Consider the following 72,089-nt stretch of genomic DNA (forward strand, 5'->3'; position numbering starts at 1 on the left):
TATGGATCCCAGGACGACTTACTTGGAGCATCACAGCAAGTGATCAAGAAGGGACTGGGACTCCTGCACCTCCTCACTCTTCTTCCATGGATGCCAGCAACAGTGCAGGGTGAGCTACGATGGGGAATAATGTCAACCTTTCCATTCCCGATGCCAGTGATATACCACTAACAGGGATTTAGGGTTGGCCTATTTACCTAAGGATCCACAGGTTGAACGACTAAAAGAAAATAGGACTATTCCCCTTAAGGGCAGCCTTTGTTTTGGCATATTCAACAAAACATCTTTTGATCTCCCTTGCATTATGTTATGTAATCAATCTTCTGCTTGCTTAAGGGAGGCCACATGGGGAACTGGTGAGGAGGACATTGTGGCTAACGCCACAGTTCTCTATGGTGGTGGCCTTACATTGCGTTAATGGTAGCTGCACTGATCTTACGCCCATGGCGATGCTACTTGGAGGAAAGGGCGAAAAGGGATGGTTGTCATTTTCCTGGACGGGGAACATCAAACCTGCTGCCTCTGTCTGGACAGCTACTCATATAAAATATCGCAGTAGTTATCCGCATGCCTCGCTTTATCCCGATCCCTGTTGATACCCCGGGGACCATGACCTTATATAGAGGAAAAGGAGATTTTGGTATTTCTGCAATTATTGCTGGCATTATTGCTATGACAGCAGTCACTGCCTTGGTTACTGCCTCGGCATTGGCCTTGTCAAATTCAGTACAGACAACCCAAACTATCAATGATTTTCGGCCACCGTCTCTGTGGCTCGGGACAGACAGGCCTCGGCCAATACTCAGATACAGGGAGGCCTTATGCTTGTCAACCAACATATAGATCTGGTCCGAGAGCAATTAGACATTCTATGGAAACTGGCCCAGCTTGGCTGTGAGTAAAAACTCCCAGGCCTTTGTGTCACCTCCATATAATATGACAAATTTACCCGAGCTGCGAATCTAATAGTCTTTCACAGCATCTGTTACAGAATTGGACCTCGGAGTTTGAACAGACACTTCAGGAGCTGAGAGCGACCATCAGTCAAGTAAATTCTACCCGACTGGACCTGTCTTTGATGGAGGGATTGTTGTCCTGGATCACCTCAGCAGTCTCTTATTTCAAGAAATGGGTGGGAGTGGGACTTTTTGGAGTGATCCTCTGCTGTGGATTAGTGTTACTCCTCTGGTTGCTTTGCAAATTGAGATCTCAAACAAGAAAGGACAAAGTAGTGATCGCCCAGGCGCTTGTAGCCCTTGAACAAGGAGCGTCAGCCGATATCTGGTTGACCATGCTCAAGCAACAGGTCACCGGCTAGACAGCTCTTGCACTCCTAGAACCTCAGTTCATTGCACAGGATTAGAGTGTCCGGCTTGAGCAGCCCATGAGGGGTGACGATCTTAGCATCGCACAGGGAAGTTCTACCAAATACGCTCCCTGGAAGGCATGTCATATTACATGAGGGTTTCTGCCCCAGTTTTCCCTCCCTCGAAAAATGGCAATGTGGGTCGGGAGTGCCCTGGGTCCCAACAACAGCCTAAGGGTATCTCTCTTGTACAGGTTCGCCAACTTTGTACGAGGATATGACCTCTGTCTTCGCCATCCTATATCTGGGTGTCCTGTTTGCTTAAAAAACAGAAAAGGGGGAGATGTGAGGAGCTGTCCTCACATACTCCATTACAAGATGGCACCGGCATCCGGCAGAACGCACCTAGTAAAAAGGGCAATACACAGGCGCCTGGTAACTTTCCTACTCAAAGGGACACGTACGCTTTGGTACGTCATCTGGCATAATTGGGAGCGACCAGTCAGAGTGACACGTCCTAGGCGAGGATAGTTTCCTATATAAGGGACGGTTATTACTCACTCGGCGTCTCCACATTGTAAGCATATGCTCTCCCTCTCAAGAGGCATTAAAGCTTTTCTGCAGAAGGATTCTGTGTGTGCCGTGTTGTTCCTGCTGACGAGACGTAGCGCGGGACACCTGGGAGCTAAAACTATCCTCAACAATAAAAAGACTTCCGGGGAAATCACTATCCCTGAACTCAAGCAGTATCACAGAGCAATAGTGATAACAACTGTATGGTATTGGTATAGAGACAGACAGATAGACCATTGGAATAGAATTGAAGACCCAGAAGTGAACCCATACACCAATGGTCACTTAGTTTTTGACAAAGGAGCCAAGGAAAAAAGATAACATTTTCAGAAAATGGTGCTGGTTAAAATGGAGGTAAGCATGTAGAAGAATGCAGAAAGATCCATACTTATAAGCCTGTACAAAGGTTAAGTCAAAGTGGATCAAGAACCTCCACATCAAACCAGATACACCCATACTTATAGAAGAAGAAGTGGGGAAATACCTCGAACACATAGGCACTGGAGAAAATTTCCTGAACAAAACACCAATAGCTTATGCTCTAAGATCAAGAATCGACAAATGGGATCTCATAAATCTGCAAAGCTTCTGTAAGGCAAAGGACACATTTGTAAGGACAAAATGACAACCAACAGATCAGGAAAAGATCTTTACTAATCCTATGACCAAAAGAGGGCTTGTATCCAAAATATACAAAGAACTCATGAAATTAGACTGCAGGGAGACAAATAACCGTATTAAAAAATAGGGTTCAAAGCTAAACAAAGAATTCACAGCTGAGGAATGCTGAATGGGTGAGAAACACCTAAAGAAATGTTCAACATCTTTAGTCATAAGGGAAATGCAAATCAAAACAACCCTGAGATTCCACCTCACATCAGTGACTGGCTAAGATCAAAAACTCAGGTGACAGCAGATGCTGGTGAGGATATGGAGAAGAAGGAACACTCCTTTATTGTTGATGGGATTACAGACTGGTACAACCATTCTGGAAATCAGTCTGGAGGTTCCTCAGAAAATTGGATATTGAACTACCTGAGGACCCAGCTATACCTCTCTAGGGCAGATACCCAAAAGATACCCTAACATATAACAAAGACACATGCTCCACTCTGTTTAAAGCAGCCTTATTTATAATAGCCAGAACCTGGAATGAACCCAGATGCCCTTCAATAGAGGAATGGATAAAAAAAAATGTGGTGCATCTACACAATGGAATACTACTCAGCTATCAAAAACAATGACTTTATGAAATTCATAGACAAATGGATGGAACTGGAAAATATCATCCTGAGTGAGGTAAGCCAATCACAGAAAAACACACATGGTATGTACTCATTGATAAGTGGATATTAACCCAAATGTTTGAATTACCCTAGATGCACAGAACACATGAAACCCAAGAAGGATGACCAAAATATGAATGCTTCGCTCCTTCTTAAAAGGGGAACAAGATAACCCTTGGGAGGGAATAAGGGAGGCAAAGTTTAGAATAGAAACTGAAGAAACACCCATTCAGAGCCTGCCCCACATGTGACCCATACATATACAGCCACCAAACTAGATAAGATGGATGAAGCAAAGAAGTGCAGGCTGACAGGAACTGGATGTAGATCTCTGCTGAGAAACACACCCAGAATACAGCAAATACATAGGTGAATGCCGGGAGCAAACCACTGAACTGAGAATGGGACCCCCATCGAAGGAATCTTAGAAAAGACTTAAAAAGCTTGAAGGGGCTTGAGATCCCATATGAACAACAATGCCAACCAACCAGAGCTTCCAGGGACTAAGCCTGTACCCAAAGAGTATACATGGACTGACCCTGTGCTCCAACTGCATAGGTAGCAATGAATAGCCTAGTAAGAGCACCAGTGGAAGGGGAAGCCCTTGGTCCTGCCAAGCCTGAATCCCCAGTGAATGTGATTGTTGGGGGGAGGGTCGTAATGAGGGGAGGATGGGGAGGGGATCACCCATATAAAAGGTGAGGGGAAGGGGTTAAGGGGATTTTGTCCTGGAAACCAGGAAAGGGAATAACAATTGAAATGTAAATAAGAAATACCCAAGTTAATAAAGATGGAGAAAAAAAAGCAAACTAATCAAAATAGTGTAAAAAAACATGAAATTTTATTTGCTGGGATTTTAAAGTTATTTTTGTGGCAGGGAGTTATACCTACTGTTTATTGGAATGTCTTTTCTTTGTAGTAGGATGAGTACCTGACTGCCTTGTTCTAGAAGCTGGAGGAACCGTTTGTTCTGTTAAGCAGGAGGATGGAACACTGCAATGTTTAGAGGAAGTGCTATCTATATTAATGGTTAGAGATGTTGAGTGCTTTTTACTGGTCTTGTGCCCAATTTTATCATGAACTTTTTAAGATTAAGAAAATTTTGCTTTAATCTTCAATTACTTATAGTCTGACTTATTTGCTTTTCTGTTACTATAATGAAATACCATGACCAAGTCAGTTTATGGAAGAGTTTATTTTGGTTGTGCCAGTTTTAGGACCTGTACTATCACATTTTGGAACACCAGGGGGAATATTAGACGTAATATTATTATAACGTAGTGTTATGCTAATATTTGGGTTATTATAATCCTTATTAACAATCTCTGGTTATTCTAAGTCAGTAATTTTCCTTATTAGATAATATTTACATTTTGGGAGTAGTTATGTCATATTCCAAATGAAAGGCAGACTTCTTCTGTCCTCATGCTCTCTCTTCTCTTCATTCTTTTCTCTTCTTTCTCTTGCCCCTTTCCCTTGTCTTGTTCTCCCATTAAATCTCACCAAGTGGAACTGTGGTAGTTTTGTGTGCTTTATTTGGATGGGTGTTCTGGGTATTTATTACAACGAGATTTTAATGACAACAAGTATGATAATTTAAGAGCTTGGAAATCAGACTGCCTGGAAATAAATTCCAATTTGGGCACTCACCAGATGTTGAACTTATATTACTTAAACAAAAGTTGTGGGTGATAGTAATTTTTCCCTATAGTGTTGTGAGAATAAATCTAACTCCTTGTAAACCTCTTGTATTTTATTACATATCAGGAACATTGGGTAGTATTAGCCATTTTAATTGTTTCATGAAATAAAGTTTGTAGAGTTGTGGAGAATGGAGTTTATCAAAGCTAAACTACACATAACTACACATAACTAAATTGTATAATCAGTTTTATCTTATAAAATTATAATCTTAAAGGAAGAAGGTTAGAATGTAGAATAGGAAATAATGCTATGCTATTGTTAGAAGTGATTTAACATTCTATCAGAAAACTGAAGAAATAGAAATTCATCTATTAAGGTGGCATACAGTCCGTAATACATTCTATATTATGTTAACATTATTCTTAAATGTGATTTTTTAAAATGGACTAAATATGTTTTTAATGAGAAGAATTAGTTTGGGTTTGAATGCTCTTTTTTTTCCGTTTAGGCAATATGTCAGTATTGAGGGCACCCAGACATCAGAGCTCTGGAAGGCATGTTGATACTGTTTTTTTCTTTGTCTCCTGGGTGTGAGAAGTATAACAGATCTTAAAGAGCTGTACTCTTGTTTGTTTAAAAAAACTGATACATTAGAGAGTGTGTGTTGTGTGTGTGTATGTGTCTGTGTGTATGGGTGTGTCTGTGTGTGTGTGTCTCTGTGTGTGTGTATCTAAAATGATAACAATATATTCTTTGGAAAGTATTTTGTTCTTTCTCAATTAAATTTATTCATTTGTTCAAATTGGCTACCCTTTATTATCACAGGTATAGGGAAATTAGTATCCTACTGCTTTAGTGTATGTTGAAATATACAGAGAAGAGTAATCTTAAATTGAGGACTCTGTTATGTCACATAGATGAGAGTTTCTGGATATTTTCTATATATTTTTATTGCTCATTATGGGAAAATTTCTGCTATACTGTGTCTTCAGACTTTCTCTTCTGTTCAAATAACTCTCCTCCCTTAATGTAGGTAAACATACTAACTTCTATGTTTTGGATAATTCTGTATCATTGAGTTGAGTGAACTGGGCAGTCTGTTTTGCAAATGAAATTTCAGGTTTATGTGTGTATTACTTACTAGTATTAGAAGCATTTATTTAGCATTTTTCTTTAGTTCTTTCTAGACAAGATAGCTACATTTGCAGTTTCGTTTGAAAGTCAGTTTTTCTCTTATGTGAAAATACTAGAAAATTCTAGATTCCCAACAAGGCTTTATTTTTGTTCTAGGTAGTTTTGACTCAGCTCTGAAAGGGATTTTTTTGAATGTAAAGGAATTGATTTTAGGCTAGGGACACTTACCTTCTGGTCTATTGTTCTTTTGTCTGGCTTATGTAGTGAGGCAGGAGAGCTTTATGTGTTCTGTGTTTCTTTGTTCTGAGCCCCCTGCTCTCTAACCTATTTATACCTACTTATACCAGAATTACAAAAGTCTGATTGTAGTTTTATGTCTCATTTTCTTCTCCTACAATCTGAACCTGATATCTGAGTTGACTGTTTTTCCTTGTAAGAAATCAAAGGCCACAGAAAAATGACTCTGCTGCTGTTAGATTGAGTCAGTTCATCAGAGCCATGTTTGGTGGAGCAAGCTTTTAATCCTAGCAGGTGAATCTCTATGAGTTCCTGGCCAGCCCGGTCTACATAGAACACCTTTTCATCCTGATGTTAACACTCAGCTGGAGTGGCATTATTACCAGAATAAAGTGTAAGGAAAAGCAGGTGCACATAAGTTCTTTAAAGCAATAGTCCTCCCATGGATGGCCTCTGAATGTTGGTGTTGGTGTTGGTGCATTAGAAGTAAAAGTAGAAAAAAAAAGTAAAAGTAGAATTGGAATAATTAGCTTTTTGAAGGCATTAAGAATGCTAGTGACTGTAGAGAGATTATCTTGGGTATTTGTATGGATATATCACCTTTCAGTAAAAAAAAATTATGGCCTATAGGAAAGGGTAGAATAGAAGGTGGGACAACTAGGAGGCAGAGAGAATTCTGGGATAGAGCCAGGTGGGAGAGATTTGGCCAGGAAAATGTGACCAGACAGACTCGTGGTTCCTGAGCACAGGTAATGAGCCACATGGCAGAATGTAGATTTCAGTAAGTGGGTTAGAATTTGTCAGAGAAGAGTCTAGCTCTATGGCCAAGGTATTTGTTAATGTATTTTGAGTCTCTGTCTTATTCCTGGGGTCATGGGGCTGGGAGGAAGAACCAGGTCCAAACTTCTACAAGTGACAACATGAATCCAAACAAAACCTAAATCTGAGCAATGACCAGTGTATAGTTTTGATTTTTGGAACAGGATGATGGGTAGTGTCTGTGATTAGGCAATAGAAGAAGAAAGGTGGGACTTGAGGATGGAGTGGAGGGTCTCAAGAGGGAGGAGAAGGGGGAACAAGAGAGGAGACCAAGGGAGTAGGAAGCCACCATGTGAGGAAATGGACCCTGAGCATGTGGCCTGGAAAAACAGCAAGTAACAAGGGACATTATGGCATTGAAATAGGTTAGTATAGCTGTAAACCTGCCCAATTAGGCTTATGACTTGTAAATAAAGTACCTGGATTGTGTGTCTTTTACTTGGACTAGTTAGAGTGTTTAATTCCTTTTATTGGTGCTTTGACCCAGAGATTAAGTCTCATGGTCTACTGAAATGAAGTTAGATATTGAACTGTGTATTTCTGGTGATGCAATAACTTTGTTGATTTTCATAGAGCATTGAGGTGTTTCAATATGTTTGAAAAAGAGGCACTGAATAGTATTTTTAACTATGTGCTACTGCAGTGTACACAGAACAGCCATGTTTGAAATTAGCTAAAGTGATAGGTTTGGGTCTTGCTTTACTAACAGTGTTGTTTGTAGCGGAAAAAGTTCTATAGAAGCACACGTCATGCTTAACCTAATAGTACTATCCAGAGATAATGACCAATTTCTTTAATATACTTATCCACTATTAATGGAATTCTTTATGGTTCAGGTGCGGGCACATTTATACATCTGGGTGAGATTGCAAATTTGACTTGGATATTACAAATGCTGGTAAGCTGTTTTTCTATCGAAACTGGAATTATGTTCTGTAAAGCAGTTACTACTGACTAAAATTGAGCTCAGGTTTTTTTAGTCGAAGGTGCACTTGTTTCATGACAGGTAGAAAATAATGCTGTTAGACCGTTTTTACCTGTGTGTAAAAGAAAAATTTTAATGTTTAAGATAAAGTGTCATTATATTATATAAAACTATTTATATAATGTGCATATATTTGTGTGTGTATGTGTGTGTGTGTGTGTGTGTGTACGTGTGTGTGTGTGGTGTGTGCGTGTGTTCACGCAGGCGTGAATGTATGGATGGATGTAGTGTATACAGATCATCTAGTTACACTGACTTAGTTTCTGGATATGGGAAACAGGAATCCAAACTTTCACAAAATGATTAGTAAGTTTTTGTTTAATCAAATGGCTGGCAGAAACTTGAAATTTCTTTAATATATTAGTTTAAGTTCTATAGGAAGTTCTTTAAGGAAATAAAAAGTAACCATTCCAAGAAACTTCTTTTCTGTTTTTCCTATTATAGTGAGCTGCATAGTTCTCCTAAGCAAGGAGGTGGACTTCATCCTCCTTACCACTTTCACCCTTGCCTACCCCAGGGACTGTTGACAAGGTAACAGAATGGTTTACATTTATTAAAACATGATACCATGTGTTTATTGTGACGCGTTTTTGTCTGAACACTGCTGAAGAATAAAAAAAGAATTTTACTAGTTTTTCTACTAAGTATAGAATTAATGGCCATTCATGCAGGTGTTTGGGACATAAATATTTGCACCTGAAAATAATAGAAACCATATTTCCTTAATAAAATTTAAGGAAAATATATTTTAAAATAATGATTAAACCTTATTTTAATGCAGACATAATATCAGATTATCAGTGAGTAAGAATCCCGATTCTACGCAAAGAAATTGAATTGGTTCTGTTTTTTTCAAGAGATGAAATTGCTTCTTGTGGTTATGAAGTCAGGTATGGAGAACCTAAGTGAGTTCTATTTCTTAATGGGTTGATTTCTTTTATATATTTTTAGAAAGATTAATTCCCGCAAGTCAGTTCTACAATTTCCACATATGAAATATATATTACAAAAGGAAATATTTTAGTCTGAGTCTTTCATCTATACTACCATGTAAAGAATTTTAAATAACATAATAGTCCCTAGTGATCCTCCAGTGAAAACCAAAATAATAATTATAATAATGATATTAATAATAATAATAATAATAGGCATTGTCATGTTTATCTTCCTTCAGGTATAAAATGGTAAGAAATTGAAAGCTACATTTTTCTTTTTCTTTTTCTTTTTTTATTTGAATGGAATTGGTGGGGCCTTATTTGTCAGTCTTTACAAATAAGAAAAACTCGCCTCACAACTGTTCATAACTGCAGTTCTGGGCAGTCCGTCTCTTCACGGACACAGTCACATACATTCAAGAAAACACACAGAAAATTAAGCTGAAATTCGATTTCCTTCTAAATTAAAATTATACCATTTTCTACCATTGCTGATGACCAATATTGGCATCTGTGTGGTGGGAAAATGAGGCAGGCAGCCGTTGGGGGTCAGTGCTTAAAGCTATTGATGAGGGTGGATCCACACACCTATGGGGATGCTGCCACAGGCAGCCAGCGACTAGAGATGTTACTCAACAGACAGTTTTCTGAGGGAGCAAAGCTTAAGTTACTGGGGGGTTGGCACTCTCTATGATCAGCGAAAAACCTATGAACTCTTAACTCCTTGGGGTCAGTGAGAAACACCAGGAAGAGAGAAAATTCACACACACACACACACACACACACACACACACACACACACCACACACATACACACAGAGTTGATGGTAGAAGGAACAGTGTTCCAGCCCATCATACACAAGCCTTAACAGATACACATAGTTGATGGATGCCCTAACCCTTGTGCTTTATTCTTTGTTCCATCACTTATATGTCCCAGCCAAATCTTTCAAGCAGCATTAAAATACAATGTAATTGTTTTAGTTTTCTTCTAGACAAAGACAGGAGCAATTATTTCATTATTTATCCTTAAAAAGTATTCTTAAAAGAATTTGTAATTACATCCTTGATTTATATGAAAACAAGTCACTATACCATTTATTTCACTTCTTAGTGTGTTTTTATTGAATTTCACCAGGTATATTAATGAACATAAGAGGAACGACCATGGAAAGGAGTATATCTCTTACATATTCACAGAAGATTATGCTAAGCAGGAATACTGCGTATAAGACCTAGATTTCATTTGAAGAACCTGACTGAGGAAGTGAAAAGGAAAGGATGGGAAATAGGAAAACATTTGAAAATAAGACTGTTGACAGCCTGGAGAGGAAGGAGGAGATTGAAAATTTAAATTGTGCTACCTGAAAAAATGTATTTTCATGGATACAAATATGTCTTTGCCTATTTACAAAAGTACTAGTTATTATGAGGTAGGATTTATCCATGTCAGTTATGGTATAATATGCTGTAGGAATTTAATTCCTGGGGACTTAAATTGAAAGTTAGTGGTATGGTTATTTAAAAACTCATTAAAAACAATTTAAAAAGAGATAATTTCTCACTGTGATTGTGTACTTTTCTCCATATCCATTGTTTATATAAATACTTATTACTTCTTCTTACCATCTTGTAAATGATGTTTAGTTACTTATAATAGTTTTTCTTTATGTGAGCATAGTTATAAACACACATGATAGTATAAAATAATACAAAGGATAGTGTACTCTATCTTACTTATCTGTATGTAAATACTCATTTGTTTTTGGGTGTGTGTGTGTGTGTGTGTGAATATATGTGTGTGTGTGTGTGTGTGTGTGTTTGTACTTTTAATGTGAGTGAGGCATATGCCTTGAGACTGTGGTGGTTGCCGTGGCAACAGAAGCAAGCAGGTCTTTGTTACCTAAGGATGATGTCATTGCTGGATTCAGAGGCTAGCTGTAAACCACTTCTGATGATAACATACCTCCCCTTTTCTTATCATAGAGAGAAGAAAAAAGGGAAAAAGGGGAAGCCGATGCTAAAAGATAAATAGGGGCTTTAGACCTCTTTAACTGCTCCCTGCTGTCTAGGAGCATTATCAGTTTTGGGATGTAGCTGATTTTCACCATCCGGGCCCACTTGATATTTGTGTAAAAGGAACTGTTTGACTTTTTGGTTAGAAAATTTTGAATTTGTCTTTGAAGGAATATGGAAACAAGATTAATGAGGCAGGGAGGAAATAGTATCTCCAGGAAAATGGGGAGAAGAGGCATTAAGAAGGGCAGTATCCTATTTCCATGTAGGGTTTTGAAAAACCCAGGAATTGGAGGCCTCATGCTGTTCCCTCCAATAGTGGGTGTCTGATTGCAGCTGATGGAATGTATTTCTTACAGCCCCAGATTCGTTGACATAGAAACAGCATGCTTCCTGGAGAAACAGACAAGGACGACCTTCTTTAGCTGTCAGGACATCTAGTCCCTGTCTGTTCTGAAGCACAATTGCTGCCAAAGAATCGATCTTTTTCTGGATGATGAGCATGGTTTCATACATTCCTTGGAAACCGTTGTCAAGCTGGGATAAGAACTTCTGGTATAGGGTTAGGGAAGTCGTCGGCCCTGCTGTTCCAGTGCCAGCACCTGTAGCTACTCCTGCAGCAACCAGGAATGGCACAACCTGCAGTGCCCTCTTATGCTGGACAGGTATATGTCAAAAACTGGAATTGGTGGAGATTCTTTGCCATGTATTACTCCTAGTTCAGGGAAGGAACACCAGTGTGTAAACTCTTCCTGACCAGCTGGCAGGTAGGTGATGATATATACCAGTCCCACACAGAATTGACATGTTTTGGGCTGCAGGGCACTGCGGCAGAGATGGGGTATCAAGGATTGTGGTGCTATTGTAGCCTAGGGAACTGAGTTTTCCTTCAGAACATGTCCTGGATGTCCTAAAACTGTCACACCAATAAGAGGGATATAAAAAAGTATGGGGCGATGGCAGCATCGGAGTCAGGGCAGCTGATAAAAGCTGAGGTAAGGTTATTGGCCAGTATCACTAGAGAGGCTGTAATTGGCAATTGTGAATTAGTTTCAGGGGGGTACTGCGTAGCTAGCAGTCTTTAAAGTGACCAGGTTGGGTGCCATAAGGAGTTGGTACACCAAGGTCAGGGTCTGAATCAAAAGGCTAAATGACAAGTTAGTACCATTTGTGAGGGGGGATGTCAAGGACGTAAGGACTTTGGAGGACTGTTTGATTATTTCTCCTATTTTTCCGATATCTAGAGTTTGGGAAATTGGACAAAATTTCTCTGGATGTGGATAGTACTCACTGGAGACCCTGCTTGGTTTTTACATTAGAGCTTACCAACAACTCCTTTTTTCTACCTGGGATTCCTTGGGTCTTGTATATAGAAGAACAGGGTCTTGCATTGCTGACAGAAGTGATTGGTCCTTGATCCTAACATATGTATCTGGAACGACAAATATGGGCAGCCCCCATATTTGTCTGGCCATTTTTTGCAATCATCTGGTCAAAGAGGAAGCAGACAAAGAGAACATAATATGTAGAAGGAATGACAGATATAGGAATGACAGCAATTTGGATTGGCTCCCAGTATGGAGTGGTTTCCTGATCCTATTGGGAAAGTCTGTTTGTTATCAGTGGGGATTCCTTGAACCTCGAATCTCTAGATGTAAGTGATACCATGGATGGAAACGATCAGATGAGAAGCCCAGGTCTAATACAGTGGAGTGGAGCACAGATGCTAGAGTGGTGTCTCATTCTTCTGGGATTGGGCACAAGGTGGGTGGTCTCAACATCTTGTGGAGCTTAAGAGAGCAGGGTCCATGAAGGGCCCTACCATTTAGGAGAGACAGCTAAGAGCTGCTGATCTGGAGGGGACAGAAGAACTTGGTCTCAAAGGTTGAGACAGGAGACAGCGTGTGGCCTTAGTCAGTGGTGGTCAGTAAAGTTCCATAGGAGAGAAAGGGGGAGACAAAGTAAGGGGTAAGTAAATGGTCTAGGAGAGGAGTGCATTTAGTTGAAAGACCAGGAGTTAGTACTGACATCCATACATGAGTTTGAAAGCTGAGACAAAGTTAAGTCATTTGGGGAGAGCTTGTAGCATAAAATGAGCCAGAGGTAGGAGTTTTGCCCAATCAAAGTTACTGTGACAGTTTGACAAGAGTGGTTTATAGGGAGCAGTTAGTTCTTTCTACCTCACCTGAAGATTGAGGGTGGTATGGAATATGAAATTGCCAGGTGATGTCTAGGGCCTTAGACAGAATTTGAGAAATTTGGTAAATTAATTAGGGACCATTGTCTCACTGAAGGGAGGCTGAGACACCAAATTGGGGATGATCTCTTGGAAGAGGAGCTCAGAAACTGTCTGAACCCTTTTGTTAGTTGTGGGATATGCCTCCACCCACCCTGAGAATGTGTCAATTAAAACTAGGAGGTAATTGGCACATTTGGCATGTGGGTAAAGACAAGTTGCCAGTCAGTTCCAGGAAGGGAACCTCTGGCCTGATGGGTAGAAAAAGGGGTGCTACAATACCAGAGGTTGAAGTCTGACACTTGACAGACTTTGGAAGAGGCAGTGATGGATTTAAGAAACTTAAGTCCTTAGGAGTAGGCTCCTGGTGGGTTTTACCAAAATAAGACAATGCCTTGCTGTTAGGATGAAAGATGTGGCCAAGATAGGACAGAATTTCATGAGTGTTAGGAAGTGAGAGTGGGGATGTGGATTGCAGTGTAAGAATGTCCTGGGGAGGGTAAGACATGTGTAGGCCCCTAAGGGCTGCAGCTCTGGCTGCCTCTTCAGCTCCGTTGTTTCCCTTGGAGATAATAGAGTCATTCGTCAGGTGGGATCTGCAGTGGAAAAACCCAATAGCTGTGTGGAGATGGGAGGCCTTTAGCACGGCCATAATTTGGTTTGCATAAGTTACTGATCCTCCTTTAGTCATAAGTACCCCATGCTCCTTCCAGTTAGGGGCATGGGTCAGGATGATATGGAAAGCATGTTTAGAATCTGTGTAGATGTTGAGGGAATGTCCCTGTGCCAGTTGAAAGGCATGGGTAAGGACTACTACTTCAGACTGTTGATTGGTGGTATGAGCAGGAAGGCCTGTGCCTCAGTGTCTGACACTATGGGGCAGCTGACTCTTATGGCTCCTTCACGTAGAAAGGAGCTTCCATCTGTATACCAGGTATAGACGGTCTGAGGCAAATTGCCCTCCTGTATGTGTGAAGGGTCAGATAATAATTCCTCTAAGGTTTTAGTGCAGGGGTGAGATAAGGAGTGGTTAGTATTTGGTGGAGAAAGAAGATTGGAAAGGCAGGTGTGATTGAAAGGGTAGTGTGGAGTTTTCTATTAGTGCTACTTGAAGAGAAAGAACCTTGGAGGGAGGTAGATTCTGTAAACCTGTGACATGTTATAAGAGGAGAAGACCATTATAGGCAACCCAAATGTTAGGTTTTCTTATTCTTGAATAAGGAGTTCAGTAGCTGCTAAGGTACAAACACAAGGTGCCATCCCTGCATGGTTAGATCTAGTTTTTTTGACAGGTATGCTACAGGTAAAAAGGAGGGTCCCAGTTGGTGACCTACATTTCTAAATGTTGGTATCAGGAACTGCTTTTACCTCCAGCAATGATGTCATCTGGTCCCCTGAGTATCAGTTTTCAAGGCAACTGTCATCCATTTCCAGCATATATTTCATGTTACGGTTACACATTTCATGTTAGGGTTACACCACATTTCACATAAAAGGCAGATCTTTTCTGCCCTCTTCCACTTCTCTCTCCTCTCTTCCCTTTTTGTCCTCTCTTTCTCTTCCACCTCTCTTCATCCCTTGGCCTTTGTCTCTACCATTCCAATAAACCTCTCCACATGGAGCCCTGTTGGCCTGGTGTGGTTTGTCCAGACGTGAGCCATAGAGCCTCGCTGTAAAAGACAATGTAAAAGGTGGTATGTGTATGGGTACTTAAAAAGACAACCAAAAGCCATCAGTGGCTGAACAAAGAGGAAAGTGAAAGCAAATGGATTCATGGGAGTTCAATCAACCTGATAACATTTTACATTTTGTGCCCAGGTTTGGTGCCATAGGAGAACATCCTATAGTATAGTTGGTGACCTCCAAAGGAGCTGGGAGTTGGATTGAATCTTGTGAAAAGATCAAATACAGAGAACTCATTCTGAACTGTACAGATCCCATAGGATGCTTTATGCTAAGAAATATAATGTCAGTGCTGGAATATTGTTATTGGTTAAAACTTAGGCTTTAATACTAAAGTACTCATTTTGGTTCAAACTGAATTTGAACACCTGCAGCGTGAAATACCGAAGAGGGCACCATCCCATATTACCCCATGTACCAGCAGGTCACATGGCACCAATGGGTCATTTGGCCCTGGTGGGTTCTTCTCATCTTGACAGACTTTCTGGTCTGTAGCTCCAGAAATCTCTTCACCCAATTTGCTAAGTTACCTTAGAAAGTCACTACCATGACAATCCTCAGACTCGAGCATCCAAATTTATCAGCTGGCAGGGGTGGGGGTTTGGTTTGGGAGTGGGGCTGTACCTATCTCTGGAAATCAGTTGAGAAGCTGTGTAATGGCAAACACCACACAAACTTAGTTTAGAATCAACAGGTAATTCAATCACTGGGTACAACTACTAACATCCTTATTAGTAAGCCATAGTAAATGAAATCCTTCAGTGGCTGATCCTGAGTGATCGGAAATCTAAGTGGGCGGCTCCAGTTCATTATATCACCTATCCCAAGTTCTCCCACAATCCAACAATCCCAAGTCCCTTTTCTCATCCTCTCTTTCTCCCTCCAACCTGGAAGTCTAAGCTGGAAGTATATGTCCAGTGTTTGGTGCCCTGAAATCTTTATTCATTAAGGAAAAGACCTTGCCACAAACAGCCACCATATCAAAAACTAATCCTTATGAAATAAGTATGGTCATGGTTGATGTAGATACAACAGGTCATATGGTAAGGTTGAAAGAGAAAAGAAGATAAGTCTTGGATGCTTCTGATTAAGGTAGCCTTGACTACTCAGTGGTAGTAGCAATAGAGCCTGCCCAGGACAAGATAAGGGGTGAGAAAATACGCATGACCTTTTCCTCTGACTTTCACATGTGTTTCCACACAAAAGGGTGTGCATTCACACATAAATATATACACATCACACACATGCCAAACACACCAGACACACACACACACACACACACACACACACACACACACACACAGAAACACACACACCCAGACCACATACATTTAAAAAGACAGATGTGCAAAAAAGACACCTAACCCATGGGTATATACCAGCCACACTTGTATATGTGTATATATGTAGGCATGTGTGTACATATGTCTACTTGAATATTGTAAAATGTTTTTGAGTAATTTAGTAAATATGTAACTTATTTACATGTGTATATAGATGTCTGTCTGACACACAGTTAGATACACATAATAAATGCATAGGTTCTTTGTATATTTGGTTTTGTCATGGAGTATATTGGTTTCTCCATCATTGTTAATTGACAGTTTTGCTGGATAGAGTAGCCTGGATTTGTATTCTCTTAGGGTCTGTATGACATCTGCCAAGGATCTTCTGGCTTAAATAGTCTCTGGTGAGAAGTATGGAGTAATTCTGATAGGTCTCCCTTTATATATTACTTGATATTTTCCCTTACTGCTTTTAATATTCTTTCTTTGTTTTGTGCATTTGGTGTTTTGACTATTATGTGATGGGACAGATTTCCTTTCTGGTCAATCTATTTGGAGTTCTGTAAACTTCTTGTAAGTTTATGGGCATGTCTTTCTTTTCTTTAGGGAAGTTTCCTTCTATAATTTTGTTGAAGATATTTACTGGACATTTATGTTGGAAATCTTAGCTCTCTTCTATACCTATTATCCTTAGGGTTGATCTTTTCATTGTGTCTTGGATTTATTTAATATTTTGGGTTAGGAGCTTTTTGCGTTTTAAATTATCCTTGATGGTTGTGTCAGTGTTTTCTGTTATCTTCTGCCGATGAGATTCTCTCATCTATCTCTTGATTTCGGATTGAAAATACTTGTGTTTCTGACACCTGATCTTCTTCCTTCTTTTTCCATCTCCAGGGCTGTCACCCTTTATGCTTTCTTTATTGTCTCTATTTCCATTTTTAATTCCTGGATGACTTTGTTCAATTCCTTTACCTGTTAGTTTGTGCTTTCCTGTTGTTCTTCAGGAGATTTCTGTGTTTTTTTTAAGGGCTTCTATTCCTTACCTGTGCTGTTCTGTATTTCTTTAAGATAGGTATTTATGTCCTACAAAGAATAATAGATTGAAAACTCAAACACAAGGAGAAAAACTAACCCTAGAAAAAGCACAAAAGTAATCTTCTTGCAACAAAACCAAAGGAAGAGAAATACACAAATATAATGCCACCTCTAACAACAAAAAGTAACAGGAAACAACAATCCTAATCTTTAATATCTCTTAATATCAATGGACTCACTTCTCTAATAAAAACACATGGACAAACAGAGTGGATACTTAAAGAGGACTAAGTATTTGCTGCGAACAGGAAACCTGCATAGGTGACAATGACAGACATTACCTCACAGTAAATTGCTGGAAAATAATTTCCCAAGCAAATGGTCAAAAGAAGAAAGCTAGAGTAGCCATTCTCATATCGAATAAAATCAACTTTCAACTAAAAGTTTTCAGAAAAGACAAGGAAGGACACTTCATATTTCGAAGGAAAAGACCAACAAGATGAACTCTCAGTCCTGAATATCTATGCTCCAAATGCAAGGGCATTTGCATTCATAAAAGAAACCTTACTAAAGCTCAAAGCACATATTGCATGTCACACAATAACAGTGGGAGACTTCAACACACACTTTCATCAATGGACAGCTCATAGAAACAGAAATTAAACAGAGACATAGAGAAACTAACCTAAGATATGAGCCAAATGGACTTAACAGATATTAATAGAACATTTCATCCTAAAACAAAAGAATATACCTTCTTCTTACAACCTCATCGTACGTTCTCCAGTACTGACCATATAATTGATCACAAAACAGACCTCAACAGATATAAGATTGAAATAATTGCATGCATCCTATCAGATTACCATGGATTAAGGCTTGTTTTCAATAACAACAATAGTGACAGAGAGCTCACGTATACATGGAAGCTGAATAACACTCTACTCAATGATAATTGGTCATGGAACAAATAAAGAAATAAATTAAAGACTTTTTAGGATTTAATGAAAATAAAGGTACAACGTACCCAAACTTATGGAACACAATGAAAGCAATGCTAAGAGGAAAACTCACAGGTCAAAAAGAAATTGGAGAGAGCATACATTAGCACCTTGACAGAACACCTAAAACCTCTAGAAATAAAAGAAGCAAATGCACCCAAGAAGAGCAGAAGGCAGGTAATTGTATTAAACTCTGGGCTGAAATCAACCAAGTAGAAAGAAAAAAGGGAATATACAAAGAATCAACAAAAATGGGAGCTGGTTTTTTGAGAAAATCAACAAGATAGATAATAAACCCTTAGCCTGACTAACCAGAGGGCACAGAGTATCCAAATTAACAAATCAGAAATGAAAAGTAAGACATAACAAGAGAATCTGAGGAAATTCAGAAAATGATCAGATCCTACTACAAAAGCTTATATTCAACAATACTGGAAAATCTGTATGGAATGGATAATTTTCTAGACAGATACCAGGTACGAAAGTTAAGTCAGGATCACACAAAGCATCTAAACAGTCCCATAACTACTAAAGAAATAGAAGCGGTTATTAAAAGTCTCTCAATCAAATAAAGCCCAGGACCAGGTCTGTTTAGTGCAGAATTCTATCAAACCATCATAGAAGATGTCATAGCAATATGGTGCAAACTATTCCATAAAATAGAAAAAGAAGGAACACTACCCAATACCTTCTATGAAACCATAATTATGCTTGTTGCTGTTAAATATTGGCTGCGCCCATCCAGAAAGAGCACACGAAACCAATACCAACACGGTTTCTTGTGGTGAGATTTAATAATTCCCTTATTGAATACAAGAGGAAGGGGCCAGAGAAAGAACAGAAAAGAGAGTGAGGGTGGAGGGAGTCTGCTTTTATTTGTACTGTGAGGTAAAGATGCCCAGGTGGAGGTGAGACTTGAGCCAAAACGTCTTCTGGGACTGTACAGTGTTAATGCTAAAGGCAACACTTGATACCAACAATGCTTATACCTAAACCACACAAAAAAACCAAGAAAGAAAGAGAACTTCAGAGCAATTTCCCTTATGAATATCAAAGCAAAAATACTCAATAAAATTCTTACAAACCAAATCCAAGTAACCATCAAAATGATAATCCATCATGATTAAGTAGATTTCATCCCAAGGATGCAGAGATGGTTCAATATATGGAAATCCATCAATGTAATTCTCTAGAGGGGCAGGCAGTTAAAGGTACCCTGATTCCTGCTGGAGATAGGTTGAATCCCCAGGACACTTAAAGGGGACTGATGGTGCATTCCCAATTTCCCAGGATAACAGGACCCCCCAAAGACCCCTTTCAGAGGTTTGAGACAGAGTAGTCATGTAGGGCAATGCTGCAAGCCACTTCAGCACAGGTCATGTAGGCTCAAGACAGATCAGAGGTGGAAGCAGGACCACACCTACAAATAAGTATATGAGGAGGTCTTCCCAAGCTCTCAGGACAAACCAATAGGAAGTACCTTCTGTCAGACACTGACCCATTCACAAAACTATTTAAGCACAATGAAAGGCGTGCAGAAATTATTCCATTGTCTATGAGCTTCTGTTATAAGAGCTATTACTCTGCCACTTGGAGGTGAGATCTGCTCTCCAGAAATCATCCCTGCCAGAATCTCCCTTGCACTCCTCACTGGCTAGTCAGTCCCCTGCTGGATCAGCCCCGCCCAGATAACCAAAGTGGAAGGCAGTGGGTGTAAGGAGAAGGACAGGCAGTTGGGGTGGCAAAAAAATGTTCCCCCTTCCTGCCTGAGATCTTTCTCCCTTTACCTGTACCCACACAACTAGGCAGCCTGGTCAGAGATCACTGTGGAGAGCACTCTGGCACCAGAGCCCTACAATGTAGTGCTGGAACAATGATCAACAAAACTGCAGTGCAGGAAGGTGAGTCACCTCCCCCAACTCTGGAGACTAGCAACCTTTCTTTTCCTGCTGAGTTTTCAGTCAGCCCCATCTCAAGCTTAGGTCAAGCTGAAGGGGCAACTGAAGGCTCCTGGCCAGAGCTACTCTCTGGAGTTGGCTGAAGGTCCCTCTAGCCCCTGTCCAAATCCTGACAGCCTGCAAAACAGCCTGCAATTGGTTTTGGCAGACTCCCTATCTAACCTGGGAAAACAGTAGACACTTAAAGCCACAGAGCACCTGCTCCTTCTTTAATCTGCAGGAAGGCTTAATGTTTTGGACTTCTGTGGAATCCCCCAAGGCCGATAGGCCAAAGGAATGTTCCCATTGGACAAACCATTTCTCCTCTTTTCTGTAACAGACAGTACACCCACACACACAAAAACACAACATTAAAAAAAAAATTCCTCAGTTCCTGCGACCCCCCCCCCGGGAGTGTTCTTGCAGCTTTCCACAGCCCAACACCCACCCTGTGGCAGTGTGGGGTAAGTGGGGTAAGTAGTCAAACTTCTAAGTCCTGTATCACCTAGGGGATGTGCCCTGTGGCTGAGCTGATGCAGAAAACCCCCAAGGCTTCAAAGGAGACACTAAACAGTCTGTCTTCCCCTTGCTCTCCCCCCCACCCCCCCACCCAGGGCAGGACTCCATTAAAAAACAAAGGAGCTTCCACCTGCCTCTCCCCTTACTCCTCCTTCCCCCATCCAACTAAGGAGATCTCTCCCTAGAGGTAGTGGTTAAACAGCCAAGCAGATAAAGACCACATTAGGACAGAAGATATCACCTATAAAGACAATGGAATACCCAAGGAGACCCAGAACCCCCCCTCCAAATCACCCCCAATTCTAAGGGCCACTGTTGACAGCACACCTAAAAGCTCTAGAACAAAAAGAAATAAATAAACCCAAGAGGAGTAGAAGGCAGGAAATAATCAAAATCAGAGCTGAATACAACCAAGTACAAACAAAAATGAGTATACAAAGAATCAGCAAAACCAAGAGCTGGTTCTTTGAGAAAATCAACATGATAGATAAACCCTTAGACTAACCAGAGGTCACAGAGAGTGTATCCAAATTAACAAAATCTGAAATGAATAGGGAGGCATAACAGCAGCATCTATAGTAATTAAAAAAAATTACATCCTACTACAAAAGCCTATATTCAACAAAACTGGAAAATCTGGAGGAAATGGACAATTTTCTAGACAGATACCAGGTACCAAAGCTAAATCAGGAACCATTAAAACACCCCCATAACTCCTAAAGAAATAGAAGCAGTTATTGTTATTAAGAGTCTCCCAACCAAAAAGAGCCCAGGTCCAGATGGATTCAGGTATGAATTCTACCAGACCTTCACAGAAGACCTCATACTAATACTGTTCAAACTATTCTACAGAATTGAAACAGATGGAACACAACTAAATTCCCTCTATGAATTAATAATTATATAATAAGGTTATACAATTAATCTTATACTGAAACCACACAAAGACCCAACAAAGAAAAAGAAGTTCAGACCAATTTCCCTTATGATTATTGATGCAAAAATACCCTTGAATGTCTTAAAACAGAATTCAAGAACACATCCAAATGATCATCCATCATAATCAAGTAGGCTTCATTCCAGGAATGCAGGGATTGTTTAATATACAAAATCCATCAATGTAATCCACTATATAAACTAACCCAAAAATAAGAATGACATGGTCATTTGATTAGATGCTGAAAAAGCATTTGACAAAGTTCAATACCCCTTCATAGTAAAAGTCCTGGAAAAATCAGGAATTGAAATCCCATATCTGTATATAGTAAAAGCAATATACAGCAAACCAGTAGCTAACATCAAACTAAATGGAGAGAAAATTGAAGCAACCCAACTAAAATCAGGAACTAAACAAGACTGCCCACTCTCTCCCTACAGATTCAATCTAATAGTCGAAGTCATAGTCAGAGCAATCAGATAGTGAAAAGAGGTCAAAGGGATTCAAATTTGAAAAGAAGAAATCAAATTATCACTATTTGCAGATGATATGATAGTATACTTAAGTGACCCCAAAAGTTCCACCAGAGAACTACTTAACCTAACAAACAACTTCAGCAAAATGCCGGGGTATGAAATTAAATCAAACAATTCAGTAGCCTTCTTCTACTCAAAGGATAAACAGGCTGAGAAAAAAATTAAGGAAATGACACCCTTCACAATATTCCCAAGTAATATAAAATATCTTGGTGTGGCTTTAACCAAGCAAACGAAAGATCTGCATGACAAGACCTTCAAGTCTCTTAAGAAAAAAATTGAGGAAGAACTGAGAAGATGGAAAGGTCTTCCATGCTCATGGATTGGCAGGATTAATATAGTAAAGATGGCCATTTTGCAAAAGCAATCTATACATTCAACACAATCTCCATCAATATCCCTACTCAATTCTTTATAGAGATAAAAAGAGCAATTTGCAAAACCCAGGATAGCGAAAACTATACTCAACATTAAAAGAACTTCTGTGAGAATCACCATCCCTGACTTCAAGCAGTATTACAAAGGAATCGTCATAATAACTGTATGGGATTGGTACAGAGACAGACTGATAGATCAGTGGAATAGAAGTGAAGACCCAGAAATAAACCCACACACCTATAGTCACTTGATCTTTGACAAAGGAGCTAAAACCATTCAATGGCAGAAAAATAACATTTTCAACAAATTGGAGGTCAGCATGTAGAAGAATGCAAATTGATCCATTCTTATTACCATGTACAAAGCTTAAGTCCAAGTGGATCAAGGACCTCCATATCAAACCAGATACACTCAAACTAATAGAAGAAAAACTAGGGAAGCATCTGGAACACATGGGCACTGGAAAAATTTTCCTGAACAAAACACCAATGGCTTATGCTCTAATATCAAGAATCGACAAATGGGACCTCATAAAGCTGTAAAGCTTTTGTAAAGCTAAAGATACTGTCAATAGGATGAAATGGCAACCAACAGATTGGGAAAACATCTTTACCAATCCTACATCTGATACAGGGCTAATATCTAAAATATACAAAGAATTCAGAAAGTTAGAATCCAGAGAGTGAAATAACCCTATTAAAAATGGGGTACACAGCTAAACAAATCATTCTCAGCTGAGGATTATCGAATGGCCAAAAAACAGCTAAAGAAATGTTTAACATCCTTAGTCATCAGGGAAATGCAAATCAAAACAACCCTGAGATTCTATGTCACACCATTCAGAAAAGCTAAAATAAAAAACTCAGTTGACAGCAGATGCTGGCGAGGATGTGGAGAAAGAGGAACACTCTTCCATTGCTGGTGGGATTGCAAACCGGAACAACCACTTTGGAAATCAGTCTGGAGTTTCCTCAGAAAATTGGAGATTGCACTACCTGAGAACCCAGCTATACCTCTCTTAGGCATATACCCAAAAGATGTTCCAACATACAACAAAGACACATGCTCCACTATGTTCATATCAGCCTTCTTTATAATAGCCAGAAGCTGGAATGAACCCATATGCCTTTCAAAAGAGGAATGGATTCAAAAAAGTGGTACACTTACTCAGTGGAGTACTACTCAGCTATCAAAAACAATGACTTCATGAAATTCATAGGCAAATGGAATGAACTAGAAAATATCATCCTGAATGACGTTACTCAATCACAGGAAAACACACTTGGTATGCACTCATTGATAAGTGGATATTAGCCAAAATGCTCGAATTACCCAAGATGCAATCCACAGACCACAGGAAGCTCAAGAAGAAGGATGACCAAAATTCAGATGCTCCCACTCCTTAAAAGGGAATATATATATATGTGTGTATGTATATGTATGTACATGTGTATATGTATATATATGTATATATATGTATATATGTATATATGTATGTATATGTATATATACGTATATATGTGTATATATATATATACTAGATACAATTGATGAAGTAAAAAAATGCATCTTGAAAGGATCCGGATATAGATCTCTCCTGAGAGACACATCCAGAGGATGTCCAATACAGAAGTCAATGCTAGCAGCACTGATCTGAGAACAAGACCCTTGGAGGGAATTAGATGAAATATTGAAACAGTTGAAGGAGCATGCAACCCCATCAAAACAACAATGCCAACCAAACAGAGCTTCCAGGGCCTAAACCAGGACTGAAAGACTATACATGGCATAATCCAAGACTCCAACCGCATATATAGCAGAGAATAGACATGTTGGGGCACCAGGGGAAGGGGAAGCCTCTGGTCTTGCCAAGGTTGGACCACCAGTACAGGGGAATATGGGATGGGTAAAGTGGATGTATAGGGGGAATACCTGTATGGGGGAGGGGTATGGGAGGGAATGGGGGCTTATATACAGGAAATTGGGAAGGGGAATAACGTTTGAAATATAAGGAAAGAAATATATCTAATAAGAATTTTTAAAAAATTAAAATTTAGGAACCAAGAAGATACCAATGCCAGTTCTAGCTATAATGGTTTAGGTCTTGAGATGGAGAAGGGGAGTTAACAACAGTGAAGACACTGACCATCTTTTGATTTTCAGGCAAGTGGCCACAAATAACTTGAGCCTTCTATAGTTATACAATGACAATTGTGCTTATCCAAGCAGTGGTATCATTGCTTACATTATTAAAAGAAATCATAATATCCACATTTCAAAAGCTCTATCTTTACACAAATCCCCCAATAGTTCCCCTTCTTCCTTCTCCCATTCCTTGGGTCAGTCACCACCTAAACTTATTTTGCATTAAAAAGCACAATTTCAGCAAGACAAAAAGATGTCTGGCCAGGCTTGTCCTGTAAACAGGAAGATATACCTGTCTGGTAGCAAACATGGTTACATAGTTATGCATGGTGAGAGGCCGAATTAAACATTTGTTGGTAAACTATCTCTAGTTATTATCTCCTATCATAATTCCCTTTTAATTGCAGACAGACAAGTTCATTTTACAAAGCAGATCTTCTAGACATCTTTCTAATATATAGATCTTTGTAAGATGTAATCAATCTAAGAGCCAGTTTCAAGTCTCTATCAATCCAACATAATCTCTGCATTTTCCATGTCTCTACTGATCAGATAGAGCTTCTTAAAAACAGTTATGTAAGCAGGACCTACCTCTCTCCACAACTGACACAGACTTTCTCAGTGTGACTGGGTACTTCTCTAAAGATATGATTATAAGTCTCAAATTCCCAGGATTTATGGTAACATCTGGAGGATTGATAGACACAAAAAGAGGTGAAGAATATTTTATCCCTTGAAAGAGTTTTGAGAAAAATGTAGAATCATCCACAGTGACTTAGTCTCTGTGATTCCAGATGGCCTTGTCCATGACTGATGAAGTGCTATAGTTTTGATAATGACTATATGCAGTACAATGAAGGAAAGGAGAGCTTGTAGGGCATGCAAACTTGGTACTAAATATAAAGGCCACCAAATTTACCTTGTCAACTGAGAAGTGGTTTCCATGGACTTGCCATAGTAGAATCCTGCCACTGAAGCACTTATATGCTATTCCTTGCAGCAGCTACATGGCCACTGCCAGAAAGAGGTAGCACCTCTGCTAAATTATTTCTGATACATGCATGAGGATCTGAGTGCAGTCTCCAGAGAACATGTAAAAAGTCATGGGACTGTGTTCCAAGCTAATCATCCCGGTGCCTGTGAAATGGAGAAGAAAGAAACCCTGTAGCTTGACAGAGCCCCAGTCTAGCTATATTGGTAATTCCATGGTCAGCTTGAGACCATGTCACAAAATCAATACAGTAGAGAGTGACTGAGAATGATACCCAGTATTGACCTTTGACCTCCTTATTCACACCTGTGGACATGCAACTGCAGACACATGTGCCCCCACACAAACATGTACACACAAAGTACTGTGACCTTATAAGCAGACTCAAGCCTCTTTAGAAAGTTTCATGTCATTTTTTACCCTGCAACATCTCTCATACAGCACACTGTTCCTTATTGTTTGCACTTTATCTTTTCTTAGTTTTAGATATATTATGCCCATTGTCTATCATAATGAATTTCTTCTTTAAAAATAACCTCAGTATCATTATATTCATTCAGCCTCCTTGTCTTTAGGCAACAGAAATCATTTTTTTTAACTTATTTTTACAGGAGACTGGAGAGTTGACCGAGAAGTTAAGAACATGTATTACTTCTGAAGAAGACCCATGTTAGATTCAAAGAACAAGATGACTCATAATCACGGGTAATTTCAGTTTCAGGGACCCAATACCCTTGCTTTTCTAGCCTCCACAGGCAACCCTATGCAGGCAAATATTCACACATAATTTAATAAAGACACACCCCCAACACACACATGTTTACAATTTAAATTATTTTCTGGCCTTATTTTTTTTACTAGGACAAAGAGGGTAAAATTACTCAATCTACTTCATATTTCTGAAGGGGAACAACATTTTGCCTTCTCGATAGGAGACAAACCCCTCCAGATTTAGAGGCATGTAAATCCAAATTGACAAAAGTGTCCATCATATAAACTAATGTGCCTTTTGAATTGTCTTTTACTTTTCCATAATGGGTATTGCTTACAATATGTTGCTGCAGATTTGGTTTTACCACAGGCTTCTTTGATGCTCTGAGCTGCTTTGATTTTAATTTCTGCTCCTCTCTCAATTAGCTTCTAAACCTACATTGTTATTCTATCTTATCATTCATTTTATAACATCCATGCTCCATAAATTTGAAGAAGATAACAACAATTGCTGCTTAAAGTGTACTTCTTTTCCTTATAGTCACTCTATTGAAAAACAGAGACTTTTGCCTTTAATTGTTGTTTTGTTTCTTTGATACAAGCTTTTCCCTTGAGTATAATAATACTGTTTTACTCTTTTAAATTTTCCAAGTAAGACAATAGAAAATTTGTGCGGGTGCTTTGTAAATGAATATGAGGATGATCCCTATTGTCTATATTTTGATGTCTTCTACATTTGAAAAATGAGTGCTGATTCAGCCACTAAATCTTGCACAGGCAACCACTGTGGAGAGTCCAGTGGAAGTATTCCAGGACTCCTGATGGATGTCAGATCCCCTTGGACTCATACACCTGACATTTTAAACTAGTATATTACCCTAAACCCAGGTTGTTGGGGTATTTTCTTTCATCCTCTACCTCATATGTCAGAAAGAACGAAGAATATCATATTGGAACAAGGTCACTTGATTCTATTTCACGATGTGACTAAGAAACCTGGAATCTCCTAGTCGTATTCCTGTTTTGATTATAAAGAGAACATTTTGTTTTATTTCTCTAGTTACATACAGTATATTTCAGTGTAGATGCCTATTCCTCTACCATGCAAGGAAAGGTCCCTATAAATCTAAGTGATACAAATACAATTGCTATTGTCTGGTCACCCTGGTTACACAATTCTATTGTGGAAAAGTCTCTGGAATCTACATGCCCCATATTTAAGTTTTTTGATTCACCAATCTGAGTAATACATGTTCATGAGTCTGAACTTATTTTATCCAGGAGTTGTTTAGCTTATCTCTGCAAGACCAAGTTACCTTCATATGAACTATGTATGTATTCTTTTTTTAATTCTCAATATTATGTTCTGTTGCTCTGTTATACTAGGCAGAAATTCCATGTATGTAATTTTTTTCTTGCTTCAGAAATGGGAGAATCGGAATACACGTATGTACAGGGATACAGGATGACAGAGTACAATTTATGGCATTCATTTCCTCCTTCCACTGTGTGTGTCCCAAGGACCAAATCAAGGTTATCAGCCTTGGCAACAATTATCTTTACCTAATGAGGTATTTCACTCTTCCTAGTATATTTCATAATTTATTGTTGCAAGCCCAATTTCTACCCCATGCCAAAAAAAGGAATGTTTTCTTGCTGGTGTGTGCTATAATCTAAAGCATTTCTTTAGATTAAGTCATTGTCCTCTTTAATACCCTAGTATGATACATATAATATCTGTGGGCATGCAGAAACACATATACACACATAATTTCACTGACATACACTCTTGGTGCCCAATGCACGCACTGACACGGTATCGAGAATCAGGCAAAAGCCTGCGGGATTAAAGAAACACACACACACACACACACACACACACACACACACACACACGTTATTGATAGCCATTCTTTTGTAAAATTTTTAATGATATCACTTCAATACACAAGCTTAGAGATATACATCCACAAACTCTCACCTACAAACTATATAGGAAGGTTTTTTATCATTGTGATATAAAACTAGAGATAACTTGGAAGAAGAAATCTTAACTGACAAAAAATTCTTCATAAGATTGTCCTATGAAAATCCTGTGGGCACTTTCTTGATCAATAATTTTGTTGGAGGGCCCAGCTCCCTGTAGGTTGTTCCACTCCTGGGTTTATTGTTCTAGCTTTTATAAAAACACAGGCTGAGCAAGCCATAAATATAGACCAATAAACAATCTTCTTCCCATGTCACTCTAACATTTTCTGCCTGCTTAATCACTGGGATATCTTCCCACCCTACCTAATGCTGAAAGACCCTCAGAGAGAATCTTCCTTCGGGAAGGAGATCCCCAAGCCCAACGACCAGGCCGAGTCCACTCGGATGCAATCAGCAAGAGGGTTTATTGGAAAACACAGGTACCTGCGGGCACACAGTCTCTCCGGAGGACTTGCGTGCCCAGCAGCTCCAGCATGGGGCTTTTATAGGGTTTGGGGAACCAGAAGCGGGTGTACAGAAGCAGATGCATGGTTACAGGGACTTGATTGGTGGATTCAAATGAGGCGCGGATGCAGGGTTACGCAGCAAAAGAGTCCGGAATGTCAGGGGCTAGGGGCTTATCCCTTCCTGCCAGATGGCCTATGAGTCAGTTCCGATACCTCGGGCTGGTTCTGCATTCTTTCTTCCTTATCTTTGTGGTCTGTCAGTTTTAATGGCGGGGCAGGCCCCACAGGGCCTGGGCATGCCTGGACCTGCCCAATCCTGTTTCAGTTCTGAGTCTGTGAATTTTGAAACTTACTCTTTTAACTTCATATTTTTAAACCTTAAATCTGTATAATTTTCTTTTCATTCCCCTCTTCTTCTCCTAAGTAATTCTAATCTTAGAATTTTGATATCAAGTCTCGTATTTGGTCTCACCAGTTGTCCTAAATGACTGGTACTGTTCTCTCAGAACCATCACCCGCACAGCACCCACTCTATTTTTAACAAAAGCAATTAACCTGTTTGTCACACAGGGTCCAAAACTAAAACCAAGAAAATTATTAGTAATAGCCCATCCATATAGCAGAGAGTAGGGTAGTGATCCAGGGAGACCGAGTGAACCAAGACTCAAACCAACCTTGTTGAGTGTCTCTATCTTTTATAGGAGTCAAACCTATTAACTAGTTTCTTTAACACACATGGACCTATAATCTGAAGCAGAAGCAAAACTAAGAAGGGTCCCATAAGGGAAGATATCAGAGTAGTCATCCAAGGAGATCTACTAAACCAGCTCTCGAACCATCCCTGATGTGCTTCTCTGTCTCTCTGTCTTTTGTCTAACCTTTGTCTAAGTTTATTCATGGAGTCTTTAATTACTCTTGAATGGTCTACATAGAAGCAACACTCTTCTTTCAGTGTAGCACACAGACTCCTTTAAGGAATATCAGGTCTAATCTCCTCCTATTCTGAAGGACTACCTCTGAGAGGGAGGTTAGGTATTCTTGGAGGTCAGCTAAAAAGTCTTTCACTCTTTTTATATCTGAGTCAATGGCAGTTCTGAATTCTGTATAACCCTTTCATTGCAGGGCAATGGCAGATGTCCTTGTGCTGCCCTTGTAGCACCTAGATAGCCTTAAGTAATTCTCAACTCTTTTTTTTTTTTTGTCTTACTAAGTCTTTAGCATCAGGATTCCAATATGGGCACTATCTAAACCTACACACCAAGTTCATGACTAGCTTTTAGAACTTGTAAACTTATACAGATTATGATCCCTGAGGCACAGTCCCAAGAAGTGTTAGGAGTACTAACATATGCAATGTTACATCATTTGTAATAGAAATCAAGCCTATCCCCACTCCTATCTTGATAGAACCCAGGGCAAACATGAAATTAAGTCTAGGGAGCTTTTTAAAGGTCTGAGTTTCCTTCTATGTCCCAGCTCTAAGCCCCAACAGCTACTACACGGTTGGTGAGGGCTGAGAATTGATGGCCGTCAGGGTGGTCAGCAGCACCAGGTACGTTCCTTTCCAGTGAGGCTCGAGTGTCTGGGCTCCGTGTCATTATATGTAGCTGTAGTCTCTGACCTGGAACTGATGAGATGTCTCGAGGTTCCCTGGGGTTTAGGCTGCTGCCAGCTGTGACCAGTCTTCTTTCCGTATCACCTGTAGGTCTTTTAGCCTGGCATATAAATCATTATTACTATGACATGTTGGTTCAGTAACATCATCTAATACAGTCAGGCGAGCTGAGGCCCCATATAAGATCTCAAAGGGGGTAAGGCTGAATCTGGAAGGGGTATTTCTTGCTCTGAAGATAGCAAGAGGGAAAGAGTGCCACCCAGTCTGCGCCAGTCTCCATGGTCAATTTAATTTGGTCAGGGTCTCTTTTGGAGTTTTATTTATTTACTCTATCTGTCCTGAGCTTTGAGGTCTGTAAATACAACATAATTTCTAATCGACTTCTAAATACCTGGCCACACCCTGCCTTACCTTGTCAATGAAAGTAGGGCCATTGTCTGACCAGATTACCTTGGGCACTCCAAACCTGGGGAAGATTTCTTCCAATATCTTCTTGATGACTACCGAGGCCGTCTCTTGCTTGGTGAGGAAAGCTTCTACCTATTCCTCGAAAGGTATCTACAAGCACTAGGAGATACTTGTGATCATATTTTCCTAGTTTTATCTCAGTGAAGTTCACTTCGACTTTTTACTAAATTCTCTAGGTCTCTTTGTCCTGTTTGCTTGCTAAGCATTTACTTACTGACATACCTTATATTTTTTACTGTCTCTCTGGCTAAAATCTTAAAGTCAATTATATATAACTTAACTACTTGGACAAACTTTTTATCTCCTAAATGAGTCCCTTTCTGTATTTGGCAAAGTGAGTCTTTTCTTTGTTCTCTGGGGAGTATAGCTTTCCCCTCAAGTGTGCCTTTAAGCAACTTGGGCCTTTTCTTCTACTGTACATTCTAAATGGGGCCATCCCTTTAGTCCAATCCCAGTTCCCCTTGGCTGTCTCTTGTAGGCCTGTAACCAGAATAGGCTCCTTTATAGCCATTTCCCGAGCCACTTTATGTGCTTTGTTACTGCCTCATGCCACTGAATCTCTTCCTCCCTGATATCCTGAGCAATGAATAGTACTCACAGTTGTTGGCTTCACCAGGGCATCCAAGAGATGGCAAAGGCATCTGTGGCACTGATGTGCTGGGGGGTTGAGGTTCAGCCATCCCAGATGACATTGTGTTGTCCACCATGGCAGCACCCACTTATCTCTGACCTTCATGAAGAGAACTGTTCCTGTCTGTAGACAAGGTAGCCTCGGCTTTCAGCAGGGGTCAATCAACCAGTCACAGAGGTCTTTCCTCCACCCATGGGCTTCTGCCAGTGCTTGACACTCATGTTGCAGTGGCTCCAGGTCAGGATTGGGCAGCAAGGTGACAAGATTGTCCCCAACCAGTGGAGAATCTAGTCCATTGCAGCTGACCAGTGGTCCCATCTTTTGGGACGTTCTATTCAAAGGCAAAACAGCAGCCACTCTATCACAGTTTAAGTCCTGGATTGGGTGATAATTGTCAGTGCCCGGCTGGCAGGAACGGTGTGTTCCAGGCTGAATGGCACTAAGCCACACATCTCCCAGCATCAGGTACTGGTGTACTGAGACAGGTCTTAAGCCCCACGTACACATGAAAGACCCCAGCTTAGCAGCAGTAACGCCATTTTACAAGGCTATATTTAAGATGACTGGTTCAGAGAAAGGTTAGAACACTGAGTACACAGCGGCTGCCAAACAAGATGTGTTTGGTTGAAGGCCTGACAACAGGATGACTGGGGTTGAGCACCTGACAATAAGAAAAAGCCCCGGGAGAGGTCCCACACCCTGGTGGGGGGCCGAGTCAGTTGTTATGTTTCAAGAAGGTAGCTTGGAAACTTGCCCCCAGGCTAAACTCTTGGGGGGCCGAGTCAGTTGTTATGTTTCAAGAAGGTAGCTAGGAAACTTGCCCCCGGGCTAAACTCTTGGGGGGCCGAGTCAGCCGTTATGTTTCAGGAAGGTAGCTAGGAAACTTGCCCCCGGGCTAAACCCTTTGGGGGCCGAGTCAGCCGTTATGTTTCAGGAAGGTAGCTAGGAAACATTAGAATCCACCAATGATATCCCTGTAACCATGCATCTGCTTCTGTATGCTTGCTTCTGCTCCCCAAAATCCTATAAAAAAGCCCATCCTTGGTTCCGTGGGCGCGCCAGTCCCCCGAGTGACTGAAGCGCCCACAGGTGTCTGTGCCTGTGTATCCCAACAATAAACCAAATCCTCTTGCTGATTGCATCCTGTGGTGTCTCGGTCTGGTCTTTGGAGTTAGAGGGTCTCCATCCCGAGGGAAAGTTCTCCCTGAGAGCTTTTCACACAGTCTGCAGATATGCATACACATGGTCTCACCCTTCAGCCGATGCAAGCCATTTTGGAAAGCAAATTTCTCATGAGCAAGGGATGGGGGCAGTCAGGGATGACCATGGACTAGTGGGTTACCCAGCCCACACCAAGGTCCACTGTTCTTCGGGCAGTCCATAAGTATTGTTTGTTGTCAGTAGCCCCTTGTACTCAAGGTCTTTGGATACTGGCCCACTGGAGCATAGGAGCACAGAGCGTTGGACCCTCCGCCCCCCCCCCCCCCCCCCGCATTCACACAACAACTGGGCAGGCTTTCCTTCTAGCTTTGTGCATAGCCAGCACTCTAGGACCAAGAGGCTTGCCTTCGGAGCCACTGGAGAGGCCCCGCTTGTTCTTCCTGGGGCAGTCCCTGACCCAATGTCCTTTTTTTTTTTTTTGTATTAGGCACACCGATCTTTAGCCAGGAATTCTCTCCTGTTGCCAGGTACTGTCTTCCTAGGTTTTCTAACTACTGTGGCCAGTATATGTTCCTCTCTTTTCTTTTATCTCTCTTTAGCTTTTTAACTTCCTCTTCTTTTTTCTCTTTCTTTCGTTTTTCAGTCTCTCTGTCTGCATCTTCTTCTACAGCTATTAAGTGTTGTCCTCTTTTGTGCACAGACCCTGAACCACACATCAACTTATTTTTTTCTGCAACTTACAATAACTCTCTCAGTGACTTAGCTTAACCCTTCAAGTTTCTGTAGCCTTTTCTTCATATCTTTTCCTTATCTTAGCCAGATTGGTGGGGCATTTTCCAGCCCCTAGGAGACCCACGCTTGGAGCCTGGGGGCAGACCCGGAACACTCCCTACCTTCAGGGGTATTGAAGTCAACAGTCAGGAGTGAGGGCGTTCCATCCATGTCTGGAACATTCTTTCTGGCCTCTAGTAGGATTCTGTCTTTCCTCAGTGGTAAAGAAGATCTGTAACAGTTACTAACAAGCATCTCAAGTGGGATGGTGAGAAAACAAGAAGGGAATCTAGAGAATAGAGGTCCACTGAAGAGGACAAATAGCATTTAGTCACACAACTAAACCAGGAGGCCTTTTTTGGACAAAAGTACCATTGTAAAAATAAGCACAAGCTTTGTCTATGAGCAAGAGGCAGGCTATCTGTTACCAGCTGTCTCTCTGGACTTAGATTTTCCCTTAAGGAGTACCTCCCTTTATTGTCAGCTTGGTGGCTCTGCCTCTCAAGAGAACCAGCCTCCAAATGACACTAGGCTTCTAGTAAGAACTAATAACAAAAGCATGGAGAGATGGTTAGAACCTGGGTGCTAGATACTAAGCAGCTGACAAAAGAATTGTAACCAGTTCACCTGGGGCTTCCTGTCTCTTACATCTAATAAAGAGATTGTTAATACTATAGTACCAACCTTTAAAAAAAAAAAAAAAAAAACTATGGCTCTCTCCGTGTCTCTGAATACCAGGACTGCAGTAGTAGTCCTTCACCAAACTGTCTCAGTGGGCTAAAGGCCCATGGAAAAGAAAACATTAATCCTGACCTTGGCCACAGCCAAAGTCTGAATTCTAAATTTTGACTGGCAAAACAAAGTTTTTCACAGTTTGTTGTAGATTATTTTTGAAACTATTTTAGGGGCTTCTCTGCCCCCCAACTTGGGGCAACTCTCCTTGGGGAGGAGGCTCAAGAGAGAAAGATAAAACTCCTCGCAGAAAACAATTTCTCTCAAGCAAATTATTTTTAACTTTTAACTTAAGCACCAAGAGGACCAAGTAAAACACTTTGACGAACAAAGCAAACAGTTTCATGATTTCAAACACCATCGTCAATCCAAATTCAAACACGAAACAAAAGCCAAAAAACCACTTGACAATATCACAGAAAACAAACCAGAGAAACAAGACCAAGACAAAGCATCCTATAACCAATTTCCACAGATGCCTGGTACCTTCAGTACCTGACCCAAACTGCAGCTTAACCTTAGCTGCTTCTGGGATACCAAACACAGAAACAGAACACAAACAATGGACACCAACATGTCCAGAAAACCACAGTCCGGTCACAAAGAAGACAAACACTTCCAACAGTCAAACAAGTAACAGACAGATGCGCTACACGGCTTTGGTACCAAACTGAAACCAAAAAATCAGATGGAGTCAGCGAGGGTCTTGGATCCTCTACTCCAATAAAATTCAGACGGAGTCATCAAGGGTCTGGATCCCTCCAAAAACGGACGGAGGCGCCACGGATCCGGATCTCCCTCTCCTACTACCCTTGGAACGTCTTCCAGGGCTGCGGGGGAGAAGTCCGAGCTCGTCAGCCTCTTCTCTGGCCCGCCCAGATAGTCCCCAGATCTGAGCCTATTGATCGATCGTTCACGGGACAAGACCAAGACTCAACAGACAACAGACAAGACAAACACCGGCCGGCTTATCTCCCCGTGGGTGGTCAGTGATCTCTGGGCGGAGGATCACCAAATCCCGGATGAGCCCTCATATGAAAGACCCTCAGAGAAAATCTTCCTTCAGGAAGGAGATCCCCAAGTCCAACGACCAGGCCGAGTCCACTCAGATGCAATCAGCAAGAGGGTTTATTGGAAAACACAGGTACCTGCGGGCACACAGTCTCTTCAGAGGACTTGTGCGCCCAGCAGCTCCAGCATGGGGCTTTTATAGGGTTTGGGGAACCAGAAGCGGGTGTACAGAAGCAGATGCATGGTTACAGGGACTTGATTGGTGGATTCAAATGAGGCGCGGATGCAGGGTTACACAGCAAAAGAGTCCGGAATGTCAGGGGCTAGAGGCTTATCCCTTCCTGCCAGATGGCCTATGAGTCAGTTCCGATACCTCGGGCTGGTTCTGCATTCCTTCTTCCTTATCTTTGTGGTCTGTCAGTTTTAATGGCGGGGCAGGCCCCACAGGGCCTGGGCATGCCTGGACCTGCCCAATCCTGTTTCAGTTCTGAGTCTGTGAATTTTGAAACTTACTCTTTTATCTTCATATTTTTAAACCTTAAATCTGTATAATTTTCTTTTCAATGCAACTAGGATTTGTTTTAGTGACTTTGTGTTTTGGACTGATGGCTGTTAATGGGATCATAAAATAAGACTTAAATTGAATCTTTCAACCTTCTAGAAAATGTGTAAAATAATTTTATTCTAATACCCTCATCTTTGAGACACAGGACATCATATATGAAAGGACAGAAAGATTCTGCCATAAATATAGGCATCCTGAAAGGTTAATTCTTTACAACCAATAAGTCCAGGTAAGAACTAGGTAGACAAATATTAGCAAAATGATTGTACGTTGTAAGGTTAGTTTATATAAGGAAGTAGCCATGTTTGAAGTGTCATATAATTGAGGCCCAGATAAAGTAGTAATTCAAAGAAAAAAGTGACAGAATGTATCACAGATAAAATACACCCAATTCACATGAGAACAGCTTAGGAATAAGAGAATGCACAAGAGTAGAAAAAGAGAGACAAAAATAAAGAAAAGAAAGACAGAGAGAAGTAGAGTAAGAAAGAGAATTTGTGGTGTGTGGCATGTGTTTACGGAAGTTTTCTGGACATGTTTTTACAGATTCAGGTTCTGAGAGAACAACTATTCACTGGGGAAAACAGAAAAAGCTGGAGAATTAGAAGGATCCAGAAGATTGTAACACATTGTCCAAGTTAATGTGAGTCCAAGCAGAACATCTCATGAAGATGCCAAGAGAAACCATATTGAATCAGTCAGCTTGGAAGGTTGGATTACATGGAGGCTAGAAGCTCCTAATATTAGGTCTATAAATAGTAGAACAGAGGAAAAAAATACTCTGGCCTCAGCCTAAACGACGTATTTGCATAGCTTGGGTAAGACTCTTATCACTTTATCTAAGAAAAGAAAAGTGACATTCACTTAGAAAGACATACAGACAGACATACAGACAGACAGACACACACACACATACACAGAGACACACAAACACACAAACATACAAACACAGAGTGGTGTGGGGAGGGAGGGAAGAAGAGAGGGAGGGAAGAAGGGAGAATGCTTGCAGTCAATAATTGAACTCAGAACAAGGTTCCAAAGAGAGGAGTTACAGAAAGAACTGAAGTAGTTGAAGGGGTTTGCCACCCCATAAGAAGAACAATATCAACCAACCAAACCCCTGCCCTCGATCTTCCATGGACTAAACAACCATCCCAAGAACACACAAGGATGAGCCTATGGCTTCATCTGCATATGAAGCAGAGGATGTCCTTTTCAGGCACCAATGGGAGCAAATGCCCTTGGTCCTGTCAAGGCTTGATGCCCCAGTGTAGGGAACTGTCAGAATGGGCAGGTTGGAAGGAGTGAGTGGGTGACTGAGGAACTGCCCTCATAGAACAGGAGGCATGAGGGGAAATAATAGCTGGTTTCTAGAGGACAAATCAGGAAAGGGGATATTTAAAATGTGAATTAAAAAAATCCCCTCCCCCAATGAAAGAAAAAGAAAGAGAAATGGAGAAAGAAAAAGAAAAACAAATGGGGGTACATAACTAAACAGATGCCGCCTGGGTTCGTGGTGGCGTTATTCCCATGATAGACAAGCATCTTCTGGGAAACCAAAGTCTTTGGGTTCCAGTGGAGTATGGTTGCAAAGCTAAAACTTAAAGGAATTGACGGAAAGGCACCACCAAGAGTGGAGCCTGCAGCTTAATTTGACTCAACACGGGAATCCTCACCCGGCCTGGACACAGACAGGATTGACAGATTGATAGGTCTTTCTCGATTCCGTGGGTGGTGGTTCATGGCTGTTCTTAGTTGGTGGAGCGATATGTCTGATTAATTCTGATAAGGAAGAAGACTCTGGCATGCTAACTAGTTACGCGACCCCCTGAGCGGTCGGCGTCCCCCAACTTCTTAGAGGGACAAGTGGTGCTCAGCCACCTGAGATTAAGCAATAACAGGTCTGTGATGCCCTTAGATGTCCGCGGCTGCATTAGCGCCACACTGACTGGCTCAGCGTGTGCCTACCCTATGCAGGCAGGCGCGGGTAACCCATTGAACTGCATTGGTGATGGAGATCGGGGATTGCAATTATTCCTCTTGAACGAGGAATTCCCAGTAAGTGCCACTCATAAGCTTGCGTTGATTAAGTCCCAGCCCTTTGTACACACCACCCTTCGCTACTACCGATTGGATGGTTTAGTGAGGCCTGATCAGCCCATGGCCCTGTCGGAGGGCTGAGAAGAAGGTTGTACTTGACTATCTAGAGGAAGTAAAAGTCATAACCAGGTTTCTGTAGGTGAACTGGCGGAAGGATCATTAATGGAGAAGGCCGAGGGGGTGTCTGGTCCTTTCTTGGACCTGTGTGAGTCCCTCCTCTCACTGGGAGGCATGTCCCCGGGTCCTGGTTGCATTCTTGGCCTGTGCTTTGGCAGCCAGCCAAGTGAGCTTTTCCGGGAAAGGCGGGGGTCGTTAAGGAGCGGTGCGGGGAGGGTGTCAGGTCTGGTCCTTCCAGGGACCTCCTCCATTCTCTCTCTCTCCCTTGCTCTTCTGCCTACATCCTTGCCTCCATGCACCAGCCTCTGCCTCCACCACTGCTGCTTCTGCTGCCAGCACCTCCCTTGCCCGCTGGCCAGCCAAGGCCCTCGGCATACCGAGGTCATTGTGCCTCTTTCTGGACCGCCTCAGTGATCTCATCTCCTGTGCACTGGCGGGGGGGGGGGGGGGGGGGCGGTACACGGTGGCCCGGACCTGCTCACTCTCCTCACAGCACCTACCGCCCCTCCGCCACATCTCTCCCGCTCTGAAGGTGCCAGGGTGTCTCTGTCGCGTGCAGGGGGTCCCTGTGCCACGGGTGGGCTCTCACAGCCCGCCCAGCCTTTTGGGCCTCAGGTGTCAGCCCCGCTCCTGTCTGGGTACCTAACTGTCCTGTTCCAGCACGGAAGTTTAAAGACCCCGGTGGAGGGGTCACCCTCCAGCCCGTTGGTCGTCCGTCCACAGGAGGGCTTCCCGTTTCCTCCCTCCACCTGGTGCTCCCTGAGACTCAGTGGGCACTCTCCTGCCGCCAGCGCTTCCAGAGACAGCGGTCGGGGGGCCATGTCGCGGGCACCCTCTGGGTGCCCGTGGGGTCCCGGCCCGAGCGCCCGACTTGCCCGCCCATTGGCTGGCCGCCGCTGGGTGCTGGGTTCGCGGCGTACCATGTCCCGTGTGTCCCACCTTTCCGTTCCCGACCCTGTCTTTTTTTTCTTTTCACATGTATCCTTTAATTTCCCGCTGGCCGGCCTGAGGTGGAGCCGCCTCGCAGTTGGCCCCTCTCTTCCAGTGCAGCAGGGGCGGGCGGGGGAGCTGGTGCTGTTGTTAGCACCCATAGGAGTCCGTTCACACCCCAGATACTGATAAGACTCTTAGCGGTGGATCACTTGGCTCGTGCATCGATGAAGAATGCAGCTAGCTTCGAGAATTAATGTGAACTGCAGGACACATTGATCCTGGAAACTATGAACGTGAAAGACCCCCTCCCAGAAAGGGAATTGTACAAGTTCCCGTTCCTCCCGACCTCTCCACCCACGCACGCGACTTTCTTCCCCCTCCACGCGTCCCGCTGTCGCCGTCCCCGCTCCTCCCAATGGGGGGGGGGGGTCGGCGGGCGCTCCGGCAGTGGGCGCGGGGTGCGGTGGGGGCGCCCGGTTGGGAAATGGGGTAGGGTTGGTGGGTGATGCCCCCCCTGTCGGTGACTGGCCAGTCAGACAGTCACACACAGACACACAGACACACAGACACACAGACACACACACACACACACACACACACACACACACACAAATACATATTTAAGTATTTTAAATGATGTTTAAAGAAACCAGTCTTCCTGTTTAACAGAGGTTAAAAGGGAAGTTGGCTGACAGAACGTTTTTGTGGGTTTTTATTCTCTTTTTTACCAAATAGGAGGTAGATCTGTTGCCCCTTTTATTAAAAGCCAAAGTATTAAGTGGCGAGCCGATGTTTCAACTTTTACCATTCTGTTCCTTTCACGAAAACCAGGTAGTGTTGTTTCTTTGACTTTTCCTTTTTGAAACAAAATGGAAGGAGCTCTACCAGTTGGCCTAGTTTCCCTGTTCCTTTTCCCTCTTCCACTGTATGCTCAATGAAATAAAGTAAATAAATGAAGTTTCTAGTTATTTATTTGTTTGGGAGACCCGAACTCTCTCTCAAGAGATATTTCCATTTCCCCACCATCACCACCACCACGCACACACAGGAGGCCTACTGCCTGTATGTGGGAGAAGGGGAAGGGGTGGACAGGAGCTAGCTAAGAGGGGGTGGGGTGGGCTGGAGAATATGCATGTCCCTGAAGGTCTGTCAGGGAAATACTGCTTCTGCCCTAGCATGCTTTGCTTCAGTGCTGAGCCAGGCAGTGCCTCTTTAGGGGGGTGGGGCAAGTTTTCTGCCTGAAATCAGTGAGTGATGATTTCAGTGTGAATGTCTGATCCCTTGCTGTCCTTTCAGTGCTCTCGCTCAGGGCAAATGACTGAAGAAAACCTTAGACTCACACCAAGCTGTTTGGAAATGGTAATGGAATTGATAGCACACCCTCAGGGAAAGAGGAAGACTCCCTTTGCTCACTCTCAAATTCTAGCCTCGCCCTGTTAAATCTGGATTTCTAAGTAAGGCTGAATCTGGACCATATTTACAGGATTTGGCATTTCTGATTCATGATTAATGTTTAGTTAAATAAAGCTTGTGAAGGGCTGGAGAGATGGCTCTGAGGTTAAGAGCACTCACTGCTCTGTTCTTCCAGAGGTCCTGAGTTTCATTCCACAGAAACCATATAGTGGCTCACAACACTCTGCAAAGGGATATCCCGTGTACTCTACTGCCGTGTGTGTATATGAAAAGGGCTTTAGTGTACTCATATAAATGAAAATAAATAAATAAACCTTTAAAAGAATGAAACAAAATGAACCTTGCAAAGAAACTGAGCATCTTAAAATGCCAGGCACGTGTATCCACTCCTTTTATTTCATTTCGTGTGTGTAAAACATAACCACAGAGGTGGTTCCCCTTTTATTGACCTCGATAGCACAACTGGGACAGAAGTGCAAACTATCATCTACCTATCTGGGAGTGGAGTGGTTGGATACAGGGAGATGGAACATTTGCAGTTAGTAAAGTTGTGATGTTGGTTTTTTTTCCTTTCCTTTTTGGATAGATATCGGAAGCTTTTTTTTTTTTAAAGTACAAATTTTGTTTTCTATGCAACATTCTGATCATAGTTTCCCATCGCAAAGCTCTTTCCAGATCCTTCCTCCCCATCCACCACCCCGTTGTACCCCAAGCCTGTCCTTATATGTCGTTGATGCATACCCAGGTGAATCTCCATTGGAGAAAGCATGATATTCCCATCTCCTATGACTGTCAATGGCAGATGACTTAAATGCCAGTGACTTCGGACTTGACTCCATTTTTCCCTTGGAGTACTGGGTTTGGATCTGTTGAACGAAGGCAGGCCCTGGGTTTTGAAACAAACAAACAAACAAACACCAAAAAATATTTAAAGCAGGGAACAACTGCCTGCACACCAAGAGACTGTTGACTCCTCTTAGGAGCTAGTACGATGTAAAACGTGTTTAATAAAGTAGAATCCACACAGCACAAAGGGAACACTTTAACAAATTATGAGGAAGACAGAGAGAGAGAGAGAGAAAGAGAGAGAGAGAGAGAGAGAGAGAGAGAGAGAGAGAGAGAGATCTGTTTATCTCCCTCCTCTAGTTTTTCAGACTAGAGATTTCATCTTCCTCTGTCTCTGGTGCTGGTGGCTTTACTGCTGTTTGGGGGGATTGGGATAGGGATAGGAAGAAAAAAGTTTTGAGTGCTGATTTTAAAGCTCTCTCTCTTTCTCTCTCCCTCTGCCCCTCTCCTTCTCCTTCTCCCTCTCCCCCCCCTCTCTACACACACACACACACACACACACACACACACACATACACACACACACACACACACACACACACACACACACACACACTTCCTAGGATGAAAGAAAAAAATGAAAAAGAAGGCACCCATGGTGATGCCTGACTTTGATCTCTCTTTGGTCTCAGCACTGGAGAGGAAGATAGGAAGGCCTATGTAGATGCAATGTGAAGAAGGCCTATGTCAGATTAGTTAATGGCTAGGTAACTGTTACCTAACTAGTCTGCCATTTTGTTGCAGTTACTAATATTATAAGGACACTTTCTCATTGGTTGTTTCTGCTGTTACTGCCGGAATTCATTACATATTCTGGTAGGTTCTTCTGTGAGATAACACACTCAGAAACCAAACACTGTAGAAGTCAGTCTACTGCTTTCTTTGTTGTCTAGTTACCTGCAATAATCCTGGACCTGAACCGAACACCCAGCAGCATTTCCCAAAACCATCCATGTATAAGCTTTTATAAGCTGGACCACCAACACTAGAGCGACAGTGCAGACAGAGACTAGTTGGAACCGGACTTCCATTATGAGTTTTTGTTTGTGTTCTTGTTTTTTTTCTCCAGTCCTGTCCTGTTCTGTCCTGTCCTGTTCTGTCTTGTCCGTCTTGTCTGTCTGTCTGTCTGTCTGTGTGTCTATCTGTCTCTCTGTCTTTCTGTCTGTAAATCCGCACATGTAGTTCTTTCCACGTCTTATATTTCAAAACAAATAATGCTTGTTGTGCTTCTCATTTCATTCAAGGGTACTACTCTCTAGATCAGAGGAGCCCCCTTACAATTCTCCACAGATAGTGATGACTGAGGTGTTCAGTGCGACTAAGCAGGAATTATATGGTGGTTGCCATTATGCTCGATCTTACCCAGGGTAGGGTTTCGGGGCATGGTTGCCAAGATGGCAAACAACAGACAGTGATTGAAGAGAAGGAACAATAACCTACAATTTTCCTTCTCTGTCACTGTTTCTCTGTCACTCTCTGACTCTCTTCCCTCCTTCCCTCCCTCCACTCTCAGACCTGAATGAACCTTGCAACTAAAGTAAATGTTCACTGAAAAGAAGCCAGGTGCTGTGCCGCATGTCTTTAATTGCATCACTTGAGTGGTGGAGGTGGTTAGAACCCTGTGAGCAGGCTGCAGACCTGATCCAGGTACTGATTTCCAGGGCTTATGTGCAAAGACCCCTGAATCAACTAAAGAAATGAAGAAGATTAAAGAAACAGATACAATTAACTTGGAATAAACCATACAAACTAAGGAAAAGGGAAGGCAGTATTGGGGTGGACTGGCTTACAGAGAAGGGGAAAACATTTATTTGCCAGTGCCTCCTCAGTTGAACACACACACACACACACACACACACACACACACACACACACACACAGAGAGAGAGAGAGAGACAGAGAGACAGAGAGAGAGATAGATAGATAGATAGATAGATAGATAGAGAGAGAGAGAGAGAGAGAGCGAGCAATCAATCTGTTAATCTGTTTGTCTCCCTCCCCTAGTTTTTCAGACAGGGTTTCTCTATGACTTCCTCTGTAGACTGATGGCTCAGAGGGCAAAGCTGCTGGCTGTTAAAGGTCTAGGAAAAACATGAAGGCCTAGATGCAATGTGTAGGCCTGAGGGAACTGTTAAGGCCTAGATGCCCTGTGAAGGAGGCCTACATCATGTATACATATATACAAACATATTCATATATATGAATATGAATGTGAATGTGTATACACTCAGGTATCCTTTATTTTATTAGCTTATTTTGAATATAATTTTCATGCTAATCAAAAAGAGGAAATTTTCTTTGGCACCGGATTCTTCTTTAACAATAAATGGATATAAATAATCACATATTCAGATGTTATGTCTAATATTGAGAAGATATTCCCAGATATGGTGTTAATCCATCATAGTCCATGTGTGAACACAAAACAGACGTAGTAAGATTTTTGCAAGTGAATTTTAAAAACTTATATAGGGTTATTAAGAGCAGTGGTAACATTTTTTAACTTGATATTTTATATATTTACATTGCAAATGTTATTCCCTTGCCCAGTTACCCACTCTCCCACAACCCACCCCCTGCTTCCATGAGGATGCTTTTCCTCCCATGCACCCACTCACACCTCAATAGCATACCATTGCCCTGCACTGGAGAAAGGAACATTCACAGGACCAAGGGCTTCTCCTCCTATTGATGCCAGACAATGCCATCCTCTGCTCCATATGCAACTGAAGCAATAGGCTTTTACATGAGAACTATTTGGTTAGTAGTTTAATCCCTGGGAGCACTGGTAAGTCTAGTTGGTTGATATTGTTGTTCTTCCTATGGGTTTGCAAACCATTTCAGCTCTTCCTTCACTCCTTCATTGGAGTCCCCATGGAGTTCGATGGTTGGCTTCAAGCATGCTTGTCTATATCAGTGAGGTTCTGGCAGAGTCTCTCAGGAGACATCCACATCAAGCTCCCATCAATAAGAAATTCTTGGCATCAGCAATACTGATTAGGTTTGGTGGCTGCATATGTGATAGATCCCCAGATGGGGCAGCATCCAGATGGCCTTTCCTTAAGTCTCTGCTCCACTCTGTGTCCCTATATTCCCCTCCCTCTTGAGTGTTTTGTTCCCCCTTCTAGAAAGGACTGAAGTGTACACATTTTGTTCTTCCTACTTCTTGAGCATCATATGGTCTATGAATTGTATCTTGGGTATTCAAAGCCTTGGACTAGTATATACTAACTGTGTTAATTCACTCAGGATGATATTTCCTAGTTTTATCCATTTGCTTAGGAATTTCATGAAGTCATTGTTTTAAAAGCTGAGTAGTACTTCATTGTGTAAATATGCCACATTTTCTGTATCCATTCCTCTGTTGAAGGGCATCTGGGTTCCAGCTTCTGGCTGGAGGGCCTTTGCACGAGAACTCTTCCAGTCTGATATCTCTCTCTCTCAGACATGCTGAAATGTTTTTGTCCTGGGTGATTCTAGAATCCCACGAATCTGCATATTTTATGTAAAATTACAAAAGCATTTTAATTAAATTAAAATATAACAAAAGTTAAAACTATGGATAAACTCTCTTCAGCTTAATCTTTTCTTGGTTGTTATCAGTATATATGATACATACTGGGTGACAACAGCTAATTAAGAATTACCCTGCAGTCCCTTAACCATTTTCTATGTATCTGTGGTGTTGTGTGTTGTAAGAATGTTGATGGATGTGAGTGTGTGGTGCATGCCTGTAACTGTGTGGCTTTACCCATCTGTGCATGTGTTTTTGGAGTTCTGAGAAGGATTTCAAGTGTCTTCTTTATTGCTGTTCACTGTTCTTGACATTAGTTCTCTTGTTGAACTAGAAATTCAGTGTGGGATTGGAGAACTGGTCAGTGAGCCCTCAGGATTCAGAGGTAATAGTTATGTGTAGCTATTCCCTATGCCTGGCATTATGTATACATGCTGAATATTCACACCCAAGTCTATATGTTTCTACACTCTGAGCAATTTCCCAGTCCTAGAGTGATGAATGTTTGCTTAAGGTTTGATAACAGACCTTAATTGTTTTCTGTTTTTGCTTTTGTTTGTAATTTTCCATGGTAACAAGCAGGTGGATATTATAAAAGACACCTGAATAGACCAGGAAATAAAAATAGGAGTAGATGCATTACAAGCAATTCTTTAAAATCATATTTTGCATACTTACCTTGTGAAGCACAGTTGATATTCCTGGGTTTGCCTGTTATACAAACAGCATAGTTTGATATAAGGACAGTTTAGACTCTTTAAATAGAAAAGAATAAGAGAGATACATCTCTTGAAATAGTATAGAGAATGTGATACTTTATCACATGAGAATTAAAACAGAGCCACATAGCCTTCAGCAGAGGAAATGAGGGAGAAGTGTGTATATACCTTTTGCAGCACAGTCTCTGGAATAAAACAAACAGGGACATTTAAATAAATATATAGCAGTATAGAAGACTTCATTTCTCTTCCAATATTTGCAATTACATAGTCAAACATTATATCTTGGAGTCACAGATCACTGTGTTATCTAGGATTGCACGATGAGGATGGCATAGTGGCAGTATAGCAAAATAACTGATAGGAAAAGCAGAGCAGTCACCCCATTAGGATTCATATGAATTGCATTTCCTTCCTGCTGGGAACTAAGCAACAATGGGTGAAACTGTCCAAGTACCTCTGTAGTAATTTGGTGTCTTGGGGTTATGTCCAAAGGATATACAGCTGGAGCACATGGTGTTCAATTTATTTTTAGTTTGTCTGATTTAAAATGTGATTGCTGTTAGTAAACATTTTTGTGATGATTGCTTGAAATTTATTTGCTCTTTATTAGAAATTGTAGAATCATATTTATAATTTCCAGTCCTGGGGGTACTGGTGGTTGTACATGGGGAACAACTAAGTCAGCAAATGATTAAGTCAGACAATGCTGACGAAAAGAACATGGGATACCACAGTTACAGCTGCCTAAGAACTGATAACCACAACCTAAGGGAAGAGTCTCTTCCCTCAACCTTGACTCCTTTAAGACATTGGCTTCAGCATCAGACAGGCCTTGACAAGTGTGATCCTGGTTAAGGGCATAGAACTAGTGTTCCAGTTATTGTTTTGTCCAGGTCTTTCACACAGCCTAGGGCAGTCCTGGCTACCCACATTAATAGGTACTTCATAGTATTCATAAGACTTTCCAGCTGGATGTGACTTTTGAATTTTCTTTCATAAGCAGGGAAGTGTTAGATCACAGTCCTGTCTAACTGGCTGCTTTCCCCAAACCTGCCATTCCCTTTGTAACCTCTCAATGTAATTGATAAGCCACATATTCTGTGGCCTTGTAGTCTCTCTGTCCCTTGCATCTGATTCCCAGGCCCCAAAAACCATTAATGGTAACTCTGCCTCCACCTTTTTTCTTTGTGATTCATCCATTAGTCTAGATCACAAGGTATATATCATACCCAAAAAATCATATGATTGTGAAACACCAAAATCCTATAATTTCTTGGAAATTAAAAATCCTCACTCTCCTATCTTTGTCTTTAGTATCCCATCATCGTTATATGTGGTCATGATGCAATAAATCACTTCATACTTAAGGACTTAAGCATGTTTTCCCTTCAGGACACTCGACACACAATATATGTGGTGCAATAAAAATAAAAAGAATGAAACAGAAAAAAAACCCGACAGAACTGGTTCCCAGTTGTACCCCAGCTGTCTCACTCCCTTAATATTTCTGGTGCCATTGGAAATAGCAATAATTTACCTCAGTGGCTCCATGCTGCCCCCATCTACTTTCTGACACACTATTTTCCCAACAGGGCACCCTGTCAGGCTGCTCTTCCCTCATCCACAGCCCTCTTGGTTGGGTTTCCACCACGCCAGGCAAACACATCCCAATTATTTGGTAGGCCCATGCATCTGGCCACCATACACTCTCTTTAACTCAATTAAGTTGCCTTATGAAAGAACACATCAAACAATATTTTCTGATGCAAATGATAAGATATAATTTGCCAATCTAGATGGCACAGAATCCTGTACACACCCATCCCTTGAGAATAGTCATAACAACCTGTAATATGTACAGAGAGGCATCTAAACATCTACTGCCATGTTCTCTGTGCTCTCAAATTCTCATTCTGGCTTCCTCTGCCTCTCTAAAACTTTTCTCCCACTCATCCTTCCTTTTTATCCAATGACAAGCCTGGTTCTATACTGTACCCCCCTTCATCTTCATAATGACATCAATCTACTCTTTTACCCTTTTAATTAAAAAAAAACAAACTTTTTTCTCAAATATAAGTTGAGCACAACTGTTATCATTTTGTAATTTAAATGTATAAGATGTACCTAACACCCAGCCCAAATTTTATCAGTTAAACAGAACATTTAGATATATTTTAGCTTTTAGAAGTCTTAAAATCTGTTATATCCTGGCTAGCTTATGTATTATCTGATTACTAGCTAATTAAATATGTATTCTCAAAGTTAAATTGTCTGAGTGGGTTATAAGATTATACTAAGTTTTCAACCCCACCAGTAATCTGAGAATGAGCTGTATATCTGTAAATATAGGAAGCCTAGCATGACTTCTAGAACTTAGACAGGTTATAGTGACAATTTTCTATTTGCACAGTCCCCTGTGAGCAACACGTGAGAGCAAGTCTTCAGTCCTCTGGCCTAGGATCATCAGACAGAGATTTGAAACACTGAATTTGAAGGGCTAATCATGCTGGCTTGGCAGACATTTTCAGCCAACTTATTCTGCAATGTTTCCTTTTCTGGACAGTAATTAGTCTGTAGAAGCATTGGAGCAATTTTTGCATAGTGTCTATCTGCCACAATAAATTACCTCACGTGGAGGTGGAGATTTTCAGTTTCTTCTTTGAATATACCAAAGGGGAGCTGGTGGGAGTGGACATGTCTCAATAAAATTAAAGAACATTAAATGTCATATTTTATGGACTTCTGGTGTTTTTTGGAAACCATCTAACTATATAAGCAATCTGGACTGTTGTCGATTAATTATCTTAATAAATTATCTTGAAAGCACTCTAACAATAAACTTAGAGACATGAATTTGCTATTTGGCCTTAAACTCACGTGCTTAATCATCTCACCTTCATTTTTTTTTTTTTTTTGGTTCTTTTTTTCGGAGCTGGGGACCGAACCCAGGGCCTTGCGCTTCCTAGGTAAGCGCTCTACCACTGAGCTAAATCCCCAACCCCAACCTTCATTTTTTAATAGCAGAAAAGGACTGGGTATAAGCCATCTATGCTGAAATGTGTTGTATAGGCGCAATATGTGTACATCAGAGTAACAATATTAATTTTAAATCAATGAGAAATTTATATTAAAGAAAATCTTAAAAATCTAAATTTGTATCAAATACATTCTGTGCCAATGTGAAAGATCATAATTTTAGTTTAGTAATAAATATAAAAATAATTATGTACAGCTTGAAGAAACCATTGAAGAGTTTTTGCCCCAATTCCCTGGACTTTAGGGGACTAAAAGTAGTTATTCTAAGGTTGTTTTTCTGAGGAATTTAGAAATGCTTATAATTTAACAGGGAGGAATTAGCTCAAACTGATTATACATAATCTCAGTCGGAGAAAAACCTTGAATTTATTACTAAGCTAAAGTTATAATCTTTTACATTTGAAAGTATATTATAATACATTACATTCTCTCCCATGATCTCTTACCATGATCTCTTAAACAGTGAAGAAAATTTGTACATCTTTTAAACTCATTATTAAACTATTTAAACTATTATTTCTAGCTTTATGTATATAAGCTATTTAGAATTTGTCTATAGAGATATTCTATCTTCTGTTAATTAAGTAAACATTTGTCCTTTCATACTTTTCTTTATTTTTTATATAAAGAAATATACTTGTATGCAGTCTACATTCTCTTTACCAAATCTCACCAGATTTCCTATAATACATCTCCTGACACCATGTCTTCATCTGTTTACCTTTTAGATCTCATCAAAGAATCAGAATCTAGTGTCACTTGTGAAGGGAATCTATTGAAGCACAAGCAAATTACCAAGGCAATACCCCCCCCCCAAATGAATGATTCTTCATTCACCAGTAGCCATCAAATGTCAAAAGCACATCAATATGGCACTGGCAAGGGTTGGTCACCCCATCTAAGCCCTGACTCTAGCTGGGTTGATCATGTGAAAGTATTGTGTTAACACAGGTGCTGTGAGTTCATGAGTGTGATAACAATGAGCTGTCCAGAGGACAGCTTTTCATTCTCTGTACCGAACAGCTATCACAATTTTCTTGATACAATAGAGATCAATTCAATATTCATTGCAAGAAGGCAGGAACATACTCATCTAATTATGATGGAGATGTTATTAAAAATTTTAGTTTCTGGGACTGGGGATTTAGCTCAGTGGTAGAGCGCTTACCTAGGAAGCGCAAGGCCCTGGGTTCGGTCCCCAGCTCCGAAAAAAAGAATCAAAAAAAAAATTTAGTTTCTAAATGCCTTTTATTTATGTAAAATTCCAGAAAATTTTATTTCTGCTTATGGTCTGAAACATCTTCCTTTCATTTATAACAAACACAATGATAGTTCTAACTTTTGAAATGACATTATAATATAATGTATATGTATCAAGTTTTCTAAATTTGTGTGCATGTGTATCCCATTTTTAAGAGTATTAAGTTTTTTCTTAATGTTTTCTAGCTGTATTAATACGATCATAAGATTTTCTTTTTAAGTAAAATAACTTATGCTTTATTTTACTAATATAAGTCTTAATTTTATATCTCAAATATTATTTTCTATTGCATACATAGATGAATTTTAGTTGTTAACATTTGGTTGATCAATTTGTTCCTTGTTTATTAAATTGTAAATTTATACTTTTGTGTTGATACTAACATGTGTAAAGTTTTACATACATAATTTTCATATTTATTCAGTTGATATCACATGATTCATAAAATCTTTCTCTTCAAATAACTACAACATAGATTTTGATTAGTTTAATAAACAAAGACCATTAAATGTACCTGTAGAAATTATTGATTTGAATATTGATTTGGATAATTTTAGGGAATAATTTGATATTAAATACTGGGTAGGAGTGTGGGACTGCATTTTAACTCTCTGAATTATGCTGTTTCAAGGTTATGTTAAATGACTTTTTTTATAGATATGTACAGCATTAACATGACTTATATTCAAATCTTTGTTCTTTGTCCTTCATTTTCTTTTTGACTTTTTTTAGTTTTTCATATTTAAAAGCGGTTTTAAATATTTGCTTCATGCATCTGTACATGTGTGCACAAATGAGTACAGATACTTGAAAAATGTAGGAGAGGGTACCCAATTTCCAGAGCTCGATTGACAAGTAGTAATGACCCACCAAGTATAGATACTGGACACTGAACTTAGGTACTCTACTAGAGACCAAGGAAAACCCATGAAGCTTTTCTATGGGTCCTGATTTTAATTTTTGTTAAGGGCTTAGTTCTGTGTGCCTTTCTTATTCACGAAAACAACTTTGTCGAATTTGATACAAATAATTTTGTTTAAATATTCATCTTTAATTAATTGGGATTCAAAAATTTGGACTGTATTTCCTATTGATTTTAGTAAGAGGATATCATACTGATATATACTATCAGAAAATCCTGCATGAAATCGCCATGACTGAAAATAGGAATAGAGAAGGCTTAAAAAATTGTACTTCATTAAAGGTTGACATGTCCACCATTCCTCTCATTAAAGTAAGCTCATATGTGGGAAAAGATACTTCAAATCAATCAGTTGAGGATTTGCGTTATTCTTATACTATCAACTCAGCTCATTTACATTCTACCACTGTGAGCAAATTCCCTCCCCAGGTGACTGCCATGTGGTTATTATCATTGTCTTTTTGAATTTTGCTGTACATATGGCTAGTTTGAAAAATTTGGAACTTAATGAGGCTGGAATGGACTAAGAAAGAATCACCAGTGTTTCATTTGCTCAGTCCTTTTTTTTTTTCCCTTTGCAACACCTCGAACTGCCTTTATTTCAGTATGCATCCACATTTCAACATTTAGTGGTCCTGAACAAAGTGGGGAGCTTGTCAATGAGCCAGGAGCCAGGCCCACCTATCTGCAAACGATCTGTGAACATAGTGACACAGAGCTCCTCCGGGTCCCTGCCCAGGGTCTGAGGAGCAACACTGAAACCCGAGTTGGCAGAGTCAGGGCCTTGTGTTCAAGCTGTCAGACTCCACTCCAGACCGGATGGGTGATCAGGGTGATTGAGAGCCCTGTTCAAACCTCTTCAACTTATAAAAACAAAGCAATTATGGGAAAAGGAAACAACACAGAACCATGTGCACCGAGGACTCTATCCATGGCCTTTCTCTAGGCATATATCCAAGGACCCTGAGCGGTGGCCCATCTAAGTCACCCTGTGGCTGCTCTGTCCACCTCTAGACCTGAGCTTAAAGCTCAAGAGCTGATGGTGGTGGCAGGGCCACGGACCCAGTGCTCCCTTCCCAGGCTGGTGGCAGGTGAACAAGTGTGGTCCAGAGCTAAGGGAGGGAGGCAAGGGTTTTTCAACTTCATCTGATGGCTTCTGGCCACAGCAAGTGTTTGGTGGTGATGGGCAACAAGGGACTTGAGGAGGGTAAAGCAGCACCCCTTGAGAAAGGTGGGGAGACTGAAAGCTCTGAATTCCTCACCCGCGGCCAATTTCAGGGGAGGGGAGGTTACAATCTAAGCTTTGACCAAGTGTGGGAGTGGAGGAGTGGGGACCATGGCTTGGATGGGGCAATCACTTAGACTTAAGAAAGCATGGGTACAGCCAGAGCATCCCAAGCCTAGTGGTGGTCAGTCCCACGGCTGCTACCTGAAACCTCCCCATCTATTCTATGGGCCACAACACAGTTGTGGCAGTGGGCGGGGAGGGCAAAGACATACCCAGGCCAAGTGCCAGCAGCAGGTGAATGTGTGAGACGTGTCTGTCCACAGTTGCATTAGCTGTGCCCACCGCTCCCAAAGGAAACCGATTTCAACACACCTTATTGATCCCATAAGTTCAACCAGGCAGACAGCGGTTATACTCGACAGATGATGTTACACAGCACAACTTAGGTATTTCAAATGGACAAGAAGTTAGTATCAGAGCAGTGTCTCAGGATGAAGTCTAAGTGAGGCTTCCTCTCCAGTACTTTGAGGTCTACAGACGGATCTAGAAAATTCACTACTGTGGAAAATGAAGATTTGGGTTGGATGGGGAAGGGAGGCCCGGGCCTTGGTGACTAATGGCTGTAACTCTGTCCTTCTGGTGGCTGTGGCAGCATCATGTTCTCTTGTGACATCATCAAGCGCCTCAGTTCCTGGAGGATGACTTTGATGCTGTGGGAATTCTGTCACTTTGCCAGCACTGCCATGGCTCGTGGATCCACCACTCCATTGGAACTGCTCACGCCGTTCATATTGACTCTTGTTACAAATCTCACAGACTGGGATGCTTCTGGATACTAGAGTGGCCCACACTCTATCTTAAGGCTGCATATTTGGTTTTCATAAATTGTTCGTGGAGGTCCAATTATCATGTCTGTCCATCTTGTGAGTGTCATGTCCTCATCGTCCTCCAGACCCTAGCTAACTGTGCTTTCGCCTACTCCTTTCTGGCCTTCTTCCAGCTCTTCCAACAGTCGGAAATCTCGAAGGACTTTTACTCCCGAGCCTGTGGTGGCTGCCATCTTGCGTCGCTATCGCTCGAAGTCAGTCCTTCCTTTCTTCCTCTACCCCTAGGTCCCTAGCTCCTTCCTTCTCTGTCTCTGTCTCTGTCTCTGTCTCTGTCTCTGTCTCTGTCTCTGTCTCTCTCTCTCTCTCTCTCTCTCTCTCTCTTTGTACCACAGGGTCTCATAAACCCCAGACTAGCCTGAAGCTCACTATGTATCCAGTGATGACTTTGAATGTCTGATATTCATCAATAAATTATAGATACGAACAACCACGCCTGATCTTGTACAGTTTTGGAACTCATCCAAGGGTATCTTCCATACTGGGATGTAGCCTGTCAAATGAGCAACTTACCAAATCTCTTCCTGTTTCTTCCTTGATCCCTTCCTTCCTTCCTTCCTTTGTTCCTTCCTTCCATGCTTTCTTCCTTCCTTTCTTTTATTTTCCTTCTGTTCTTTGTGTTCAGGCATTTTGTTTTCATTTTGATTTTGAATTTAAAAGCTATTACTGAAGTTTTCACTTCTTGAAACCAGAAAGCATGAGCTGTAGAGCATTTAGATTTTCATATGTAGAAATCATTGTGTACCTATAGCAAAAACTATATACATTAAAGGTGACAGAAGAATTATTGTCTCAGAGTATTGGCTCTGTTCTTCAATTATTGTTAGAAACTTTTATTATTATTAATAGTCTACATAATCTAATATGTATACTATGAACATCTGCATTTTGAAAATGACAAAGGGGTATAAATTACATTTTCCATCCAGTAACACAGAAACAAGCATTTTTCTAATATTCTCATTCTAGAGGTAATATTTTATCTATCATGCAAATGTATTTTAGAGAAATTCATTAAGGATTCTCCTCTTGCTTAACTGTAGGTGACATTATCAAAACTTCTGAGATAAAAGGAATTCCAATGTGATTGTACTTAATATCTTAAAGTTGAAATTGGTACAAAAAACAACACTAGGATGAATTTTTTTATAACTTCTGATTTCATTAAATAGGCATGAGATTAGACATGGCTTGTGTCATTCTTAGAAGTTCTTACAAGAAAGTAACAGGAGAATTCTTTTGGAGCTTCCATAATTCGTGTCATTATTTGAAGAAGATTCTTATCAGTTTTATCTGAGGTTACTGTCAAGGTGAGGTGTTTCCAGGATGTTTCCATCTTATTACAAGAAGTCACAGAGAGCAAGGTGACAAACTTTATTCAAAAGCAAAGTGAGAAACATTGGTATTCAGTGTAGCTTTAACTTGTGGACCTCTCAAGAAATAGGGATTGTTTACTTAGAGTTCAGTGTGGATATTTCTGTTTTGATTGGCTTTTTTTTGATTAGTCAAGCCTTAATTAACTGTGAACATCAGTTTCCATAATGCATTTGATTTAATAAAATGCATATTCATTATCACTAGGTATATGACATTAAACAGGATGTTTCCCTTGAAAGTTGTTCCAGAGGATTCAATACGACTTACTGAGTATATATTCTAAACTGTCTCAGGCCAGTTGAAACAGATTTCTCCCTCCAGTATGTGGATATGCTCTTGAATACTTTTGAATGGAAGTTGATCATGAAAGAGAAGTTTATAAACAATGTTATGTGAATGGAGTCTTAGTCCATTGTTTAATATGTATACAGCTTCATGCAGGTGAGATGTGGTGAGCAACTGCATTGTTAGGTATTTTTCTGGAAGGTAGATTTTTATGCAGCCTAAGTCAAGTGAAGTCCCAGGTTGAAGTGCTTTTCCCATACCGATATGCCTCATTCAAGGAATTTTAGTGCTTTTGCTTGTATCATTACTTAGGCTACAGTACAGCTCACTGTTTCTTTGATGTTTGCTCAGACTCAGCTCAGTCAGTGATGCATCTCAGTAGCTGCTGGACTTATTTGGCTCTTGCTCTTTGTCTTCCAATTTAATGGTAACTTCTTCAAGGATCAAACAATTTGGTCATTCTATGAATATTAATACAACTAGTCATAAGCGTTATCAAATGATATCCAAGTTTCCTATGCTGACATAAAATGGAATTCTCACTCCAGAGGCTTGCTGAGCTTCAATATGAACTTCTAACTGCATGATGAGTAAATAACCTTCATCAATTGCCTATAAGAAATTCATTTAAATTTTGACAATTATGTTGGGCCAGCAAGAGGGAAAAATGACTTTCAGGACAAGCTTAACACCCTCACTTTAAACATAGGAATCCATAGATAATGACCCATTACAGAAATTGGCCATCTGGCCTATAAACTTGCTGTGGAATCAGAAGACCTACGTGAACACACACACATGCAGCACACACACACACGCACAAACACACACACACACACACACACACACACACACGCCCCAAAAAATAATAAACTAATGTTTTTTAAATTTTCTAATATTAATATGTCATGCCCTTTCTTTATTCTGACAACTGATTTATTTTACATATGTGGATTCATGGTTCTCAAAATAGTATTCATGATCAATGGCAATTATAAAGATCAAGTGGACATTTTCATGAGTTCAAGGTTATAAATTTTTGAATTAATATTCCTCAGTACATGACCACCAAGAATTAGTGTGTGTGATATGGTGTGCGTGTGCGTGTGCATGTGCGTGTGTGTGTGTGTGTGTGTGTGTGTCTGTCTGTGTGTCTTTCTATGTCTTCATGCCTATGTGTTCAAGCAGTAGACAGAGAAATTAAATAGTATCCTCTTTTATAACTTTCTACACAATTTTCTCAATTCAAAGCCTTTCACTTATACTGATGCTATCTTGCTGTGCACAAGCTCCAGAAATTCTTTCCCTGTCATCATAGCACTGGGGTTATAGCTGTATACAACCATGACTGTTTTAAAGTGCGGGCACAGAAATTTGAATTCTCTTCTTTCTGCAGCACATTCTTTCCCACACTAGGTTATCTCTTATGATCACTTCTGAGTAATTCTGAAGACTGCTGTTTTCACTCTCTGTAAACTTGGTAAATTATATTTACAGTCAGGATTTGTTATTTCTAAGGTCTGATAATAAAACTTACCCCATGTCAACTAAGAGCTTTTAGAATGTGGCCATTGCTATTTACTTTTCATAATTTCAAATGTCTCCTCCTAAATAGAAATCAATGTGTTTTGATAATCATAATTTAGAATGTTTCCAACTGATTTAAAATGTTACTTCAAATTGTTAATTCATTTCTTTCTTTTGTATCATGACATGATTGGGCTTCTTGGAAATACTGAGTTCAAGCAGAAATAAAAGTTTAGACATACTGTATCTACACAGCTAAGGCTTAAGCAGCCAACAAGCATTTATCTAACTGACATGTTTACAAAGGTGTCCTGTGAAAAAATAAACTAAAAAGTCAGAAATTTTGCTAGTTCAAAACTCTGGGTACAAGTAGTTGAAATGACTGATCTTCTCTGTCAGACTGAGGATTTCCTCCCAATGTCACCAATCAATGTTGTCTCTTTTCGCTTGATCCATCTGACTAATTCCAGATACCTGATCTAACTGAAGCGGTGATTTGAAATATTGCTGCATTCACTGGCCAGTTCAGTATAGAAAGAACTGGAAATGATATCTAAAAGGAGAAGACTCAAACTGAGCAAAGCATACTCTAGCTAATGCTGCAAGGTAACATGGTGATCAACATAGTTGGTCTCTGACAGACCTGTGTTTCATCTGTGGATGTCTAAAAGATATAACACTGTGAAAATCTACATATTCTTAGAGATGTAACATTCCTCCTCTGTTCACTGTGATGATAAAATTAAATTGATCATGCAATAGTCGTAGTGGGAACTATGTCAAACTAATAATCATACATGATAGCAATTGTTATTTGGACTCTCTTCTTGATGCTGTTCTTTCACAGCAAGTCTGTTATCAATTAGTATTCATAATATAACCGAAAAGAATGCCTCTACTGAAAACAGTTGCTTATCTAAAACCTAAGAGAATACATATTCTATGAAACTCCACATGACTTTTCCTCTTCTTCTCCTTCTTCCTCTTCTTCTTCCTCCTCTCCTTCTTCTTCCTCTTCCTCTTCCTCTTCTTCTTCTCCTCCTTCTCCTTCTTCATTCTTCCTCTGCCTCCCTCCTCCCCTCCTCCTCTTCTTGCTCTCTCTCTCTCTCTCTTTCTCTCTCTCTCTGTCTCTCTCTCTCTCTGTCACACACACACACACACACACACACACACACACACACACACACACACACTTGCCCTTTCTTAGAAGATCTAGGGTAAGGCAAGCCTCAAACTCCTTATGTATGATAAAATCTTATGCTGAGTCCTGAGATGAACAGCGCAAGTCATTATATCTGGTTAAGTTATAGAAGAATGTATATCAGTGCCTAGTACATGCTAGGGATGCATTGCTCTGTAGTTTCTCTCCAGCCCCCATCCACTTCCTAAAGCACAACATTTTCTAGCTTTAAATTGTTGAAACAGCATCTCATGAACATTATGTTGGTTTTAATTTTACTGTGTAATTGAAAATGACCTTGAATTTCTGTTCTTTGCTTCCCTACTTCTCGAATGCTGGAAGTACAGCTGTGTGCTGCCACACTGAGTTTTTTCTTTCTTCCTTGCCAGAAAAATAATAATGAACAATTCATCTAATGTACAAGACATGTGGAGGAGGAGCCGTGACTCAAGATATTTGAGACACACACACACACACACACACACACACACACACACACACACACATTTATATCACAGTTCTGTCTATTTGTTCAGTTTTCACAGGTAAAGACACTGTGTGTCATGTATAAAATCCCCATGCAAATTAATTTTAGCTAACAAACCAGTCAAGCATTTTGCTCCATCGCTTTCTAATTTGTTTGGCATGCTAATCACTATACCACACCTCCTTGACAACTGTTTTGTCTTGCAAATTCACAGATGCACACTCAGTTGAATAGCAGTTGACCAGGAGAGATTTTGCTAAAGTGTGTTGTTTTGTTATATCCAGGTTCCTTTAATTAAAATTTCAGACCTATAATATATCCTTACTGAAAACTGCACTTTGTTTATACTGAAAATACTATCTTTTAGAAATATTAAGGGTTGATGCCGAAAAAATGGTTTAGTCATCAAAGGGCTTGCCACACTACATCAAGACCTGAGTTTGAGCACCAGAAACCATGGGCTGCAGCTTGATTTCTATTACTAGGATAAAATATCATAACCAATTACAACTTAATACAGAAACACTTTGTCTTAAGATTAGATCATCATAAGGGAAAGTGAAGGCAGAAACTTGAAGATAGAAACCAAAGCTGCCAAGAAGAAACACTGCTTAATTGTTTGTTATCCTTGGCATTCTCAGCATGATATCTTCTACAAACCAAAACAAACTGCCAAGGTGAGGCCCCACAATATTCCTAATTCCAATACTCATTCTTTACAAGGAAAAGGCCCAGGAACCAGTCTTTTGGGAACATTTTTGTCAGAAGCCATAGTAGGGGGTATGCTTCAGATTATAATCTGCAACAGTTTTGCTTTATAGGCGAAGCCCAAGAGAATTCATTTTAGGAAAGATTCCTGATATTAATATACGTTCCTTGTTATTATTAAACATATATAGCAATCATTAGGTACTAGCCCACCCCATTTGAGCAGATAGCTGCAGATATATGAAGATGTACTCTCTTGCAGTGATGCTATATAGACAAATAGATGACTTCTTAATTCTTAAGGATGATCCTACAAGAATTACTGAAATATCAGTGATTATTAAGCTCTCTTAATAGTAGTACTGCTAGTAGATCCCTTTCTGATAGTCAAAACTGCAATGAGAATTCTGTCAGTCTCCCATGTGTCACCAAGTAATTGATTCTTAGACAGTAACCATACTTTCTACTACTCACAACACATTCCAAGAGATTGTCAAAACAATTAACTAAGGTCACGTAAAGGGAACTAACAATTTATTATAGGTAAAAGAAGATAAAATATCATCTGGGTTCATCTATACAAAACTTCACTAATAGCTTAGTTATGGTTTTCAACTCTCTATGAACCTGTGAAGATGTGACAGGTGGTGGATGTTTAACTAGATAATTACTCCTAATGGCTATGCATGTAAACACTCTCAGTTGTAAACTTCTATGTCATTTATGATTTGCTTGCTTTTATGTGTGAACGTGTGATGAACTTTTTAACATGTGATCCTGTATTCTGAAAGTAGTATAAGTACTGAGGACAAAAAGATGTGAAAGAGAATTTTTCCCTTTTCCCATCCAGGATATTTCTGCTTTTCCCCTTAGATAGCTTTCATAAGAAATGTTTTACAACTTAGTAATAAATATTATAATCACGTCTCAAAGTACCCCCCTTTTCCTGTAACTTCTGATTAGCTGGTGGAAAGTTCTATCTGTGCAGTTCCTGCTGAGATAGCACAAAGTCTATGTACTTAATCCTTTGCTGTTTTAGGAAGGGGTGTTAAGTGGCAGAAACTTGCAGTTTCTAGGCAGTTCAGCTACAGTAGCAAGGTAATTTAGTCTCAGATAAGTAAATTTTTTTATTATTACACAGCAACCCTAAATATGTCATAAGACAAAGTCTTATCCCTGTATCTTGTAAGGAAAAGTTGTATCCTCTCCCGATGCTCTTTCCTTTCTCTGCCTTATGAAAAACTGACAAGAAAGAAGACCCTGCCAAAGTTGGCACTGGGCACATTTTTTTTTTCCAGTTGAAGATTCCTCTTCCCAAATGACCCTAGTTTGTTTCATGTTGACAAAAGAAAGTAGTCAAGCAGTATGCTATGTAAAAAGGAGGACGACTAATAAAATTCTAATTCTACCAGTGAGAAAATAAGGACGTTAAGCAGAAATAGCTGTTGTGTGCTAGGATTAGTCAGTTTAACCAATTTTCAAGATACAGCTTCTGTTATGAAAACTTATCTCAAGAAGAAGATGTTTAAATGAGATAAAGAGGAACCTTAATAAGAGGATTAAAGGGGGACAGGGATGAGGTGGTAGGCTATTATAGGGACTACTGTGACAGACAAGTAACTATAAACACCCCTTGAACATACATTTGGGACACTACCACTGTAGAACCTTCCTAAGCTACACACACACACACACACACACACACACACACACACACACACACACACAGACATTATATGAAAGGAAGATAGATGGAGTCATCAAAGATGAAGTTCTAAATAGATATCATATATCACCATGTAAAACGTTCGGCCAGGAATGCCTTGCATATTGTTAAATCATTGATGAAAGACGATACCATAAATCACCCCTCCCATCACAGGCCATTCTTCTGGGTATTATTTACTATCTATAACATGATCATAAATGTATAGTGTTGAGGATAACATACAATGTCAAACATGGAGAGCCATGAGCCCAGATAAATGTTTCATTCTTATTGACTAGAGTTTATGATGCTGGAAGGGAAGAAATATTTAGATATAAGTCCTATAATCTATAACAGTCAGTTGGTTAAAAAAATGTACTCACTTAATAGTGGTATAAATGTGTGAATAAACAACCTCTTTTCTTTTACATTGTATTTGAGCCCCACTGTGTGAGATAGAATTCATATCTGACACTGATAAAGTAGCCAAAAACCTGAGAGTATATATATGTATATATGCATGTATATATGTACATGTATAAATATGTATATATATGTATATACATGTGTGTGTATTTTCATATACATTTAGAGAAAAGTAATAATTTTATTATTCTAAAGGAACATAGCAATAAAATGAGTGGCTCCTGCTAATGTACTGTTGTTATAGTTGTAGATCAGTGCCATGTTCAGCCTTTGTAAGAGAAGCTTTCTTTCAGTTGAAGGGAACTAATATAGAGTTCAGATAGTGATGGAATTTTGAGCTCTCTATCATAAGTGAGATTTTTTTATCATACCCCTTACCTAAAATGTCAGGCATCTGTATGGAAGAGGAGGCAGAAAGAATGAAAGAGCCAGAGGTAGGTGATGGCTTCAAAGAAACCTTATTTTCAAAACACAATCTTACAGATACACATATGAAGTCATAGGAACTCTGACAGCTTGCACAAGTTCTGAGCAAGCTCAAACCAGATTAAAAAGCTAGCACTGAGAAGGAAACATATATACAAAGTCTCATCCCCAGGCAAGAAGCTGTTGGTGATTGAAACTTGCTGACAAAGTGAAAACCGATTTTCTCCAAAGGAGTATCATGGTATACCAACTTCACTCACTAGAAAGGAAAAAAAAAAAACATGCCCTGGAGTGTTGGGCAGCACTTATTGCCTCTACAATTCTTTGTGTGTCTCTGTGTATACCTTGTCTTATTTTGTATGTTTGGGTATTATTTTGTCTTATTACTTTTGTGTTTATTTTTAGTTGATTTTTGGGTAGGCTTTATAATCTTAAGAAAGGGAAAGATAGAGTTCTAGAAAAAGCATAAACACGGATTTGTAGATAGGTTTGGGGTATTTATGTAGTTTTCAATGAGAAGAAAAAATATAACTGAAATATATTTTCTGTAATTTTATTTTTTAATTAAAGAAGTAAAACTTTAAATAGATAAATAACAAATGAGGCAGGAAAGAAATGAAGAAGACTTTGGATGGCAACCTCTAGTTTCTACAGTCACCTATACCAAAAGAAATCCACACTAAGTAAATACTAAATTTCTACAAATAACAGTAGATAATAAAAACACTACACTCACAAAAATAGAAAAAAAAATTATGGTTTATCAAGTAACATGGAGAAATTATCATTGCATTGCAATAAAATTTACTTAAAAATATGATAGTTTGGGGTTGGGGATTTAGCTCAGTGGTAGAGCACTTGCCTAGGAAGCTCAAGGCCCTGGGTTCGGTACCCAGCTCCGAAAATGAAAAATAAAAAAAATAAAAAATAATATGATAGTTTAATCTTGTATGTTTTAGAAAAGTTGGAAGGCATAAAAGGTTTGACCTTTCAGGCTTTTTTCGGTTTTAGAAAAGAGTTTAATTTAAGAAACAAGTCTATCTGTGGCATGGTCTTTATATTGAAAGCACAAATTCTTATTTTGTTCTTTTCATGGCTATTTATACACATCTTGGTGATTAATTTTGTTGTCAACTTGACAGGATCTAAAATCACCTAGGAGACAAACTTCAGGAAATATCTGTAATGTGGGTTCTGAATTTCATTGATTAATGGGGAAAGACTCCACCTATGTATAGGCAACATCAGCATTCACCTCTTTCTGCTTGCTGACAATAGAGGGTGGGTTACTAGCTGTGTATTATTACTTCTCCTGTGCGCTGTATCATGAACTCTAATCTCAAATAAGCCATTTATTTGTTAAGTAGTCTTTTTCAGATATTTTGGCATAAGAACAGGCAGAGGAAAAAAAGATATTTCATGTGTAATTTATCATAATTATACAGGTAGGATGTTAGAAAGAAAAATGGTCCTTTGTCCTCATGTCCAATGAAGACATTGGCATGTTGGATCCTTAGATAATGCCAATTTGGTCCTAAGAAATATTCCTTGGCCCTAAGGTAAGAACTATCTTTAATCTATTTCTAGATTATATTTGATATTAAAAACTACATTGGACCCACAGATAAGTTTACATACATCTATTCCTTGCCCTTGGTTTTATCTTCTCTGTAAAGTATGGCATGGGTATGTCTGAATATATGTTTCCTCTTTATGTGATAGAATCTTTAAATAGAAGAACCTAGCTTTATGATAACACATACTGCTCTTCTTTTTTTATCTTTATTAACTTGAGTACTTCTTATTTACCTTTCAATTGTTATTCCCCTTGCCGGTTTCTGGGTCCAAATCCCCCTAACCCCTCCCCGCCCCTTATATATGGGCTTCCCTCCCCATCCTCCTCCCAGTACCACCCTCCCCCCACAATCACGTTCACTAGGTATTCAGTCTTGACAGGACAAAGGGCTTCCCCTTCCACTGGTGCTCTTACAAGGCTATTCATTGCTACCTATGAGGTGGGATCCCAGGGTCAATTCATGTATAGTCTTAGGGTAATGGTTTAGTCACTGGAAGCTCTGGTTGGTTGGCATTGTTGTTCATATGGGGTCTCGAGCCCCTTCAAGCTCTTCCAGTCGTTTTTCTGATTCCTTCAATGTGGGTCCTGTTCTCAGTTCAGTGGTTTGCTGCTGGCATTCGCCTATGTATTTGCTGTATTCTGGCTGTGTCTCTCAGGAGAGATCTACATCCGGTTCCTGTCGGCCTGCACTTCTTTGTTTCATCCATCTTATCTAGTTTGGTGGCTGTATATGTATGGGCCACATATAGGGCAGGCTCTGAATGGGTGTTCCTTCTGGTTCCTTCTGTCCCTGTTCTAAACTTTGCCTCCCTATTCCCTCCCAAGGCTATTCTTGTTGCCCTTTTAAAGAAGGAGTGAACACATATTGCTGTTATTTTGTGTATTTGTGTGTGTGTGTGTGTGTGTGTGTGTGTGTGTGCGTGTGTGTAATATACATGATAATGTCTGGGTATGTTTACTGACAGAGGGCAGAGGAAGACATAATGCATCTTTCTCTACCACTCTTTCTTTTTCCCATGATACAGGGATACTGTGTCCCAACTTTTACAGACATATTAATAAATCTTTTTCCATAGCTACTCAATTTGAACACATTATTGTACGGGAATTCCCTTATATAATTGATTGACTAATAAAGATGAAAAGAAGCCAATCATTGAATGAGAAGGAGGAGGTGAATCTTCCAGGTCCTAGAAAGGAAAAGGGGACTAAGGAAGAAGAAACAGGCTTTAAACAGGGAGGCAAGAGGGAGAGGAGGCAGGATATAGACTGGGAACTGTTAGCCCTGGTAGCAGCCTCCCCCACAAGAAGATTTCTAACATAGAATAATTGGTGAGTTTAGAAGGATAGATTTCACACCTAGTGGTTGTGTCATCTGTTTATTTTAAACAAAGAGTACTGGTGTTTTCCATTCTAAGTGACCTAGATGAGCATGAGGGAAAGAACCTAGCCAGGCAGCATTCAGCTAGGGTTTTGAATGGAAAGAAAAGTCCAAGCTCCAGAGGAGAGGAAACCACTGGAGAGCCCAAGCTGGCAAGAATGCGCCCGGAATTGGCTATGGGTGGTGAACTGGCAAGAGAGTGATCTTGGAGATCAGGAGAGGTAGAGCTGGCATTTGTGAGAGAGGCGTTGCCTAGGAAAAACACACAGTCATGGATATCAGACTCTACCAGGATAGGAACAGACACCGCCAATGCCAATACATAGCTGACTTTAGCATGGGTTCATTTTTAAGCTACATGGCTACAATTACTCATAAACTCCAAAGCGTGTGAATAGTCCAATGGATATAGTAAGGTTTTTCACAATTTGGCTTAACATGTGTATCTTGTTCCATCAGCTATACTATAAAGAGTGTGTAAAAACAAATCTAGCTATAATCCCAGTAAGGAAAATATATATTATTTATTTGTTTTGATGAACATTCTTTTTTTTATGCCTTTTACATGTTTTGGTATGTCTTGACATAAATTCATATTAAAAAATGTTCATACCACAACTTTTGGTCTCAATTTCTCTTCTAGTTTTCTTTATGTGCTATGAAAAACATTAGAACTAAAAGCAACTTGGGAAGGAAAGAGTATTTCTAGATTAGACATTTAGGGAAAGGTTAAGTAGGTTCTTAAAACAGTAACAGTGGAGGATGGCTGCTTGGGGAGTCACTCTGGTTAGCTCAGGCTCATACTTCACTAACTTTGTAATACATCCTGAGTGAACCTTCAGTGGGATTGGTACCACCAATAATAGACTGAGTCTTTTAAATCAATTAGCAAAGCAGTCTCTTACAGACAGGATGTTGAAGACAGATTATTTCATTGAGATGTCTTTTTTTGGATGAATCTAGGTCATGTCAAAATGACAAGGCTAGGGAGGTCATATACTTCCTCTATGTACACAAATGCACACTATTAATAACTTTATTAATAACTATTACCCTACTTAGAAAATCTCATCATTAGCAATTTTCTGAGGAACCAACACAAGACAAGGGAATTATGGCATTGAACACACATACACACACACACACACACACACACACACACACACACGACTTGATAATAAAGAGACAAAGTTCTGATTTTTCTCTAGGAAGACACCACTGGATTATATAGAGCTGATTATTACATTTTATAAGCACAGTCAAATAAATTGGTTTTCCTGAAACTCGTAAAGTTACAGTCTGAACTTACTTACCAAATAGTTTACATACATGCTAGTTGTGTATCTGTGAGAATTGGCTACTGAAAAATGTCTAGGTTTCTTTTGGAGATCCTATCTGACATCAGTGTTGTTAGTGAGCTAATGATCATTAAGCCAATTTCAGCAACTAACCCAAATATTATAATATTTGAGATTTCAGAGTATTCAGGATATGTACCAGAGACAAAAATAAGTTTAATTTATTTAATATTTGTATGAAACAAGTTTTAAAAAGTTTTATTTTTTTTTACATTTATGGATACATATATATGGATGTGGACAGATAAGAGCAGTTGCTGAAAAAGTTCAAAAGTAGGCATTGGATTTTTCACAGTTGAAGTTGCAAACTGTTGCTATCCACTAACTGTGTTTGCTACAAACTAAACTAGAGTCCAGTGAAAAGCTGCAAGCACTGTCAACTACCAAGTGATCTCTCCACTTCTTATATAGTATACTTTCAATTATGACCTGAGGCATTATTAAATCTTTCACTGAAAATAGCATGAGCCTTTTTCTTACAGAGGAATCTTTGCTTAAACTTGTTTTTGACAAAATGTGTAACTATTCACATTTACAGTCCCCAAAATAGCCAAAAAGAAACAACACAAGAAAGAGCTTAAACAGCATGCATGTGCGGGCACGCAAACACAGACACACCCTGTTTCTCTCCCTTATACATTCAACCAATGTTGTGTTGAGACCATTGAGTGCAACCATTGATTGTAAAAGTTTAAATTCACAGAGGATGGAAGGAAGATGGAGGAAGACAAAGTTGATCCACATTCTGTGTGGCATTAAATAGCCCACAGATAGCTATGAATATCTTTTAAGGGATGGATAATTACAGGATAATTTGTCTTATCTAGTTCCAGAGGGAGAAGACTTCATCATGGCTAGGAAGTATCAAAGCAGGACGAAAACTGCAAGATCACATCTTGTAACAGAAATCCAGAGAAGACAGAGAGAACCAGAGTAAGCTGCCTCAGGCTCCTGTCACCATAGCCAGAGCTGCTCTGACTGGCCTGCATTCCCCTCCTCCATGAGTCCGGTGTCCTAACTGGCCACTACAAACAAACCATGGATAAGTTGATTTAGTCGAATATGTTGTCACAGCAATGATAAGAATAACGAATACCATCATCTCCCTGAAACGAGAAGTGCTGGCCACCTCAACAGATTCCTGACTTTTCACAAAGCATTCATTCACAAGAAAGAAGTGAGTCTCTGGTATCATCAAAAGACCAAAGCTGTTAAAACTCACTATTTGTGCAGTTTCCAGGGATGACAAGTTCAGGTTGAAAAGAGAGCATCAAAGGTAGTTATTCAAAAGCTCTTAATGTTGCACAAAGCCGTTTTCACTACAAAGCCTTAATTAAAAGTCGCCCCTTAATTATTTATGTGCCACCCAGTGCATTCCAATGATTTCCCTAGAAGTGGCAGCTAACCTTCTGCAGAGTAGGGAGCATTGCATACAGTGACTCTGTGACATTCATTCAGACTACTCCCTGGTTCTTCCTATCTGCCTTCAAATGCAGAGAAAGGTGAAAGCTCATGAGGACTCGGATGAGATTAAGAGCTAGGAAAGTGCTGGTATTTGGGGATATTCATTTAAGGCCCAGAGAAATGTAAAACTCTAAAGCTTTTGTTTGTTTGTATTGTTTTGTTTTTGTTTTTTGCTGTTTTAAAAGTCAGCTCACAGGAGAACAATCACGCTGAGACTCGAACAGATTTTAAAGAACTAATAACAACCCTGATGAAAGAAAAGTGATCAAGTTATCTAATGCATCCTCCTGGTGAGCAGACTGACTCTGAGATTGCAGGAGCAACTGTCTGGCAAACTCCAACCCGGGGCAGGTGAAATAAGAACACTTGACAGAGAAGTATCGCAATCTGGGCCATCTCCATAGCCCCCAAAGCAAAGAGCAAGGATACATGGGATTCTTATATTCCTAGCTCTTGGAGGGTGGAAGCAGGAGGAGCAAAGTGCTCAAGGTCATCTTTGGCTACATCAGTATGTTTGAGGCCAGACTGAGCTTGTAACACCTTATCTCAGAAAGCAAACATGCAAAGGAAAAATCCCAGAAAACAAACAAATGAGCCGCATAGGCACTCACAACACCTCCAGCATCCTGACATGACAGGAGAAATGAGCCGCATAGGCACTCACAACTCCTCCAGCATCCTGAAATCTTTCCACTTGGACATCTATGGCAGGAAAGCTACAGACCGTGAACTTTCACATTTTGATGAGCAGAGGGAAAAATTGAGGATGTATCCTGGTGTCCACGAAGCAGGTCAGCCAACATCTGTGCAGCTGCTAGTGGGAGGTGTTGGAAGAAGGCTTTGTGGGAAGCTCTGTGACCAGTGAGACTTAGGATAGGAAAACATCCAGTCTGTTAACCTGAATTTTGGATTCACAAATACAGAGTCAAAAAACAAAGAAAGAAAGAAAAGAAAAGGAAAAAAGAAAAAAAGAGGTCAGGTTCAGGGCTTTTGGTCTTTCAGTGACTTGAGTGCGGTCCTTGATCCCTTTGGAGTTGAGTTGTGTTCAGGGTGAAAGATATGGATCTATTTTCATTTCTCTGTATGCTGCTATTCACACCATCTGTCTGCCAATAAGCTGACTTTTTCCCCAGTGTGTAATTTTGTTTGCTTTGTCACAAACAAGGTGTTTTTACCTGTATGGAGTTACATCTGGATGTGAGTCTTCAATTCTATACATTGATCAATGTGTCTATTATTTCAATAATATGCTTTTTTTATTAATGTAAGCTTTTTAATATAACTTGAAATCTGGGAAAAGAAAGTTTAAATCTGCTGTAATGACATGTATTCTGAGTTTTCCTACAGTTTACCATACAAAGTTATCCCTTCAACCATTTCCATGGACATAAATATCAATAATTTATCAATTAAATTCAAATACATTCATTTAGTCAATTTCAGGTTAGTCTACCAAATCTACTGCAAGACCTCAACTCAAATATGAGGGATGATTCTACTACAAAAATCATAACTTTTTACAACTTATGGCATCTATAATTTATTATTTGAGTATGTGCTTAGACAATATCCCCTGTAAACTTAGCTTGACTTAAAACTCATGAACAATATAATGTAGCAGTTTGATCAAGTTCTTCCACACAGCGCCATGCTCTGAGAACTAAGACTCAGACTCAAGATATATTTACAAATACCTTGAGGCTCTTCTCTAACTAGATCACAATTTAGAATAACTGACTTATTTTAACCTACATTCTGTAACATGCCCACTTAACCATATTCAGGTACTAGGTGTCTCTCTCCTCACGTCTTCCAAGGTGTATCTCCTGCCGCATTCTATCTCAGAATTATGATTTCTCCTAGATTTCCCACTTCTTATTTACCACCTAAATAATAAGCCGTCAGATTTATTATTAACAAGTGCCATAGTCATATCGATATTAGATATTCTCTCAATAATCCCCCTTTTAAGTACAATAAATGTCTCTTTTTCTAATATAAATTGAATAAAATTATAAAAATTATAATAGTTATAAGGTGTGATATATATTTGCAATGTCAAGTCCATAGTATGTGGTAATTAAGAAAAATATCCTATTATCTATCCTGTCCTGGTGAGTTCAGAGTTCTGGATCTAAATCACATTTTATCCTAACTTGCATTAACAACCTAACACCATCTTTTTAGGTCTAATAAATCTTCTTAAATATAACAACTTAAGCTTTTATTGAGACTATGATTATCTTGTATTCAACCCCAACAGTCAACTAAGAAGAAATATTTCCTGACTAAGTAGGAAGTGCAGACAAACACTTTCAAAGTTTTAAAAATGGCAGACAGATGGCTGTGGAGACCACTTCAAAGTATTCTAAGACATTGGAGCACTGTCTTCAGCATTCTTGCTCAAAGTATCTGACAAACCTTATGTGAAGCAGGAATTACCAAGGATTTACTTACCCTGCATTGGCAAAGTTTGGCAATCAAGTTCCATGCATTTGTTTTCTTTTTGATTTCTTTTCTTTTCTGGATGGCGTTCTGTCTGCCGATTAAGTTTGGGCACTTTCTTTGCCCAGGGGCTAGCTTGCCACAAATGAAGACAGCTCTAAATGGAGTTTCTTTGGAGCTCATTATCATCTTCTTCTAAGTTTAATGAGGTACAGCTGGGACCTGATATGTTTTGAAAGACCCTCAGACCGAGGAGACTCTTGCTCCAATCCTGAGGACACCCAGCACCCCACAAACATGTGGGACTCAGTCTTGATGGAAAAACAAGAGGTTTACTTTGGGATACCAGTGCAATGGGGCTTGACATGGTCCTTACGCAGGAGGAATGTGAAGAGCCCAGACCAGCAGAAATATACAGCTTATATAATCATTTAAGGTTACACAGTTTAATTAGCTCAGCTAAGTTCATTATGAGAAAATTTTAAGATGGCAGCATTGAATCAGCACTCTGCTCATATTTTGACCTTATATTCAGGTTTGCTTACATTTTTATGTCAATCTTACTTTGTTAACATTATTCTTATTTTTGTATGCCTATGAAAGTGTTAGTATATGTATATTGATCTTATATACAAGACAGAATATAGTTTGTGGTGTTAGTGCTTCCCTTCCACCGTAGAAGAACTAGGAATCAATAAAAATGCCAGGTTTGGTGGCAAACATCTTACCTGTATGGTATACTGTTCTCAATGACAATTTCAATTAACTATTCGGCCTTCCTGATTTCGCACCAGAAACTAGATAAAGTCTGAATCACTAAATTCTTATACACACACCACCAAATGAAGAAGAATGAAACATAAATAATGAAAAAATAGTGACAGTGGTAAACTGCTAATTGTTGATGTGTGTTCTGTTGCTATGTATGATGTTAAATACTACCACAAAATCTGTTTGATCCCAGGGATGTGGAGATCCTCACATGCACCAACTGATGTTAATATAACGTTCCTCATTAGTTTAAAACTATTGTATGAATAAAGAGGCCTACAGTCTGTAGCTGAGCTGAAGAGAGGCAGGCAGAGCTGCAGTTCCTGGGCTTGAAGTCTGATGCAGAGACCATGAGGAGGAGATCAGAGAGAAGAAGAAAGAAGGAGATGCCATGAAGTAGATGGTTCATGAGAACATGGGCATGAGGGTTGCCATTTGGAGTAAGAGTAGCCTACCTGAATCATGGAAAGTTATATCTCAGAGTTATTGATAGGGTAGTAGACATAATAGAGAGCTGATATCTACCCAGCTTTAATGCTACTAAGTCGTACAATAAATATGAAGGTTTTGTGTCTTTTATTTGGGAACTAAATGATCTAAGGTGGTGTAGAAACCCCCAGATAATATTTATACTACAAGAAATAAGCGGGGTTGGGCATTTACCACTGGGTAGAGCACTTGCCTAGGAAGCACAAGGCCCTGGGTTCAGTCCCCAGCTCCAAAAAAAGAACCAAAAAAAAAAAAAAAAGAAAAAAGAAATAAGCACATGTCTGCTAAAAACAATTACATAATATCCATTTCGATAATATCATCTCACCCTACTATGCAGTGTGATACACTCATATAGTGAAATTTCCCAGTGACACTACAGCCAGGATCAACAGTTTTGAAACAAAAAAGAATCTCTTTCTCCTGCTGAGTTTTTCATTCACACTGCAGTGTAATATAATCCACTTTGACTAGTTGTAAACTTTGCTCTGCTAAAGCCAGAATTTTGGTAGTAAGAATTATTTTCAGAAATTCAATGTTTGATTTAAAAGTCAGAAAATAGTTTCCATAGACAAGTACTTTTATGTACAAAATGAATGTAACAGAATTTTTCCAGCCCTCTGAGACAACTAGTGTATATTGAGCACAGAATTGCTCAGTTGAATTAAAATGATTTTCATACTTGAAAGAGCTAAATAATTTATGTTACTTTCATTGTCTTTTGAGCTAATGATTTTCTTAGCAGAATTTTTTATTTCTAAAGAACTTGAGGAATGAAAACCTCATTCCAAATTTTCAGTGGAACATGCACACACACACACACACACACACACACACATCTGTGTATTCATGATTGCCTTTTTGATAAGAATACTTATCAAATATGTTTATAAGGTTGTAGATAATTGGATCAGCATCTATGAGCATTTACTGCTATTGCAGAGAACTGCAGTTGGCTCAGAGCACATATATCAGGCTGATTACAACTGCCTGTTTCAGGTACAAAGGATGTTATGCCTCTTCTTGGGTTCCAGGATATGTGTGATGAACTCATACAGGCACAGAAACACAGACACAAACACATGCATGCAAACTTTAACAAAAAATCTAATTAAAAAATGTATTCATAGTGCAGTAGAGTTTGCTCAGTGCTTCTGCCAAGCCTGCGGACCTGATAGTGCCCATGGTTTATCCCCATGAGCAACATGGAGGAATAGTAGAACTGAGTACAAGTTGTCCTCTGACCTCCAACAAACATGGTTTGGTTCAAGTGCATCCACACACATACAAATAAACAAATATAAGTATTACTTAAATTTTAATTTATACAAGCTAAAATTTGTAAAATATTTTAACACAAATGTTATTTTTTTTAATGAATACTATTTCTAGAAAATTCAAGTTCATGAACAGCTATAAGCATGCCAATCCCTACTATGTCTAAGTGGTTGTGAAGAAATCTGTAACTCGTGGTAACTATCTTAAGCTTGATAGTGTTCTATTCATATCTTATATTCTATATAAGGGGTAGTAGATTATTTGGTAAAGTGAATATCTGTCTAGACTGAGGACTTGAGTTTGATGCTACAAGAAAACATGTTAAAAACTTATGGATAGCGGACTCTCCCCCAACCCCCACAATTAGGTTTTTTGAGCTGTCCTAGAGATCTCACTTGCTTCCAGGTCAGCTGTCTCACAAATGACTATAACTACATTCCCAGGGAAATTGGATATTCTCTTCTAGTCTCAGATAGCACCATCTCACATATATATTAATTAAATTATG

The 72,089-nt window shown here is 39.9% G+C and overlaps 3 pseudogenes; 2 read left to right on the top strand and 1 right to left on the bottom strand.

Annotated features, from left to right (window-relative positions):
* Nucleotides 1-37,079: 37,079 nt before the first annotated feature.
* On the top strand, nt 37,080-37,981 carry LOC147995926 (18S ribosomal RNA; annotated as a pseudogene; the record flags this gene model as incomplete).
* Nucleotides 37,982-39,058: 1,077 nt separating this feature from the next.
* On the top strand, nt 39,059-39,203 carry LOC147995927 (5.8S ribosomal RNA; annotated as a pseudogene).
* A 13,221-nt stretch (nt 39,204-52,424) lies between these two features.
* On the bottom strand, nt 52,425-52,893 carry Ube2v1-ps15 (ubiquitin conjugating enzyme E2 V1, pseudogene 15; annotated as a pseudogene).
* Between the last annotated feature and the right edge of the window lie 19,196 nt (nt 52,894-72,089).

The sequence above is a fragment of the Rattus norvegicus genome, chromosome 2 (genome assembly GCF_021556685.1).
Source record: "Rattus norvegicus strain SHRSP/BbbUtx chromosome 2, alternate assembly SHRSP_T2T, whole genome shotgun sequence".
NCBI classification, from domain to species: Eukaryota; Metazoa; Chordata; class Mammalia; order Rodentia; family Muridae; genus Rattus; species Rattus norvegicus.